Here is a 72089-nt window from a genome sequence, read left to right as displayed (position 1 = left end):
CTCTTCCTATTCTATGCTGTTTAATTAGTCTCAATAAACAAGCCCCTGTTTTTGGCAACTCTGAATCCTACTCTCTTGTGTCGTTGCGTTTGGGGTCGGTGTCAAACCATAACAAAAACATCGTTATTAACAAAACATTCGGGAGGGGAAGGAAGGAAGAGTGGGGTAATGTCCAATGGACATCTTACCTGCACCAAGGAACGCAGGGCGAAAGGCCGCAACACAGGTCTCCACGTTGACGAAAGGCCTCTCGCTGGCGGGACAAAAAGAAGCTATGGCCGGAGCCTTGTCATGGTGCAGGCCCGACTACATCTTCTGTCAAAGATGATGTCGTAGTCAGAGTGCCAGGGCCTGCTATTCTCACGGCTAATGTCAATGGTCGTAGCACAAGCTAACAGCTAACTCTAGGCTAACTGATAGCATCAAGCTAACGTTCCCAGCCGAGCGAAAACGAGCAGCTAACGTCGTAGCTAAACAGCTAACTGGCTAACAGTTAGCTCAACCCGGCTATCGCTAACCACTAGCTAACGCAGAAGCAAGCTATGCGGCTACCACTGAAAAACTGTACAACGTGAGAAAAGCAATACAGGCCAACACTTCAGACAGCCGCTGTGTTTTCCTCTTCTCATCCGAAGAGAGAAGGGAAAAAGAAGGCAATACACGTCCCACTACAGAGTGGTGTTTACCATAGCGGTGCCGGCAACAAGTCCCTTGCGGACTATAGCCGACTTGAGCATGGAGATATTCTCATAATGAAACACCAAGCTCACCTCCCTCGCACCAGGTGCTGACACCAGGCCACACACCGTTAGCTACTACAACAGCTAGCCGGCCCGTTTGGCTCCCGAGAGAGAGAGAGATATATCCACGGCGGGAATAGAATAGAGTGCATTAAAAACTCACCAAACGTCCAAGAGGATGGAGACAACCGCGTGGAGTTGACGAAGTTCATCTGCCGAATGACCGTCCTCTTCATCTTGGCATAACAATGCTGCACGCGCTCTCTCTAGGTTAGCTAACGCTAGTTAGCCTTTAGCTAAGCTAGCTACTAGCCGACATCATCATGGCTATCCCGACTGAACCACACGTTAGCACTCAATATTATAACGTAGCTAAAGCTAACTAACTGTCCCTGCTTTTAGCCGGGATGGCTAGCCTGACTGAACTGTCTAACATGCAACAACTTTCATCTTCAGTCCATCTGCCGAATGACTGTCCTCTTCGTTTTGGCTGGCATAACTAAGCATAACCTCCAAAGCTGCACGCGCGAAATAGTCAAACGCAGCTGACGCACGCCGGCGTACACATGATGTAACCCCTCCCTTCATTGAAACCAATAGTATGTCTGCTGCAGAGCCCCAGAGCTCCAATAGTGAGTGTCTGCTGCAGAGCCGCAGAGTCAGGAACATTCTACAAACGTGTCTAATGTGAAATATATAAGCATATAAGCAAAACTAGATTTTAGGTCTGTGATGAAAAAGGGCCTCGCGGGAAGGGGGGCCTCGCAAAAAATAAAAAATAAATAAAAAAAATTATAAATAAAAAAGATTTTTTTTTTTTTTTTTTTTTTTTCGTGCGAGGCCCCCCTTCCCGTGAGGCCCTGTGCGACCGCACTGCTCGCACACCCCCTGAGGTGGCCCTGAGTGGGGTAACCCTGACCTTTAAAGAGGTCACATTGTCCCCCGAAGAGGGCAGACAGACAGTGAGAGGGAAATGGGTGTATTCAACCAAGTTACCAGAGGGCAGACAGACAGTGGGAGGGAAATGGGTGTATTCAATCCAGGAGGGTATTGAAGGCCACGACAAATACAAAGTATGGTTCGTAGAAAATTGCTTAAATGCTGAAGGAGGGTACCCCATGTTTAAATACTGAAGGAGGGTGGCTACACTGCCTAGATGCAGGAGGATGATACTCTAGGTTTAAATACGGGAGGAGTAGAATCCAGGTTTAAATACCTGATTAAGAGTCCATGTCTAAATACGGAAATGGATCCTATGTTTAATTCCATGTTAAAGTACAGAGGTGTCCATGTCTAAATACTGAAATGGATCCTATGTTTAATCCCATGTTTAACTACAGAGGTGGATGACTTACCATGTTCTCAATGATGTAACTATGTGGGAAAGACCCTGGAACGTTTAGACATGTAAGAATGTAGATCAAGGGAAACACCATGTGATCAAAAACTAGACTATCAGGAGGATGCTCTGAAACCGACAGATGTGAAAATGTCCACAGAAGCTGTGGGTAGCCTCATTTATTTAACAGTGTGTACCCGCCCTGACCGATGGTTTGTAGTGAGTAGACTGTCACAGCATTTTGCTGACCCCACAGAGGAGCATTTGGATTACAGCCAAACATGTCTTTTGTTATCCTAAAGGTATAGCAGATAAACAACTGTGTTTCAGAAAGAGCAGCGAGGGTCTAGGGCAGGGGTGGCCAACCAGTCAGAGACTAAGAGCCACAAAAAAATTACTGTGGTACCACAAAGAGCCACACCATATACCCAGCGTTTCTCAACCTTTTTTTTCAGTCACGGCACCCTTCATGTGTTTATAGGTCTCACCCTCTGGCCTCTGAAGTTGCTAATGTCTTTTTTATTTGGGCCTCACAGGGTTAAAAGTACCCTGTGAGACCCACGGTTGCAAAATTACAAAATCACTTTTAGCCATTTAAAAAAATAATGTTTATTTAAAAAATGTTAAAGGGGAACTATTTTACTATTTCTTTCACTATTTTTGGCACTTTTACACAATTCCTGTGAGTCTATGGAACACCTAGGTTTTTTTCAAAAAAAATGCATTGTTTTGTATTTCTAATCAAGTACTAAAAACCGCATTTTTCTACCTCAAGATCTTAAGCCGTTTTGAGGCTGGGCTCCAACCACTGTGTGGCCTGGTGCCAACTGCCACATCAACGCACAACGCCTGGGTGAGTTTTTAATGACTGTCTTTGATCAAATTCCGTTTTCGTGTGTTTTTATAACACTGAAGATTACCACCTTTTTATCAGACAGTCACTCACCCAGCGGTTGCCTTTTTTATTGTTTCACTGGGATAATATTTTGACCTAACATCTCCCACTGTGTGTTTATCACACCGAAGATATTATCACATTGGATTGTATTTTGGACTTCGCTCTCAGTGTCTATTTTTGCACCGAAGATATTTTTCACTTGGGATTGTGTTTTGGAACATTGCTCACTGTGTGTGTTTACACGAAGATTAGTTCACTTGGATAACTTTTGTTTTTGGGTACAAGTCACCTCTCCTGTTCTCCTGCTCGTTCTACCTGCACCCTGTGTTGACTCGCTCCCTCTCTCTCTCTCTCGGTCCCGCATCACCTCGGAGATTCTGCCGAGAGAGGTCTGCAGAGCGGCTCTGACGTCAGCATCTGCTACCCCCTACTACCACCTCGGGAGAAGCTGCAGAGCAGCAGAACATTTTCATCCTTGCTTGAATTCCTGTCTTGTTTAGACTCTTCCTATTCTATGCTGTTTAATTAGTCTCAATAAACAAGCCCCTGTTTTTGGCAACTCTGAATCCTACTCTCTTGTGTCGTTGCGTTTGGGGTCGGTGTCAAACCATAACAAAAACATCGTTATTAACAAAACATTCGGGAGGGGAAGGAAGGAAGAGTGGGGTAATGTCCAATGGACATCTTACCTGCACCAAGGAACGCAGGGCGAAAGGCCGCAACACAGGTCTCCACGTTGACAAAAGGCCTCTCGCTGGCGGGACAAAAAGAAGCTATGGCCGGAGCCTTGTCATGGTGCAGGCCCGACTACATCTTCTGTCAAAGATGATGTCGTAGTCAGAGTGCCAGGGCCTGCTATTCTCACGGCTAATGTCAATGGTCGTAGCACAAGCTAACAGCTAACTCTAGGCTAACTGATAGCATCAAGCTAACGTTCCCAGCCGAGCGAAAACGAGCAGCTAACGTCGTAGCTAAACAGCTAACTGGCTAACAGTTAGCTCAACCCGGCTATCGCTAACCACTAGCTAACGCAGAAGCAAGCTATGCGGCTACCACTGAAAAACTGTACAACGTGAGAAAAGCAATACAGGCCAACACTTCAGACAGCCGCTGTGTTTTCCTCTTCTCATCCGAAGAGAGAAGGGAAAAAGAAGGCAATACACGTCCCACTACAGAGTGGTGTTTACCATAGCGGTGCCGGCAACAAGTCCCTTGCGGACTATAGCCGACTTGAGCATGGAGATATTCTCATAATGAAACACCAAGCTCACCTCCCTCGCACCAGGTGCTGACACCAGGCCACACACCGTTAGCTACTACAACAGCTAGCCGGCCCGTTTGGCTCCCGAGAGAGAGAGAGAGATATATCCACGGCGGGAATAGAATAGAGTGCATTAAAAACTCACCAAACGTCCAAGAGGATGGAGACAACCGCGTGGAGTTGACGAAGTTCATCTGCCGAATGACCGTCCTCTTCATCTTGGCATAACAATGCTGCACGCGCTCTCTCTAGGTTAGCTAACGCTAGTTAGCCTTTAGCTAAGCTAGCTACTAGCCGACATCATCATGGCTATCCCGACTGAACCACACGTTAGCACTCAATATTATAACGTAGCTAAAGCTAACTAACTGTCCCTGCTTTTAGCCGGGATGGCTAGCCTGACTGAACTGTCTAACATGCAACAACTTTCATCTTCAGTCCATCTGCCGAATGACTGTCCTCTTCATTTTGGCTGGCATAACTAAGCATAACCTCCAAAGCTGCACGCGCGAAATAGTCAAACGCAGCTGACGCACGCCGGCGTACACATGATGTAACCCCTCCCTTCATTGAAACCAATAGTATGTCTGCTGCAGAGCCCCAGAGCTCCAATAGTGAGTGTCTGCTGCAGAGCCGCAGAGTCAGGAACATTCTACAAACGTGTCTAATGTGAAATATATAAGCATATAAGCAAAACTAGATTTTAGGTCTGTGATGAAAAAGGGCCTCGCGGGAAGGGGGGCCTCGCAAAAAATAAAAAATAAATAAAAAAAATTATAAATAAAAAAGATTTTTTTTTTTTTTTTTTTTTTTTCGTGCGAGGCCCCCCTTCCCGTGAGGCCCTGTGCGACCGCACTGCTCGCACACCCCCTGAGGTGGCCCTGAGTGGGGTAACCCTGACCTTTAAAGAGGTCACATTGTCCCCCGAAGAGGGCAGACAGACAGTGAGAGGGAAATGGGTGTATTCAACCAAGTTACCAGAGGGCAGACAGACAGTGGGAGGGAAATGGGTGTATTCAATCCAGGAGGGTATTGAAGGCCACGACAAATACAAAGTATGGTTCGTAGAAAATTGCTTAAATGCTGAAGGAGGGTACCCCATGTTTAAATACTGAAGGAGGGTGGCTACACTGCCTAGATGCAGGAGGATGATACTCTAGGTTTAAATACGGGAGGAGTAGAATCCAGGTTTAAATACCTGATTAAGAGTCCATGTCTAAATACGGAAATGGATCCTATGTTTAATTCCATGTTAAAGTACAGAGGTGTCCATGTCTAAATACTGAAATGGATCCTATGTTTAATCCCATGTTTAACTACAGAGGTGGATGACTTACCATGTTCTCAATGATGTAACTATGTGGGAAAGACCCTGGAACGTTTAGACATGTAAGAATGTAGATCAAGGGAAACACCATGTGATCAAAAACTAGACTATCAGGAGGATGCTCTGAAACCGACAGATGTGAAAATGTCCACAGAAGCTGTGGGTAGCCTCATTTATTTAACAGTGTGTACCCGCCCTGACCGATGGTTTGTAGTGAGTAGACTGTCACAGCATTTTGCTGACCCCACAGAGGAGCATTTGGATTACAGCCAAACATGTCTTTTGTTATCCTAAAGGTATAGCAGATAAACAACTGTGTTTCAGAAAGAGCAGCGAGGGTCTAGGGCAGGGGTGGCCAACCAGTTAGAGACTAAGAGCCACAAAAAAATTACTGTGGTACCACAAAGAGCCACACCATATACCCAGCGTTTCTCAACCTTTTTTTTCAGTCACGGCACCCTTCATGTGTTTATAGGTCTCACCCTCTGGCCTCTGAAGTTGCTAATGTCTTTTTTATTTGGGCCTCACAGGGTTAAAAGTACCCTGTGAGACCCACGGTTGCAAAATTACAAAATCACTTTTAGCCATTTAAAAAAATAATGTTTATTTAAAAAATGTTAAAGGGGAACTATTTTACTATTTCTTTCACTATTTTTGGCACTTTTACACAATTCCTGTGAGTCTATGGAACACCTAGGTTTTTTTCAAAAAAAATGCATTGTTTTGTATTTCTAATCAAGTACTAAAAACCGCATTTTTCTACCTCAAGATCTTAAGCCGTTTTGAGGCTGGGCTCCAACCACTGTGTGGCCTGGTGCCAACTGCCACATCAACTGCCACATTATTATGCAGCTGAGAAATCTCTGACATCACAGATATGCACATTTTCAGATGACTCAGTTCAGTGAGGGTGAATATTGTGAGAGGAGAATTGGAAGAATTCGCCAATATGAGAATTAGAGACATATATCCTATTAATATAAGTCCACATAGCTAAGAAACAATGGTAAACACTGAAAAAAGCCATTTATATGATAGTTCCCCTTTAAGCACATGTATAGTCAATTGGTCCTGTTGTTCAGCCTCACAATGCTATTTGATAGTAAATGTGTTTATATGTCCCACCCTCTGGCCTCTGAAGTTGCTAATTTCTTTTTAATTTGGGCCTCACAGGGTTAACCTCTTAAGCCCGAGATATACAGTAAAAGTGTATATTTTCAGCATTATGTTTGTTTACCAATTATTTTAACTGTTAGTGAAATATAAGATTATAGAAATCTCAGGGCATTGAGTCGGAAACCGGCGCATATTGACAGGAGGAAGTGGCACAGCCAAAAGTGAGTGTAGTCTTTTGAAGGAAGAGACTCAGGGCTTTCAAATTTCGAAAAACTACCCTACCCAGCTCACACCAGCCCCTGTCAATCATCTGACTTCTGGATTTATTTTTAATTTCTCTTATTTTTTGGGATTATCTCCCACAAACCTGAACGTTATTGCCATAAAACAGAACGCAGTTAGTTTCTCTACCTTGCTGTGAACGTCTTGCAAAAAACCGTGTTGCAATATGATGAAGAATGGTGTAGAAATTTACATTATAAAAAAGATGGCAGAATTCAGTACTGTATCTACAAAACCTTCTGTTTAATCATCTTCCCTTTATTCATTTGCTTAGATTTTTCAGGTCTGGTCAATTTTAGCATGGTGTTATTTACAGTCAAAGATAATTATTATTTTTTTTAAATATAATTGATATTCTCCTTTGGTTCATTACAATTTACTCAAGCCTAGTAACAGACACACTATTTCTGACACTGATCCATATATGTCCCTAGATTCAGATACCAAGAACATGCAAATGGACCACTTAAAAAAAAATTGTAAATGTTTATTCTACGTCCTTATGGAATGAGTGACATAAAAAAAAAAAAAGTAAAAAAAAAAAAAAAATAAAACATATTTTTTTTATTTTTTTTTATGGATGGAAGAGCCGCACATTGACGGTCAAAGAGCCGCATGCGGCTCGCGAGCCGCGGGTTGGCCACCCCTGGTCTAGGGCTTAAAGCCCACAGTGATGCAGACAGGGCACTGTCAACTTGTGAAGCCGAATATATGGTTCTAGCTATGACCATGCAGGAGTGTATTTATCCAGAACAACCGCTAGAAGTGGTGGAGATAAGATTACGAGTATATTGCTTAATATGTAATAGGTAATTGGAATGTATCCTCTATACCAAATAAGGTGGTTCTTGAAGATGAGGGGCGTTTTGTCAACGTCATTTAAAAATGATGGACACTGTGTATATGAAGGCTGTTGTTTATGAGGGCAACCAGGAAACCATTGTGATTGCTAGGAACCCAGTGTGTCAACATAGATGTAAACATGTCAATATAGAAAATATCATACCATCAGATCTGTCATCAGAGAAGAAAGGATGACACTGGTTTACTGTCCAACGGACGACAGGGTAGCAGACACTATGATGAAACCTGTTCCAAATTAAAATTGAAGGGATTTGCAAGGGTCATGTTTAATGTGTAAATATTGACTGTCATACCCTGTTGATGTTTTGGATTATATTATTTCCTTTGTAAAATGTTTTTCAAAGAAGTTATCCAGTATGCTAATACAAACCCTAAGTGGGAGTGTTGAAATCAGAGGTTCTGTGTAGGATTGTTAGTAACTGTCTAACTGCATATATAACTGTTTCCACTAGTAACTGTCTAACTGCATATATAACTGTTTCCACTAGTAACTGTCTAACTGCATATATAACTGTTTCCACTAGAGAGCGCTCTAGGCGGAGCCACTCAGGAACACCACCAAGTGGCGAGTATAAATAGAGATGTCTCCTCCCATTCTTTCTCTTTCCCCCAGCCTCTCAGTGAGAGGAGACCTGTAGAACTGCTGCTCTGCCATGTGAATAAATAAACCACGCCAGTTAAGGCTCAAGATAGAAACCATGCCTCTCGACCACATTATTGTCGCCCTATAGCCGAATTCTGTCAACTATTTGCTTTGGTCGTTTTCGGTGCGACATTAGCGGACAGACATTAACACATCCCACGCCATAAACGTTGTACGACGTGTTTCAAGTTCATGCTAATTCTGCCAATCCATGGCGTACGACGTTATTGAGATCATATTTCATATTTTCGCCGTGCTCTGTCAGCAAGGAGTTTCAGTAGCGGCTTGTGATCGACTGCCACAATCAAGTTCTCGCAGCCCAGTACGAAGTAGCGCGCCTTGTCTAGGGCGTCTGCAACCGCGAGGGCCTCGCCCTCCACAGGCGTGTATCTGGACTCCGCTGAGTGCGTGAACCTGCTGCCGACTAGGGTGATCTTCCACCCGTCGGTGCAGCAGAAAGGTCTAACTGGTGTGCACAGGCAGTGCTTCTGAAACAAATGCCTTCGTTGTTCGCCGCCTTCATGGTCATGGACACGGGAATGAGGTCTTCCGTACTCAGGCCCATTCGTTGTGCTACCTTTATCTCGATCAGGCAGCTCTGGCACCCCGTGTTGGCCATGGCGGGCAGGGTTACCGTGCGGGTGCGTTTCATGAGGTCGAAGCCCAGTGCTCTGTAATCCTCACGCTTGGCAGTGAGGGACAGGTTAATGTAGGGCTTCATCCACTTGTCACATATATCATCGTATAGGTGGTGAGCGAGGGGGAGCGTGTGTAGCTGGTCGCCCGCGCTGGCCACGCTGAGCGTGCATAGCTCGACAAAGGCTGCCGTCTGCTCGTCGGACACCTCGTTTGTCCTCTCGGACGGGGGCTTGTCCAACCGACCACCCAGGCAGACCTTCTCAAGGTGGTTTTGGCGGCCACATTTCCGGCACGTCTTGCCATATCCGGGGCACTCGTCGCGCCTGGCGCGCCACAGGGGCGTTTTGCCGTGGCCCATCCCGCCACAGTAAACGCACGTTCCTTCAGGCTTGGCCTTCGGTGTCTCAGGCCTGGTAGCCCCTCTGGTGCGGAGATCCTGCTGTTTCCCTCGACGGTATGAGTTACTGCCCATATCCGTGCTCTGGGGGTCGAGTAGGCGCGACGCTGAGCGCTTTCCAGACTCCTTTGCTTCGATGTATTCTATCATGTCCCTTAACGGAATATTCTGGTTCCTTTCACCAAGCAGATCGAGCTGTATTTCCTGGTCCGCGATGCCGCGGGCGATCACGTCACGTAGTATTTCCTCTGTGAAGTCGTTGACTTGATGGCACCCTGTACAGTTCATCTCGTATTTGCATGTGTCCGCCTGCCCTTTCAAGCGGGCGTGGAACGACCGGATGGGCTCCTCGTGTCCCTGTCGCATGTTAGACAGGGCCACTCGGGCTACCATGATATTCTCCGCGCGGACGGCGAGCGTCTTCATGGCCGCGAGGACATCTCTCTCATCACTGTCCACCAGGCTCCTGCCCGCCGAGCGAGTGAGGTCCTTCCTCAGATCCTCCTCGCAGCACTCAAGCAGCTGTGTGACAACATCGGGTCCGACGAGTTTGGTGCCCCTCTTATACTCACTCCAGCGGGTTATAAAGTATGACCAAGTCTCTGCTTTCCCGGCTAGCGCTATAGAGGGGCGCCTGAGTTTCTCCATTTTGGTATTAGCCCTCGGCGTCCCGGAGGCTGGAGCATGTTCCGTTGCATGTAGGTTTAGCATGTTCAGCTATATATTCACAACCCTCGACAGGGCATTCAACTTGCACAGACGTCATTGGCACTGTATTCCCAGTAGCTCCACGAAATTAGCAAAGTAGGTTTATCTACCAGTTCTGTCCTTCAGGTGGCACCGTTTGTATACAGATTCCCGGGTGGCGTTACTTGCCGACGTCTCCGTGATCTGTTCGTGTATATACAGATTCCCGGGTGGCATTATTTGCTGACGTCTCCGTGATCTGTTTGTGTACATGTGTCCTCCTTCTTGCTGGCGATCTTCACTTGGCTGAGCTAATTTGTTTGATTATAAATAAGAACAACATTTTATTTGTTCACTTGCTTTAATAGGCGAAATGACAATAATCAAACAAGTCATGAGCCGGGGGAAATGTGTGTCTGTTTACATCAGAGCAGTAGCCTAACTACTTCCCTTTCCGGTGCGTGCACCAATATGTAACCGGAGTGCAATATTCCCTAGCCATGTTATTCATATTTCCCTCACGGAGCCGGGTCTGATGCAGTGTGAGCCGGCACAACTCTGCAACGCTTCAATACTGCCCCCTGGTGGATGATCGGCGAGTTGCCAAACCGGAAATGGACGAGTCGATCTCGGTGCGTCTCCGAAATGCGTCCGGCCACTCGCATATTGTTGCGGGACTGTAGACACACGTCTGTGTGTAGCGATCGCTGCCATAACGCAATAATCTATACGATTTGGCCGTGTATTATGATTATACAAACCGGAAATGGATTTAGGCGATCACTGTCAAATAAGTGGGATCTTTTTCCTCCAGTCTCATCGTCGAACGGTAAGAGGACGCTGACGTTACTTTCAGCCTGTTTGTTTATTATTATCCATGCAAACTGCTCTGATCAATATATCACCCATACTACATAAAGCATTTAACGACGATCACGGAATTATAAACGACCCCCCCCCCCTCCGTTCATTCGCGCATGATCAGTCATAACGTTTAGGATCATGTACAGTTGAAATTTTTTATATATCGTGGATCGGCAACAAACAGCATTTGATAATCTATATATATATAGATTATCAAATGCTGTTTGTTGCCGATCCACGATATATGCGTTTATGCCTATATCTCACGTTCTAGGAATTACTGCAGAAAACGATAAAAACATATTTATATTCTAGACGGTATTTTCGTATGAATGTATGAATGAAAAAGTAAAACGTTCCTACATCCTGAACGATAGATAATCGATGTTGAATGGGCCATAGTAATGTAAATTTAAAAAGGTATAGCCCTGCAAAGAAGGTGAACATCCCCATAGACTTACAGTGCTGGCAGAGAATGGTATAAGATGCTCAAATTGCGTGGCAGGGAATGTGTTAACACTTAACAGACAGATAATACAATAAAGAGGTGGAGTAAGATAAAATGAAATATGAACTAAGTTGAGTATCCTGGTTCAACAGGTTGGAGTACATGGAAACAGTTTAGTTCTGGAGGTGTTTAGATCGAGAATATATATTCAGCTGATTACAGGCAATTCTAACTTTACTGCACCTGGCCAGGCGCCCAGACCTTATTGTTTGCTTTATTATGCTACCTGAAGAAGTTGAGCGAGAGAGCGAGAGAGCGAGAGAGCGAGAGAGAGAGAGAGAGAGAGAGAGAGAGAGAGAGAGAGAGAGAGAGAGAGAGAGAGAATACGACGATGGGGGCCGGGCTAGAACCATTATTTCCACCTGCGCGTTGAGGAGATTGGCCGTCAAGCACTGAAATTAAGAATAGCCTACCCGGTTAATAGGTCCGGTAAATGAAACATAATCCTTTACAGCTACCACCAAATACTGTAGATCAGCATAGTATAGGCGAATAAAATAATTGTATGTGTAGCTTCAAACCGGTAGGAATGTCACTGTCAGATAGACAACGCGGCTGGTAAATATTAGCGGACAGGCTGTCAGGTTACTATACCCGTGGTTTGGTTTCTCCCCGGGTTGTCTCGGTGGTCACAGGCCTGCCGGGGCTTCCTTTCTTTCAGCCTGCAGACTGGAGGCATGTCCTCGCTAAAGGACGAGAGACTGCACACCCTCTTCAAAGCGTATGATGTGGACAACTCGGGGCACATAGACAAGAACGAGTTCCTAAACATCTGCTCGGAGCTACACGTCTCGCCCGCCGAGGCGGGGAGGATATTCAGCCGCCTGGACGTCGACAGCGACGGCGCCGTCACCCTGGTGGAGTTTATCAGCGGCTTCCACGACTGTCAAGAAGACATGGAGGCCGGAGATGTGTCGGTGGCGTGGGAAGACTTCGAGAGACGGCTGGGGGACCAGGCCAAGTTCATACCCAGGTCAGATAACATCATATTTTGGATGCTACTATAGCCCATGTTTTACTTCTTTCTTGCGGCACAAACGTGTTTATTTCTGAATAATATGCTTAGGCCTACTTCTGGCAACTTTTCGATGGCATAAGAAGCAGGTACTGTAGGCTACAAAAGAGGCGAAGGGAGTTTGAAGGAGATGACCGGCGCAAATTGACAGATGCGCCACCCATGCATCTTCCCAGAAGAGATATGCGCGGGTTGTGGCGTGCGTTATGATATGCTTGGGACTTTTTGAAATGTGCTATAACTGTCCAATTGATCTATACCTTACTAATCCGTCCAGTCTGTTTCCAGTCTGTTAAGGTTATAACTAAGATGACAGGAGAAGGATTGATTGATTGAAAATGTTATTAACAGATTGCAGAATGGGTACAATACAAGGTTGAAGCCTTGAAGGTTAACAATAGTCAATAGTTCAATGTACAATTGTGTTTGTTTGTACAGTGTCTCCTCCCCCCCCCCCCTCAATGTACAGTGTTACTTGTTTATACAGTGTGCCCCCCGCCCCCCCCCCCCAACCACCTCCAATGTAAATTACCCAGTATGGTTGTCAATATCCCAGTGTACCCAACCCCCCCCACCCAACCTCCTCCAATGTACAGTTTCTACGTCAAATGTATATACTCCCTTTTCTTGACTCCTTCTGTATCACAAACAGTACTGTATTTGCAAATCTGGTATGTCATAAATGTATAGATGTAGCAGTACTGACTATCTGTATGTCATGTATGTCATATATGTCTATATGAATTGAAAATGGGGGACCCTGATGGAAACAAGACAAACGTCTTTCTCAGGTCTGCATCCCCTTAACAATTGTATGTATTGAGCCGTACTGTATTGTACCCATTCTGCAATCTGTTAAATAAAGTTTTCATTCATTCATTCATTCAACATTCAAACATAAATCTAGGCCTATAGGAGGGCTAATTAACAAACATTTACAGTTAGTCCTATTTGTTTTATCTTTTGTTTAAGCTGTTTGAGCAACAAAGGAAACTTGGATAATTTTGATAGCATGAAATAAAGGCATCCAACTAATGACATAATATGTAGAGAGAGAGAGAGAGAGAGAGAGAGAGAGAGAGAGAGAGAGAGAGATATGCATAAGCACACAGTCACCCTATGGCAGGTCTCTGAATTGAGGTCAAAAGTTACGTTGTTTGCCCCAAGAGTGTCATCTGGAATCTAATCCACAGAACAACATAAAAGATTCCATTCAATGCTCACATTCCAAATGCCCTCCTATTGTGAAGACATGTTGATGTAAAACCATACCTGATAGATGGATTACATAAGTAATCTGATTCTCCAAGGTGTGTGTGTTTCAAGGCTATACTAAAACTAACACAGAAATGAGAGCTATCTAAAATTAAATTAAAATAAAAAAGAATAGCCTACATTTTAGTCAACTGAAAGAAAACTAGACTTCAGGGGGGGGGGGGACAACTATACCAGTCAGCTGATGGACAGGTTTAGGTACAGTATTGTTATCGTTGGGGGAATGAATGTAAGTCAGTGGAATGCCCTTACTGGCCAGGTAAAGTGTCTGCGTTTCTGTGTATGTCTCTGTGTGTGATGCATCTAGCCATGTCTGGCCCTGTGATGTTGACAGTAGGGCAGCAATGTCTATATGCTTTTAGGATCATGGCCTGGTTACGTTGTCCTCCTAAGACAAACACACTCATCTCAAGGAATGACATGACCCACTTAAACTCTGCTTTTTAACCCTTTATCCTCTGTCTGTGACCCTGTTCCAGGTGTTATAGACATCACAATCTTTGACAGTGATGTAATAGAGTGGCTTCCGCATTGCTAAGCAGTAACATTAAACATCCTTGCTTGCTTCCTTCCAACATCCATCCAACATTAGGTGTGACTGACTGTTCATTAATGGATTGTAGATTAAATGTAAACAAGACGAAGTGATGCTCATTACGTCATGAGGTACAAGTTCCTATATTCATTCGAGGAATGCCTCGTGATAAATGGAAATAAACATGATGATGATGATGATGATGATAATGATGATCTGTTTGTCCCATGTGCTGATGTTGTCGCAGTTTGTTACTTAAATGACACGTTGCTGACTCTCCCAGGAGTGAACAAGCTGCTACCTTGCACCAGAACATCAGCTTGACTGAGCCCAGACTGGTGGCGCATTTTGAGAGAGTCGTCATGAACTTCACCAAGGAGATCAAACAGAGCAACTCGGAGATGGAGAACCTGGCTCTCGCCGTCAAACGGTACAAGACACACAAAACAGCAACATATACAGATTGCTTTGTTTCACTGTGATTGACAGCAGCCTTTGGCATAGAATAGAATAGAATAGAATATAAATACTTTTATTATCCCGAGGGAAATTTGACACTGCAAATCGCTCAACATTTAAACATTTAGACAGAACAGGTCACGAATAAGAATAACAAAACCAATCAAATCAAATTGCCTAAGATAAGAGTAGAATAAAATAGAATAAAAATGGAATAAAATATACAGTAAATAAATACAGTAAAAATATACTGAGGTCTACAGTAGGTGTAATATTGCACAGTGCTGTTTCAAAAGTAAGAGTCCAGGAAGATGGTAACTGTCACTCTGTGCTCAGTGATGCAGTGAGGCACAGTGATGCATTGTATAGTCTGATGGCTGTTGGAATGAAGGACTTCCTGTGCCGTTCAGTGCTGCATTTAGGTAGTGTGAGCCTGGCACTGAACATGCTCCTCCTGTCAGCCAAGTCTGTGTATAGTGGGTAGGAGGGGTTTTCCCTGATGGCCTGGAGCTTAGCAAGGCTCCTCTTCTCCGCCACCCTCGCTAGGGAGTCCAGCTCCACCCCAACCACGCTACTGGCCTTCCTGACCAGCTTATCCAGCGAGTCACATATAGAAAATATTTCTTAAACCTGCAACAAAGACAAATAATTCATAATTCATAAATTGTACTATGTCAACACGTGGGAGTCATGGAAAGTTGACTAATTAAGCATTACATCATGCGCAGGAGTGGGTTGTGACAATTAGACCATGCCTAGGGGTGGTCGTTAGACCCCCCTAGGCATGGTCTAATTGTCACAACCCACGACTGCGCGTGGTGTAATGGCTTTTATACAACTGGCACATTCATCCAACCTTATTGCTATACAATAAACACACATTAATTGAAGATTTATTGAAAAAACCATCCGCCAGTAAAAGTAGTTCCCAAAACAAAAAGAAGAGAAGTTGCCTCCATGTGGAAGCAGCTCGGAAGTGCATCCAACTGTTCTCAGTAGGACATCCAACAAACTAACACATCCAACTGTCTCTCAACTAAGACATCCAACAAACTAAGACATCCAACTGTCTTTCAACTAGGCATCCAACAAACTAAGACATCCAACTGTCTTTCAACTAGACATCCAACAAACTAAGACATCCAACTGTCTTTCAACTAGACATCCAGCAAACTAACACATCCAACTTTTCTTTAGTTTTTAACCTACGAAAGTAGGTAAAACAAATAAAAAAAAGTTTTCTTTGCCCTATAGGGAAAACAAAAAAAGTTTTCTTTGCCCTATATAGGGGGGGGGGGGGGGGGGTTCTTTGCCCTATAAGAGTATTTATTTAATTTTTTTTATTTTAACCCTACTTTCTATAGAAGCAGCTGGGAGGTGCACTGTTTTAAGTGAGCGTGGGTTATTGAATTGATTGATTGCTAATTTTATTACTGTCCGCCTTGTTTCCAACTGGTTAAGTTTAGGCCCTCTTTCGAAGTTGGTTAACACTTTGATTGCCTAAGGCTAAATTCATGATATACCATCCCTTGCCAGCTCTATTTGTCTAGGGAAAAGTTCCCCTTCTTTGCAGGGCTATAACTTTTTAAATTCTATTGCTAATTTGCCATTATTAGGCCCCATCCAAGCTCCTACATGTATTGTTCATTGTGTAGCAACGTTAAACTTTTTCATTCACATATTCATAGTAAAATATGGTCTAAAGTATAAGTATGTTTTCATCTCTTTCTGCAGCTTTCTCCAGAACGTGATTTATAGCCCCAAATGCATTATATTGATGATGAAATACAGTTTGGTAGGAATCTGTGCGAGATCAAAAATTTCAATTGGACGTACTTCTAGAAGTTTCTACGTATCATCTGATGATGACCGGATGGGCGGGGGATCGTTTATAATTCCGTGGGCAGCGTTATATCATTCATCTAGTGTGGGTGATATGATCATCAGAGCCATTTTATATCGAACACTTTCAAAAATAACGCTGAATCTTACCGTATCTTCCTCGCGCCGTTGGACGATGAGCGTGGAACTGAAATATTCCTATTATGGGATGTAGAAATACGCGATCTATTTCCAGGTTGTATAATAGTATATACATCCAAATCATGTTGTTTATCGAGTTATTGGCAACGGATCGCTATGTATTGTGTCGAGATCGAGTCCCGGGACCTATAGAGAGTGCCCGGAAGTAATATGGACGATCAGCACTTCAACCACATAACTTCCTGTTTGGCGCTTCTGCCGATCGGCCACCAGATGGCGCTCTTGAACCGCAAGAGGTTTGAGAGGAGCTCAGAACTGTGTGTGAAGGCTGCAGATGGAAAATATGATTCCGATCACAGATTTTTGAAATATTGATATTAAAGACGAGTTACGGCGTCCTCGGCAACTTGAGCATGGCGGGGAAGGACGCCTAAACACGTTTTCGGCACTTAAAGTGTTAAGGTTAGAGTTTGGAATCAGGGCTGGTGGTCTATCGCCCTGCTCTAAGACAAACTCTAACCTTAACCAACTTCGAAAGAGGGCCTAAACTTAACCAGTTGGAAACAAGGCGGACTCATGACCCATCAATTACATCATCCAACATTGTTTAAGCAACTAAGACATTCGCCGTGACAGAATCGTTTTTCATTTAGTCTTTATGACCCTATCACCATTATCCTTTCGTAATGTTTCCTGTCCGGAAAAATACCCACGTGTAAGTTGACTGTTTCAGCCAATCAGAATCGAGAAATTTGCATGCCGTTGTATAATTTAGTTTAATTTATGGGGTGAAAATACTTTTGAGACGCTGATGATCTAGTAGATGTAGTGGAAGTTATCACAAACAAACGGTCTCGCATCGGAACTCAAAACATCACACAGCCAAGGAACCTGTTGGGCTTTTGATAGACCTATTTTCTTAATCCTAAAATCCTCCTCCACAACTGTTGCAAAGTTTGTCCGAGGGGAAGCAACAGTTGTGATTGGAGGATCAAGAGAAGAGGGCGGGGCTTGAGATAGGTCAAGCACGGCTGGATTTAGTGGATTTTAACCTGGGTATCCCACATGGGAAGCCAAATACAGTACCTACAGTACTGGTCAATGAAAGGGATACCCCCCCCTCCCCCCTCTGACTGTATTATTGTGTGTTGTCTTGTGTTCAGAGCACAGGACCAAGCAGCCATGCAGCTGAGTGAAATGGAGGAGGAGATGGACCAACGCATCCATGCCGCTGAGAAAAAGACACTGCAACAGGTGGGCTACACACACACACACACACACACACACACACACACACACACACACACACACGCACACGCACACGCACGCACACAAAGCTGATAATCAGAGTACAACGTCAGACACACCTACTAATGAGGTGTAACAAGTATGTATTATTGATGACACTCTCATTTGTACTTTTGGTTGTGAAGCTGTGAGAGAAGTATTTACATCTCATAGCCTGTCCTGGAACAGCCCCAGCCCAACTGGAACATGCAGGAACAGGCTATCACTGGAACATGCTGTAGTGAGATAAATATAGCACTATGTAAAATAAAGGGTGAACTGATGCCTTTGATGTGTGTGTGTGTCTGTGTCTGTGTGTCTGTCTGTCTTGTAAGTGCCTGCGCAGTTCTGTTAATTATGGAGCTACTGTTTGCTCTATTAATGTAAGGATATATTAAACTACAAAGCCTTGTACATCATTTACTGCTCACTTATACTTCCTTACATATCTTACTGTGTGGAAGTACTGTAAATCCAATAGTCTTACTGCAAAAGCGGGCCATTCGGAACCTTTTTAAGGCTGGTTACTATGACCACACAAATCCATTGTTTATAAAGTATCATGGGCGGTCAGGTGGCGTAACGGAGATTGCGTTCGTCACCACACCCGGAGCGGCTAGATTCGCCTGTTTGAATCCAGCTCTCAGCTCCGGGGTTGTCACCAGCTTGGCTGGCCGTTCACACTAATACAATTGGCAGTATTAGAGGGTGGGAGAAGCTGGCGGGGTGGGTCCGGGTCGTTGTAAACAGTGACTCCTACAGTTCGGTCGGGGCGCCTGCTAAGCGCGGATAGGACCTGAGTGGGATAGTGTGATCCTTCCACACGCTACGCCCTCTCAATGAGAATCCGCGCTGCCAGGTGAAAAGAAGCGGTTGATTGGCTGGACGTGTGTCGGAGGAAGCACGTGGTAGCCTCCACTCTCCCAGACCGACTGTGGGGGGGTAAGTGCGCAGCGACCAGGAAGGGGATTGGGAATTGGCATAACGACTAACATTGGGATGGGAGAAAATCAGAGGAAAATGGAGGGGGAAAAAGATAAAAAAAAATAAATAAAAAAAATTAAGTCTCATGTTAGGAAATGTAATGATTTGGTTTATTATAAAATTATGCAAAAAATTTACAGAGCTAAAGCAAAGTTACTCCCGGACGGGGTGCAACGTTTTTTTTCAATACATGAAAGAAAATATGATTTTTCTATTATTGGGGTTAACTTGAAAGAAAATATGATTTTTCTATTATTGGGGTTAACTTGTGGAACAATGCTGATATACAGTTAATAAGGAGTAATTCCCTTTTGGTTTTTAAGAAAATGGTTTGTAAAGCTATTTTTGAAAACTACAATGGTGAATAATACTGTTTTTTGCTATTTTCTTTTAGAATACTGTTTTGGAGTCTTAATTTTGTTAAGAATATAGAACAGGCATGTATAAGCATTATGCTTCAGTCTGTACCTTTTCAGTCACTGTAAAATAAAATATTGTTGAAGGATTGTGCATATTGTATTGTGTGAGATGATGACTGAATAAACTACTACTACTACTACTACTACTACTACTACTACTACTACTACTACTACTACTACTACTACTACTACTACTACTACTACTACTACTACCACTACTACTACTACTACTACTACTACTACTACTACTACTACTACTACTACTACTACTACTACTACTACTACTACTACTACTACTACTACTACTACTACTACTATAAGAAAAACACCTACTGCACACTTTCTTTCTCTCACACACGCATACATACTACACCCACATACATACTGCACATACATACTACACATACATATTACACATACATACTACACACATACATGCATACTACACACACATACACATATACTACACATACACGTATACTAGACACATACATACATACATACTACACACACATACATATTACACACACACATACTACCCATACACATATACTACACAATACTACACATGCTGTACATACTACACATACAAATTCATACTACACATAAATACTACACATACACATACACATACATACTACACATAGATATACATACTACACACACACACACACACACACACACATACATACTACACACACGCACACACACACATACATACATACATACATACATTACATACATACATACATACATACATACATACATACATACATACATACATACATACATACATACATACATACATACATACATACATACATACTACACATACCCTACACACATGAACAAAATCATGACACTCTCATTTGTACTTTTGGTTGTTAAGCAAGTAAGACTCTCCTCGGCCTTGTATTTACACCTCAGAGCCTGGAACAGCTCCCTTATCACTGGAACATGCTGTAGTGAGATACTGTAAATAGAACACATGCGCACGCATGCAGGCACTTTTGTAAAATAACAGCTACGGGTGGACTGATGCCTTTGCATGTAACTTGCTTCTGATTGCTTTCGATACCACAGAACCACATATCAGTTGACAAGTGAAAGGCTGATCACTAGCTTGGCCCTAACTAGACTATTTCACTAGAAAACAAGATTAGAAAGTCTGCTGGTGTGTTTTTATGAACAATATTATATTTTGATTGGAGCACCATTATCTTTTCTATTAGATCAATCATGTCCTCTGCTGAGTTAATTGACTATCCTCAGATTTAGAAAACACATCTTTCATGTTAAATGCTGCTGACAATTCATGCACATGATTGCCTATTGATTGTGTGTTTACTGTATACATGCTTGTTTTACCAATGTGCGTGTGTGTGTACACATGATTGCCTATTTATTGTGTGTTGACTGTATACATGCTTGTTTTACCAATGTGTGTGTGTGTGTGTGTGTGTACACACATGATTGCCTATTTATTGTGTGTTGACTGTATACATGCTTGTTGTACTTGTGTGAGTGTAGGAGGCTAGGAGGACAGAGGCAGCTCTTAATGAGTTGAGGAGGAGCTATGAAACAGACGTGTGTGAGCTGCAGTGTAAGATACAGAAGATGCAGGTGGTGAGTAGATCGAAGCACACTCCTATTGGATGAGCCCTCATTTATAACAGCCAGCCAATCGGCATGCTCTTACACATGGACCATGTTCAATTTGATAAAGGTTACCTAAAATTAATCTCCATAGAAGAAGGATGCTGGGTGCTATTAATAATGATTCATAATAATAGGTTTTCTACTAGTTTGCCAATATTGGGGTGAGCTCATTAGTGTCATAATGATGTATTCAAATGTAAAGAAACTGATACATAATATCATGTGACCAAAACATTTCAAATGAGTTTGCTTGTGTTTTCTCCAGGTAGATTTATTCAGTGAATGTCCAGAATTCCATTGCATGTTACCCATAATTGTATAATTCCACAAGGCCTTATTTAACATTTCCAAACAACTAACGATTTCTGATTTACATATATGTCACAGCTCTAAATAGTTAATAGTTGGCAAATTAAACAAGACTTCAACCAGAGTAGCCTAATCTAGCCAGGCCCAATCTACTGTAACTGAGACTTCCAAGTGATTGTGAATTATAGATATACATTCCTCTGTATTCTTGTGGTCAATTGAACCCTTACACTGAAGAACCATATTTAAAATCTTTACATTTAGTCATTTAGCTGACGCCTTTATCCAAAGTGACTTACAAATTGTGTACAACAAGTCAGCAGGATGGGGTACACCTCTGGTTAATTGTAATTGTTTGTCTAGCAGTGTCTAACTAGTATACATATTTAGCAGAGTATGTAGTGGTATAGGCATAATAGCACAGTACATAGTAGATAGTAGTAGACATTGTAGCATAGTACATAATAGTACAAGATAGTAAGACGGTTTGTTTTCTTTTTAAATTCAGATATTGATTGAAAAAGTATGTTTTTAGTCGATGGCGGAAAATTGGCCAGGTTTCAGCTGTCCACATTACATTTTATGGACATCCCATGTATTTGTAGTTTTAAATTAAATCCAAATCACTTGGTGTGTGAATGGGATATATCACCAGAAAGTACTCAACCTCTGCTGTCTTTAATTTTGAATGAACACAACTTACCATCTTTAGATAATAATGTTTGAAAACATTGTTCCTCTCAGAAAACGTCAAACAGACTTATATGGTTCTTCGTCTGAGGTACACATTTTCTGCATTTGCTAGAGGCAGCTAATAATGAACGATTGAGCTAACCATTGAGCTAACGGTTGAGCTAAACATTGAGCTAACCATTCATATCCCTCATCAGAGTGAGCAGAAGTATAAGAACATCACCATGAAGGATGAGAGTCCAGCTTTGCGGAAGAAGATTAATGAATTCACATTGGTGAGACCTCTATTTATCTTTATCTTTTATACATTGCACTTTACAATAGTTTCACTGACTTGTTTAATTGTTTTACTTTGAAGCTGTCACTTTTTTTGGCAGACCTGGAGGGCCGGCTTACAATAGCAAATATCCCTAACTGACTTTAATAAAATTGTAGCTTGTTTCAATAACAATTCCATGGTTGCTTGAGGACAGTGAAGTAAACTGTCATGGTGGTTCTTCTGTCAAAACTACATTGAAGATAAAATCAAAAGGTGACAACTTACATAGTTGCTGCCCCTTTAATGTGGAACCAGTATCGGATAGATTGATTCAGTTATAAATCTTATGGGTTCCCGTTTACCCAAAGACATTTTCCTAATCTGTCATCAGCTCTTAGGTTTTGTGTCTTTTTCTCTGTTTTCATTTTGATCTCAGAGTTTGTGAAGGACTTACTTAATTGTATTGAAAGGTGCACTATGAATAAAGGTTATCCGTCTGTCTCTCTCTCTCACTCTCTGTCTCCAGGAGAATCAGCGGTTAAAACAGGAGCTGATGAGGTCTCAGACCAGCATAGCCTGTTTGCAGAGTGACCTGGACTCTCTGAAGACGGAACTAACGGACCACAGCATCAACTCTGAACGGTGAGTCAAGTCCAGCTACTCTTTCTTTCTTTCTTTCTTTCTTTCTTTCTTTCTTTCTTTCTTTCTTTCTTTCTTTCTTTCTTTCTTTCTTTCTTTCTTTCTTTCCTTCTTTCTTTCCTTCTTTCTTTTTTTCTCAGCTACTCGTGGTAGATTTGCTTTTTCAGCAATGCCCCAAACACGCATTCACTCCCGGGAGCTGCCCAGTACAATGACAGTCTTCTACTGTTACCCTCCGTGCCCACAGCCAACCTCACCTGTGCTGCCATGGCTGCTTTGCTGTAACAGCAATGGCTCACACGCAACGGCTGTCCCAACAGAGACGCTGTGACCATTGGCAAGGCATTTCTCAATGTCTATTCTGCAGAGTTCCTGTGCAGCTCACGCATGCCTCACGCAAGAAAAGGCTCAAACCTCTAGGTGAGGGGCCACTCTGCTGCTCACATGGGCTGTGTGGCTGTTCTAACTAGGGATGGCGGAAAAAATTGATTCAGCAATATATCGTGAGATTTTTCGTGCCGATATTATATCAATACAGTAAAAAAAAGGGAAAGAAAATGTTTTGGCTTGACAATCCCATTTTACTGCAATAAAAATGTGTTGGAATGAGGTGAATCTTATTAGATAAAACAGATGATATATGTGTTTTTTTTTTATTGCAGGTGGTATTTCTATTCCGTTAGGGACATAATCGGTCAGTGTGTAGAGGCACTATGCAATTTTTTGTACATTGTTTCAATTGGCCAGTTTGTGATGTACATTAAATAATCTGATAAGCTTTCATGTCAATTCTGTGAATAAATACGCAATTCCTGCTTTTTGCCGTTTTTATTGGTATTTTTTCTTCTTCAGTTACACAGATAGCGAGATGTAACAAATTTCTTGCAATATATTGATATTGTGTATCATGATATTATCATTATCGGGGGCCAAATATCAGTATTGTGAGTTACTCGTATCGTCCCACCCCTAGTTCGTCTAACCTGTTAACTCATTCAGCGCCAGGGGTCGCTGTTTATCTTCTGGGTAGAATGCCATCGCTGTAAGTCAATGGGGAGACTGCGAAACTTGCGAGTGCTTAAAATATGTGAAATATTATAGCTATGGATATAATAACACCGTCGATTGTCATTGAGTTGCTTCTGGTCAACATGCAAAAAATACCGTTTTGAATATGAGTATAGTTTGGGTGATTCTTAGTAATCCCAGGAAAAGACGCGATAATAGCCCTTTAGTGAAATCACGTTATCACGTTGTAATTTTTTGCCTGATTATCGAATCTTCCTGAAATCAACGCTAGATTATCGTTGTTATCCTTCCTCATGCACCCATGAAATGGGGCTTGGACTTTTTAAATTCTATTGCTAAATTGCCATTATTATGGCCCATTCAATGTCTTATATGTATTGTTCAGGGTGTAGCAACGTTAAACTTTTTCATTCACATATTCATACTAAAATATGGTCTAAAGTATAATTATGTTTTTATCGTTTTCTGCAGCTTTCTTCAGAACGTGATTTATAGCCCTAAATGCATTATATTGATGATCAAATACAGTTTGGTAGGAATCTGTGCGAGATAAAAAAAATTCAAATGGACGTGCTTCTAGAAGTTTCTACGTATCATCTGATGATGACCGGATGGGCGGGGGATCGTTTATAATTCCGTGCGCAGCGTTAGATGATTCATCCAGAGTGGGTCATATGTTCATCAGAGCAGTTAATTAAGAACATGTTAGAATATAACGCTGAATCTTACCGTGGCTTCCTCGCGCCGCTGGCAGATGAGCGTGGAACAGAATTTTTTCTATTATGGGATGTAGAAACCATTTAGGTTTTAGCGCTGATATTGTGGAACGTGATTTAGTAAGATGTCCGATGTGAATGGCATTTATGATGTGTCAGGTGGTGTAATTGAGATTATTATGTGGTGGCGCAGAGGGAATGACGAGAGCTATTGTTTACATATTGATACACTGTACACTGACGTGTATTGACACAGACCCACAACACATCCATGCCTGCGCACACAGAGATACACACACACGCCATCTTGAATAGAATCACTTTTCTTCATCCAGGTTTTTATCCCTGACTCAGTGATCCAGCTAATGGAAAGAGAGAGAGAGAGGTTTAGAGAGAGATAGAGAGTGAGAGAGAGACCACACCTCCTCTGACTGTGTGACGGACAGATCCTTGGGGTGTTTACGTTTTGTCAGAGCTGAAACAGGATATCCTGGTGTGACTTCACACAAACAATGACTCCCTCATCATGGTTACCTGGTAACGGGGTCACAGAGAGAAGAGAATTCACAACTGCTGAACTGTCTCTCAATATGAGACGCACTCTCGTAAAAAGGATACACATTCTCGTATTTTCATGGTCTGTCGATCAGTCAATCTGTCCCTTTTGTCTGTCCACCCCAAAAATACCATAGCATCTTATCATGCTTATCATATCATAGCATCTTATCATACTAGAGACATGAATTATGGCACAATAATAGATTTTCGAAGTGAAAATATCACAATAAATATTATTCCAATTGGCCTGATGGTGCCGTTATAATGAAACTTCAGTCAGTATTTGGCGGTATTGGTTTAGGGCGCTCCCAGCTACAGATTGGGCTGGGTACCTCATCTCCGGTTTCACTGGTATCATGTGCTCACATGGTGACGTAATGTGTTTTATGATTCCCATCAAAGAATTAAAGGTGTAACTAAGATTTTCAGTCATTTGAAATGAGTAGTCTACCATGTAGACAAAGCATGTATGAAATAAGTCATTTAGTGGTTAAATCTACATGTTCCTCTTTTTCTAAATTCCTGAATTTCCCCAAGGGGATCAATAAAGGAATATCTTATCTTATCTTTCCAATGAGAATCTTGTGGACTCGACCACTAAATTACTTATTCCATGTAATTGTATGCAGTTGAACAACCCATCATCTACACACACAGCACACACATCCACATGTACACACTAACTTTAAACAAACACTCACCTTACCACTCACTATTGTATATTGTATATATGTATATTGACTTTACTTACTTTTTACTTACTTTCTTTTTACTGTTTGATTGATTGATTGAAAACTTTAATTAACAGATTGCAGAATGGGTACAGTACAGTACAGCTCAATACACACAATTGTTAAGGGGATGCAGACCAGAGAAAGACTTTAGTCTTGTTTCAATTCATAATGACATTTATGACATACACAATATACAGATATAAAAATCTAATCTAATCATCTAATCTAAACTAATGACATTTATGACATACATGACATACAGATATGCAGTACTGTTACATTTGTGACATACAAGATATGCAAATATACAGTACTGTTAAACAGAGATCCTAACAGTAAATATATACATACGAGGGGGAGGGAACTGTACATTAGGAGGGGGTGGGTGGTGCTCTTTGAGAGCGGTTTTGAAGGTGGGTAGGGATTCAAATTTTTTTTACGGCTGTGGGTAGGGCGTTCCACATTGTTGTATGTGGCATAATTGCGAAACGTGTTTAGACCCTTGTTTGTGCCGAATCTGGGTTGAACATGATTTGTGGAACTCCCTCTGGTGTCGTGGTATTCACTAACCTTTGGGAAGTATTTCGACATGTACATGGGTACCTTTGTGGTGTAGTGTATCTTGTAGACCAGGCCCACTGCAAGTTGCTGTACTCTGTCGTCTACTGTATGTAGCACACTCTCAGGGGCTCATACAGAAACAAGCATTTCATCATAAAGTATTCTGTATTTTGTTGTGACAAATAATAAACAAACTTGAACTTGAATCTCCACACCCTCATGTCAAATGATCCATCGTCGACTAAAGACACACTTCTTCAATCAATATCTGAAATTAAAAGAAAAAAGACATCTACCTTGCCCATATTATTACCTTCTATGCTAATATACACTCAAGGATGTAGCACTCAAGTTCAACATTGTTTGATGAACAGTCAGCTAAATGACTACTGTAAATGTAAATGATCAGGGTTCTTGCATAGTGCAGCTTTTCACATCGCATTTCACTGTATGTGTAGCACTTGTGTCACTAACAGTAACAGCTGTTCGCCACGGGCACAGTTCTAGGTTCGAATGAGGAGAGGAGTAATATAGGGAATAGCAGACCAGAGACAAAGTTATAACAGTGACCGGTATTTTATTCTCAAGCGCGCTAGCTAGACAGTTACAATACATACAATGAGGTAGAGTGAAGTATCCTTTTTTAGGTTATTTCATTAACCACTCCTTCTTTCGGGAGGGTTAGTTCGATATCAAGTCCTAGGTTGATTGGATCAACACATTAGGTTTGGTTCAGACGTCTCTGAGGTTATCTCTAGCTAAAAGCTAGGTTCAATGTTGGATATAGGATGCATCCTTTTATCATCAGTAAACTCTATCAGTTTATCATTAGTAAACACTATCAGTTTATCATTTCAATAGGTAAATGTTTAAACATATTAATTTAAACCTTTAAGTGTGCAGGGAATGCAAATACCTTATTAGGTGAAATGCTCCTTTAAACTCTTCCTTTGAAGGTGTAACACAAACAAAGTACCAATAGAAATATTCCAGGTTATAGGAATGCAAATACCTTATTAGGTGAATTTACCCTTTAAACCATCTTTCTTTACAGGAGAACCATCAGTGATTCAACTATAATCAATATGTCATCAATGGGATTCAAGTATCTTATTGGGTACATTGACCCTTTAACTCGTCCTCTTTACAGGAGAACATCAGTAGTTCAGTTATCTTACTGGGCGCATTTACCCTTTAATTCTCCCTTCTTATAGGAGAAATATCGTACGGTTATATCTATAACTATAGTTATATGAGTGTGGTGACGCTCTGCGTCTACTGGAATACATCCCTGTATCAGTACTAGCACTGAATAAATCTCCACATGCACCTTTACACACCCATCCGCCTGGCCACACCCCCATCCGCTCCTCTACATAAGCAGGGGTGTGGCCATACTAACAGCTCCTTCCTTGTTTTCACCACGGCGAGTGTCTGTATACACCACTTTGAGATTAGTGAAATGTTGAAGAGGAGCTACGATGAAGGAGCTGCGTTGACATTATATCTTCATTTTCTCTCTCACAATTTTACGAGGAAATACAGCGATAAAGTCTTCGCCACCGGGGTGTCTAGAAGATGATGATCATTCTGACCTCCACCGGCATTTTCGTATTAGGGGCTCACGTCGCTGGCCTAATCCCCGCCGGCATTCCTCCAGCCTGCAGTTGGACAGGTATTACCTCCGCTCTGCAGTTGGACTTTGCTTGAGAGGCGCTCGGCTGTGTGAGGGCTAGCTGCCTCTCCGGGCGGGTGATGGTTTTGAGATGCAGTTGTGTTGCTATGGGGGGAATGGCTGCACGACTTACGAAAGCCGGCTCCAGGCTGGTACCCTTTTAAGATAAGATAAGATATTCCTTTATTAATCCCCTTGGGGAAATTCGTGACACACACATACAGCTTAACGTCTCATTAATGATATTAACAACAACACAATCATTACATTTTTACAGTAACAATGGCACAGCATAAATTCAACAGACATGTACATTTGTTGACACATGTCATCATTACAGGAGGCCTGAGACACTGTATGCACGATAGTCGGCTGCATTCCACCATGTAGATCGCGCCTGGTGAACTGGAGGGGGGGCGGAGTGGAGGGGGGGGGGGGGCATTGGAGACTCGGGTAAGGAATTTGGTTGTGAAGCAGTCAAGGGGGGCCCCCACCGACGCGCATCAGAGGCAGCCTGCCACGGCATATGGCGCCAGTTGAATTACAACAACAGGGGCGGATGGGGGGGGGGGTGGGGGTAGGGGGGGCCTCATCAATCTTATCGCTTCCAGACGGTACAGTTCGTCTCCTCTTTCCCAGAAAATCACATCGCCGGAGAGTCAACTCCTCCGCGTTGACCTTGGCCTCGGACTGTTCCACAGCAGAAAAGGATAAGGGGGGTGTGGGAAGGGGGGGGGGGGGGTGATAACATGCAGCTCGAGGCAGATATGCCGCATATGGTCAGAATCAGGTCAATTTTGTCTAATCATCGTCACCATTGTCGTATCCCCTATTACGGTACGGTGGCATCTTTATTTTCACGTCCCTAATTTCCGACGTGATATCCAGTATGGCCTGTGACCGCGAAAGTTCCTCTGCATGGTTAGAAGCAAGTCTCTCAAGAATTGTCTTCAAGCATGACTGTTCGTCTACATGGTAGAGTTCGCCTCTTTCCAACATGGTCTTGGAGCTCAATTGTTCATCACCGCGCAGGGTACTTAGGTCAGCGATCTTCTTAAACAGTTCCATTAGGTTTTCCTTGATCCCGGCCAGATCCCTGGCCAGGGAAATCAACTTCTTCCGAATTAGCTTCAGGCAGTACCAGATCCAGCAGCTGACGGAGCCCAGGCCGAGCAGCATGACAATTAGAAGATATACGTCCTCAACGTCGTTTATCTCCAGCGGGAAAAAGCATATCGCGAGCCAGGTCCCGTATGAATTTATGGTGTATCCCGCCTGATAGCTCCCAAGAGGGCATAATGGGTCATCCGCATTCTGCTTCCTTGTAGAGAATATGCGATCAATCGCTGTAAAAGCCCAGCTTATTAGATCCATATTACGGTCAAAAGTCGAGTCGAGTTGAGGATTCTGTTGTAAAAAAGAAAGAAGAAAAAGGTCAAAAACGTCTGAGCGTTTCCAGCGAGTGCAGATCTAGGCTCTGGTGAAACGAGCTGTAAGGGCTGGTACGGACGTCTCCAAACCGATAAGAGAGAGGCCTTGAGGTGTTACTCTGGAGGAGGGAGAGGAGATAAAAATGCGACTGCTTCTGGGAAGAGAGTGAGAGGTTCTTCGGTTTTTTGCTGCCTCTTAGCGGCGTGGAGAGGGTTCTGGTTTGACGCCCACGTTACATGAGCTCCTCATCGGGAGCTTTGTTGCCTGGGACCGTATCCGAATCTGCGGTTCAATCCCCCGGATCTCTGGACAAACGGATACTCTGTCACTGTGCGGGCCCCACCTTTCAAGATGAATGTTACCCGGCGCGAGGGAGGTGGGTTTGGTGTTTCGTTATAAGAATACCTCCACGCTCAAGTCGGCTGCAGCCCATGAGGGACTTGTGCCGGCACCGCTGTGTCTGATAATCACCGTTCTGAAGACTGTGTTGACTTCTTTTCCTCTTCTCTCTTCGGATGAGGAGAGGGACAGACAGCGGCTGTTTGAAGTGTTGGCCTATATTGTGTTCTCACGTTGTACAGTTTCGGTGGTAGCTGCTTAGCTTGCGTCCTAGCTGGGTTGAGCTACCTGTTAGCCAGTTAGCTGTTAGCTACGACGCTAGCCTTGAGCTATATCAGAGGTTCAGTGGGTTGGCTCGCCATCTTGTATCGGTCCGGCACACCGCCTCATCCCGCGTGGGCACACGTGATGGTCTGGAACTGCTCCCAGGGTGGAACGGGGTGCTGGAAAAACCTGGCCAAAACCGCAGGCTACTTTAACTGCAACGCTTCTTCGGTTTTGCAACTGGGGGAATCTTTTATAACTGTTTGATAACTGGTTTTATCATGCTATTTCGTCTCGTTATCCAGCAACATTTAGCTGCGTCATCTCCGTGGATGTGTGTGTCTCGTCTGCGTAGTGCTAGACTCACCTGCTGTAAAGCAAGGCATGGCTGTCGTGACATCATGTCATGAAGTAAATTAAAGGGCAGTGCTGTAATTCAAAGGATTTGGTACACAATAATATTAACTACTTATGTTCTTACATAATAGCATTAACTATTTATGTTCTTATTCAATGGCATTAACTATTTATGTCCCTATGATAAAATAGTTATGAATCTGAAACCTTTGTTACATATGCCCTGGTATGTATGTATGTGATGAATAAAATCTTGAATCTTTAACTCCTGGTTTCTCATACACACTGCACTGCAAAAGGCTTCCCTTGTGAATGTTAATTATGTTTATTTTATGTTGTCTTTACAGGGACGGGCAATTTATGAGAGAGTTCTCTGATGAGAGAGACATACTGGAAAGACAAATAGAGGTTCTACAGTAAGTCAACCAACCAACAATCACAACAATCACACACACACGCACGCACACGCACACACAATCACAGCACTCAAATATATAGTATATATTTATTTGCATTATTGTGTATGTGTATGTGCGATTGTGTTTCTGTCAGAGGTGCCGCATGCTGAACACCAATGTTGTTTTTGTAAAAAAACTTTAACAACCGCACCCGTCGTAACTGCTGTTGTTAATGTAGTAATGTGCAAGATGATTTTGTGTGTGTGTTTGTGTAGGTCAGCCAACAGAAGTCTCCATGACACTAATGATGGCTTGAGAGGTTCCCTGGAGAAGAGCTCTAAGGTTGACACACACACACACACACACACACACACACACACACACACACACACACACACCTTTTTCTCTTGAAAACAAGTATAACTTTTTTAGTAACTTGAATGCTTTCCCAGTATAGTGCCAATAGTGGTACAGTATATTCCCTCTGGCAGCTTGTTACACACCCATGTTGTCTCCTAACAGGAAGTAAACACTGTCATTATTATTATTACTGTAGTACCGATGGGTAGCGGGGTGTCTCCTAACAGGAAGTAAACACTGTCATTTTATTACTGTTGTATAATACCGATGGGTAGCGGGGTGTCTCCTATTAGGAAGTAAACACAATCCTCTTATTATTACTGTTGCATAATACAGATGGGTAGCGGGGTGTCTCCTAACAGGAAGTAAACACTATGTCATTATTATTATTACTGTAGTACCGATTGGTAGCGGGGTGTCTCCTAACAGGAAGTAAACACTGTCATTTTATTACTGTTGCATAATACAGATGGGTAGTGGGGTGTCTCCTGTGGAGAGCAGGAACAGAAGTAAAACTATTGGCTACTCTTCACCTTATGCCATCATGGACAGGTAAGACCAGTGGTGATTTATTCATAAAATGTCACTTCTTTGTCAGTATCATTGCTATCTATCGCCATTGCCGTTCTTTCTTTCTTTTATTTGGTGATTCATGTGATCTCTATTTTCATGTAACCTTTTTTACAGTCATGTGTTAAATGTGGACACGTCTACATTGTTTGTGTTAAATGTGGACCCGTCTACATTGCCTGTGTTAAATGTGGACACGTCTACATTGCCTGTGTTAAATGTGGACCCGTCTACATTGCTTGTGTTAAATGTGGACACGTCTACATTGTTTGTGTTAAATGTGGACACGTCTACATTGCCTGTGTTAAATGTGGACCCGTCTACATTGCTTGTGTTAAATGTGGACACGTCTACATTGTTTGTGTTAAATGTGGACACGTCTACATTGCCTGTGTTAAATGTGGACCCGTCTACATTGCTTGTTCTTCAGCATTATTATATCCTAAACATTTAATTATTACTGTAGCTGTTTGACTATTTCTTGTATCTGACAATAGCAGAAACTAGAACATAATGGAATCTTCCATGCAATTCATCAATATTTAATAGAATTTGAGCAATAGACCTATGGATTATGTTGAAATGGTTTTAAAGTATTCTAGAAGGCCAAATATTCAAAGTGCAGCAACATGTAAGGTTACCATCTCTAGGGCCGTTTCCAAATCAAGAGTATCTGGTTTTAGCACCAAATTTGCATGAGTACATAACATACAGTATAGAATTCTTAGACTCATAAATATAGGATACGTTATTCTTCTCCTTGGAGGTGATCAGTCATTGTTGCGATTTTATCAGCTTTTGAATAGAATAGATATCGGTAATAATAATAATAATAATAATAATAATAATAATAATAATAATAATAATAATAATAATAATAAATAACTTTTTTTTATATTTATATAGCACCTTTCATACATGGATTGCAGCTCAAAGTGCTTCACAGCAAATTGCATAAAACATAGGCATACAATTAGCATACAGTTGACAGAATAAAAGCAATGCATAAAGTGCAGACATAAGAATAGGTATAAAAAGACAATAAAAGTAATGCAATGTAGAAAGTCGTGTAGTATCGTGGCAGACTTTGTGATATCTGCAAATACCGTATCGTTGTCCAAATAATCGATATTGTATCGTATCGTGATGAAACTGTTGATTCCCACCCTTAGTGGCTGCTGTTAATTCTCTAGTTGTAATAGAGAATTATTACTAGATATGCATTGCATCAGATATAAAGTAAAGCAGTAAATCCAACGTGGTGTACAAAGTAATGACAACACATGACACAAATATTAACTAACGACAATACAAAAAACATCATGTAGTTAGTACATACAGGGTCAAATTCACAAAGAATGGATTGTGGCCGCTAATAGCACCCTTAACTGCGTGTGATTTGCGCCCGCTATGTGGTCCATCTTAACACATCCTGTGCCATAAACGTCGTACGACGTGTTTCAAGTTCATGCTAATTCTGCCAATCCACGGCGTACAACGTTATTGAGATCATATTAAATTTTTTCGCCATGTTATTCATATTTCCCTCACGGAGCCTGGTCTGATGCAGTGTGAGCCGGCACAACTCTGCAACGTTTCAATACTGCCCCCTGGTGGATGATCGGCGAGTTGCCAAACCGGAAATGGACGAGTCGATCTCGGTGCGTCTCCGAAATGCGTCCGGCCACTCGCATATTGTTGCGGGACTGTAGACACACGTCCGTGTGCAGCGATCGCTGCCATAACGCAATAATCGATACGATTTGGCCGTGTATTATGATTATACAAACCGGAAATGGATTTAGGCGATCGCCGTCAAATAAGTGGGATCTTTTTCCTCCAGTCTCATCGTCAAACGGTAAGAGGACGCTGACGTTACTTTCAGCCTGTTTGTTTATTATTATCCATGCAAACTGCTCTGATCAATATATCACCCATACTACATAAAGCATTTAACGACAATCACGGAATTATAAACACCCCCCCCCCCCCCCCCCCCCCCTCCGTTCATCCGCGCATGATCAGTCATAACGTTTAGGATCATGTACAGTTGAAATTTTTAATATAGCGTGGATCGGCAACAAACGGCATTTGATAATCTATATATGCGTTTATGCCTATATCTCACGTTCTAGGAATTACTGCAGAAAACGATAAAAACATATTTATATTCTAGATGGTATTTTCGTATGAATGTATTCATGAAAAAGTAAAACGTTCCTACATCCTGAACGATGGATAATCGATGTTGAATGGGCCATAGTAATGTCAATTTAGCAATACAATTAAAAAAGTTATAGCCCTGCAAAGAAGGTGAACATCTCCATAGACTTACAGTGCTGGCAGAGAATGGTATAAGATGCTCAAATTGCGTGGCAGGGAATGTGTTAAGGACCTATTCACTAAAGATATTGCACAAATGATATACTAGCGCAAACACGCCCACACTGAGTGCAATTTGCTCCTGATATCTGGCAGCGCAGTTGGCTCGCGGAGTGCAATTTGCTCCTGATATGGTAAAATAGTATAAATACTGCCCATGCAACAGTATGCATGTCCTAGGACAATGTCAGACAGAAAACGAAAGCTGAGATTATCTGATCACGAATTGGAAATCCTGACAGCTCTTCGTTTCTATAACAGATAGACATAACAGTATGTTTCACCATTTGTATTTAGTTTATTTCTAAATGTATAGAGCTTTCTTCATTTGTATTTTCATGACACAATTGAATCCTTTTGTCACTATCTTTTGTCATTGCTTGTCATCCTAAAATATTTTCAGATTTAGGAATCTTTTTTGAGTGAGAAATTGTATTTAATGTTTAGTTAAGAGAATAGAACCCCGCATTCTCATATACTCCAGAATAAACTTTTCATTGACCATGTTTCCAGCGTCTACTCCTCATGGACCTGACTAAACGTTATAAATTAAAAGTTTATTCTGGAGCATTATGAGTGTGCAGGTTCTATTCTCTTTATTGTGATTATTACCTAACCCACCGGATCACCAGAGACGCTGGCCATGACACCCTTATAAATGTGTTTAGTTACCACCAACTCTCTGAAGACTTAATAACTTCACTTTAACTGTGTGTGGCAATTAGTGCCGATCTTTGTGAATTGGAGTGTTTTTGCAATGAGGCTCATTTGCATAGAAAGGGGCACATTTTTTGCCCCTATTACCTCATTTAAATACCCGCAAATAGCACGGACACACAGAGATGCAATAATGATGGCAACGCAGTTGGCACGGCATTTCACCCTTTGCGTGTGCTTTGTGAATAGCAAGGTTTGTTTTGGGGCAATTTGCACAGGCATAGCGTCAGAAAAAGCTGCGCAATCCCTTTGTGAATTCGCCCCACGGTGTAGCTGTGGCCATACTTAAAAAGCTGATTTTGCGATTGTTCCCCTCAGTTCGTTTGAGTAAAATATGTTTGCCAATATACTGTACTTTTCCCTCATGGGTTCTCTTAACAGTTTGGAATGGTAAATCTTGAGTCTGTATCATAATCAAACCTCTAAAAGCTGGCACTGTGATTACCTGGATCATCTTCCCATTCCACAGCATGGGTTGAATCCTAGTGCTATACTGTACCTCTGGATGATCTAGATGGGAGCCATCTGTGATGCTTTATCCCCCCTCCCCCAGGTTTTACCAGAACATGGACGAGTCCCCGCTGTACGGCAGCACACGTAGCTGTGACACGCTGGCCTTGGCCCTCTGTGACCCGGGCCTCCGCTGCAGACGCGGCTCCCAGTGTGAGGAGGACAGCCTGCCAGAGAGCTGCATGGACAGTGGGATGTCCACCCTCAGAAGCACCAACGGAGGCTACTTCTCTGAGCACGACGGCAAGGGCCAGGAAGAGGAGGAGGAGGAGGAAGAGGGGAAGAGGGTAGAGGAGAACGAGGACAGCATGAGAGATGATAATTCTGACACTGATGTAAGATGCAGAGCAGGCCAGTATACAATATGATAATAACACATTTATTTATCTGTAACTTTACTAAAGCATAGGTTACTTCTGTTTGCTTTGCAATAAATAGATTAAAGTAGCTATATACAATATGTCAACCACACACCTGCCCCCTCCCTTCCCATTATCAGCAAGAACGTTGTGCTCACGAAACCTGGACCAAACTGTCTAACTAGGCGATGCACTTTTTTTTTTGGATATACTTTTTCTCGTCCATTTTTCTGTATTTTTTCTCCCATCCCAATTTAGTCGTTATGCCAATTCCCCCCGTCCCCTTCCTGGTCGTTGCACGCATTTGCCCCCCACTTGCCGGTCTAGGGAGCCCTGAAGTCTATCACATGCGTCCTCCGATACATGTGGAGACAGCCAGCAGCCTCTTTTTTCCCCTGACAGCGAGGACTCTCTGTCTGGGGAAGTGTAACGCGTGGGAGGCTCACACTACCTTCCCCAATTCCCTCCCTCGCTGTGCAGGCGCCCTGACCGACCTGTAGGAGTCGCTGTTTACAACGACCAGGATACAACCCACCGGCTTCCCACCTGCTGACACTGCCAATTGTGTCAGTATGACGACCGACCAAGCCGGAGGTACCGCTGACAGCCGGATTCGATACCAGTGTCTCTGCGGTGGTAGACAGGCGCTTAGTCCGCTGCGCGACCCGGCCGCCTGGCAATGTACTTTTTAAACAAGATCCAGCAATTGCATATCTTATTTCTCACCTGAAATGTTGTCGGAAACATGTTTTAGTGAACCGCTTAGGTAGGAAAAAAGGAACGTTTATGAGCAAGCCGGAATGTTGTGCATGCGCACTCTAGAACTGCAGCGTGTGTCTGGCTCAGGAAATTCAGATCAAACTGTCAAACTAGGCATTGCAGATCAAATATCAATTAAGATCCAGCAATTGCATGTCCTATTTATTTATTTTTTTGTCAAAAATGTTGTCTGAAACATATTTAGTGAACCGTTTAGGTGGAAAAATAGAAGGTTTACGAGCAAACCGCCATCTTGAGAAACAGAGACGCACAAGTCAACGCCCATCGTCTAATCTTAATAAAACATGGGGAGGGGCACCAGCTTCACAGTTGTGGCTTAAGGCCGTCTACCAAAACAAAGAACAGAGAAGCTCGGATAACAACACACACAGAGGGAGTGTGATGTCATTCTCTGCTAAGAACACCATTAGTCCACTAAATCTTTACATAAAGATTCAAAACAGATAATCAACAAGGACATACAGTCAGGGCCGTAGCCAGGGTTTAGAAATTAGGGAGGTCCATTTTATTTTTTTTGGCCCAGACCGGCCCACTATAATCAGTCGGACACCACCCAGCCAGGGTTTAGAAATTAGGGAGGTCCATTTCTGGCTTGACTAGACATAAGGAGAGAGAGAGATGATTATAATGAACTGGTACATTCAGGTCCAGAATTGTTGGAATTCCCTGACAAAGATGTGCAAAAAGCTGTACAATTTAAACCATACCATACTGGTAATGAGCAAATAGTTGTTTATTCAATTAATGCATGGAGCTGTTCCATTTTATACTAACTTCATTCATTCATTCATTTGGTACTAACTACTCAGTTCATACAGATTTCAAGTATCCAAATATCAATGATGAATATTGTTTGTTTTATATTCATGCTCAGAGAGGAGTAATAGTTAGATCTTTGTATGTGTGATTTCAATGGTGTGCTTGTTTGTTACAGCCGGCCACTAGGGGGCAGCGTCTCATTAGTAGTGCTGATCAGCTTAGATGTGACGGTCACTCTGGGCTTATTTTAGCCAACGCGATGCTGACCAAATAACGTTATCATTCATATTATTATCGACATCACCATGGCAGAGATGGCACACACAAACTACCTCAGGTTCCTCCTCCAGCTCACTGTCCCTCCCTCCTCTGCCCTTCTGCCTGGCTGGCTACCTGAGGCTGTGTTGAACTTGTTGCTGCACTAGTATTATTGTGGATGACGACGTTGAAGCAGCAAACATGTCTGTGATTTTATTATATTCTTCAGCATCCACCTCTAGTTTTCTGATTTTTTCCGCCGGCAATTTCTCCGCACCCCCTTTACGTTTGTTCTGTTTCTCCATTTTTTCCTGTTTCCGCATCGGTTCTTCTCACACGAGAACACGAGAAACAGGTGAGAGAGGGGGGGGGGGCTTATTAAGAGATGTGATTGGGCCGCAGCATAATGGGCCGCTGTTCCCAGCCTAGTGGGGGAGGGGCTTAGTAAGAGATGTGATTATTGGGCCGGCCCAGTGTCAGTCAGTACCAAATGGGCCGGTCGTTGACCAAACGGCCCACGCCAAATAGTTACCGAGGTCCGGACCTCGGTGACCTCATAGCTGGCTACGGCCATGCATACAGTGTCATAGATGTGAAGCACATTTCCCATGAGCCACCACTATGGGCAGAGCAGCTAACCATGAGTGAGTTACTGAATGAGTGAGTCATAAAATCAAAACCAGATCAATATGTAGAAGCAGTATGTAATATGTAGGAACATTTTAGACTCACAATATCTTATATGCTTTAGACATGATGTCCTGTTGGGCTGAAGATAACAGCGGACAGTTAGTCCATAGTTGTAACAGTGTTCTGTTCGTCTGTACTACAGGCCCTGGACGGGGAGTCGGCATTTGGGTCAGACAATGGTTCTGTTCTGGACTGGAAACCTGTTGAACCGGTCTGTAGAGACGACTATGTTGCCTCCACCGTTGCTTCCATACCACGCAAAGCCCTCTCTGCTCTCAACACTCAGGTAACACACATTAACAAGGATATTAGATATTAGTATTTTCTTTGCTTGGATGGCTGTATGGGGAAGGGTGGGGGGAAGGAGGGAGGATGTGGAGGAATTGAGAGAAAGGGAAAGGGGAGAGGAATGTTGAAGAAAGAGGTCATATTAGTTCTTAGTTCTAGTTTGTTATGTCAAGTACCGCCACGTTGAAAACCCTCTCTGCTATCACTACTCAAGTAACTGAGAGGGGGGGGGGGGTGGAAGGGGCAAGGGAGAGGAGGAGGGAGGAGGAGGAGGAGGGAGGAGGAGGGAGGAGGAGGGAGGAGGAGGGAGGAGGAGGAGGGAGGAGGAGGAGGAGGAGGAGGAAGCAAGGGATATATCAGTTTCAACTTTTAGTTTGTAGTGTGATTTTGGCACCTTCACCGCACATACAGATCTCACGGCCGAGCACTCACCATTCCCACATCTCGGGTTACAAAGAAAGAGAGTGATGAAAGGAGGGAGGGGGAAGGGAATGAACAAGGGATGGAGGAAGAGAAAGACTTAACTAAATACTAACTGCATCACAGTCTGGTATGGCAACTGCACTGCGTCGAACTGAAAAGCACTGCAGACACGTATGTTTTCCATCACTTGTTTACATTTAATCACACTGTACATTGTTAACCCATTCTCCGCCAATCACGTGTTAAGGCGGGTTTCTCCGCCATGCGTTGTCTGCCAATCACGCCGTAAGGCGTGTTTGAGATCAATATTTAATATTTTCGTCATGGTATTCATATTTCACCCACGGAGTCTTGGCTGATGCTGTCTGAGCCATCACAACTCTGGTGGCCGATCGGCGAGTTGCCAAACCGGCAGTGCCCATTGTAGCTCGGTCCGTCCCCTATTTTCGTCCGGCCACTCGTTTATCGTCCTGGGGCTCAATACAGACACCGTCGATATGGATCTTTGCCATAACTCAATAATCAACATGATTTGGATGTGTATTAGTAATATACAAACCGGAAATGGATCGCATCGATCAACATCCCATAATTGGGATCTGTTTGCTCCACTCTCATCGCCCAACGCTACGAGGAGACTGGGGTGAGTTTCAGCGTTTTTCTTTATCATTTTCGATACAAACTGCTCTGATCAATATATCACCCATACTACATAAATCATTTAACGTCGGTCATTCAATTATAAACGACCCCCCCCCCCCCCCCCCTCCGTTCACCCGCAGATGATCAGTCATGACGTTTAGGACCATGTACAGTTGAAACTTTTAATATAACGTTGATCGGTATCAAACTGCATTTGATAATCTAATATATGCATTTATGCCTATATCTCACGTTCTATGAAATACTGCAGAAAACGATAAAAACATATTTATACTCTAGACGGTATTTTAGTATGAATGTGTGAATGAAAAAGTAAAACGTTCCTACATCCTGATGTTGAATGGGCCATAGTAATGTCAATTTAGCAATACAATTTAAAAAGTTATAGCCCTGCAAAGAAGGTGAACATCTCCATAGACAAATAGCGCTGGCAGAGGATTATTTAGGATGATCAAAGTGGTGGCAGAGAATGGGTTAATGCACTTTACTGTTACCTTGCTTTCTCGTTAGATTTATTTGTTTTGTTTTTTCATTATAACCAAAATCTGAATCTAAAATGAGAAGAACTTTATACGGCAGTATAAATACACTCTATAATCATAATAAACCTAGGCACAGTCTACACACTCTATAATCATAATAAACCTAGGCACTGTCTACACTCTATAATCATAATAAACCTAGGCACTGTCTACTATAATCATAGTCGGACAGTAAAGTTGTTACCCAGTTATCTAGTCTTGTTTTTTTCCAGCTGAGAAGTTCCATTACCAACCTGTAAAAAGTCATTAGTGCTTTTATCTCTCATGCTCATAAGTTGTAAAACTCTCCCATCTGAAATTGAAAGTTTGTCCGAGGGAAGCAACAGTTGTGATTGGAGGATCAAGAAAAGAGGGAGGGTTTGAGATGGGTCAATTTGTAAAAAATGCAGCAGGTAGGCCTTTGACTGACACAAGGCCATGTCACTGCTATTCCAGCCTCATTACATTGGTTTCCAATTATACTGTATTTATAATTGAATGAATGACTGAATGGCTGCATTTCTGTAGTGCTTTTTTAGTACTAGTACTATACTAATCACTTTAGAATGCAATGACTTCATACATTTGTCAGTACAGGTGCTCCTAGTGGGAATCGAACCCCTAACTCTGTGTTAGTGCCATGCTCAGAGCACCAAACACTCTACTAGCTGCAACACAGGGCCACGATTGATTTCAAGATGTTATTAAGTCACCTTCCTCTAACCCAGGGGTTCCCAAACTTTTCAGGCCGCGACCCCCAAATAACGGTGTCAGAGAGCCGCGACCCCCACTATTATAGGAGGTAAAAAAATATATATATATTTTTTTTTATAAATGGAAATGTATGATTGAAACATGCAAACGTTCAAACTCACACACACTAATAAGCATTGGAGGCTTTTAACCAGGGCCGGACTGGGGAAATCAGTCAGGCCAGGAAATATAGTGCGAAATATAGCCCCAGTCAGGCCACTTTTTAAGCGGGGGTCCCCCACCAGGAAATGTTTTGTTACAAAGACTTCATTTCCTGCATTCTGGTGCAGGAATTTTTTTATTTGTACCCTTTAAATGCCAGTGTTTGTGATGGCATCACAAATTATTGTTAAAAAACAGGCTAGCATATTAGTGTTAAAGTTGTGTGATGTATACGATTGCATGTAACTGTCTAACTGTTTCCACAAGAGGGCGCTATAGGCGGAGCTACTGACGCTGGCGCCAGGTAAGAGGGTATTTAAGGGATTGTTCCCTCCCTCTCGGTCTCTTCCCACCTACCTCTCACAGAGAGAAGGTCTCATGGACTGTGTACCAATGTGATAATAAACTACGCTGATTAAAGGCTGAAGTGAGAGGACCTTGTCGTCATGATAAGTTATTGTCGCCCCATAGCTAACTCTGTCAACAATTAGCAACAACACTGATTTTGATGGATTTTCAGTTTTTTTGTAATGTCAGATTGAAAAAAATACAATCTTTTATTCAACTTCAGCCCTGATCATAACACCACATATTCATTTTATAATTCTAACCCTTTAAATGCCAGTGTGTGATGGCATATATTTGAAATATATCAAATGCAAAGTAGATTTTTCTGGGGGGGATTATTACAGGCTAGCATGTGTCAATGATTAGCAGCAACAGTTTTTTGTAAGGGTCCCGCCTCCACCAATCACATGCGGCTCCCTTTGTGTGTGTGTGTGAGAGCAAGAGAGAGAGAGAGATAGTTCTCCAATTTGTGTGAGTTGCAGTGATCTCCTGGTTGTTCCCCACCTAGGTTATCTAACTATTGCGCTGATGCAACTAGAAACACTGGCCTGGCCTGCTTCTAAGTTCAGTGGCCTGACTGCATAAAAGAAAATTGGATATATATATTTTTTTAATCATCTGGTGACCCCCACTTTGGGAACCCCTGCTCTAACCCCCCCAGGACAAGAAGGACAGTGTTGACCTGGGCTATATGACATCAGAGAAGGCCTTCAGGATTGTATTGGCTGGAGATGCTGCCGTGGGGAAGTCCAGCTTCCTGCTACGCCTCTGCAAGAACGAGTTCAAAACCAGCACCAGCGCTACTCTGGGTGAGTGTTAGAGGATTATACCAGCGCTACTCTGGGTGAGTGTTAGATGATTATACCAGCGCTACTCTGGGTGAGTGTTAGAGGATTATACCAGCGCTACTCTGGGTGAGTGTTAGAGGATTATACCAGTGCTACTCTGGGTGAGTGTTAGAGGATTATACCAGCGCTACTCTGGTTGAGCGTTACAGGATTATACCAGTGTTACTTTGGGTGAGCATTAGAGGATTATACCAGCGCTACTCTGGGTGAGTGTTAGAGGATTATACCAGCGCTACTCTGGGTGAGTGTTAGACTAGAGGATTATACTAGTGCTACTCTGGTGAGCACTAAAGGATTATACCAGTGTTTCTGACCAGTGGGTCCCAGGCCAGTCTTAATTTTTCTTCTTAATAGGCCACACCTGATGAAGTTTCCCAAAAATGTATTATGTTTAGTTTTTTTCTGTTTGAATAATTATTAAGATTAAAGATTAGATTAAGATTAAACTGGACTTTGAAGAAGTCTTTATTCATTGGACACATTGACAATGTCGTCATGCAGTGACACACACATGCGATGGGCAGCACACACAGATACACACACATGCAATTTTAGATTTTTTGGTCGCCGATTAAATGTTCCTCTCTGAGTTTGACCCATCCCGTTGTCCTTCCCCCCAAGGCCAGCCAGGAGCAGACATGGGCTGCGGCGTGGGGGCGTGCCTGGGGACCAATCCAAGTGCTCCTGTCCGTCTTCGTCAGGGACGTGACAGCGTTAGCGATCTGTTCTACACGTTTTTCCATTGGGTTTATCTTATCGGAAGGGGAAACCCTTGTGAGCACGGGGAGAACATGCAAACTCCACACAGAAAGGCCAGGAGATACCCCACCTGGGTAACTGGCAACGCGGCAACCTGGTCCCCAAGCGGGAATCGAACCCTGGACCTTCTAGCTCTGAGGCGACAGTGTTAACCACTACACCACCATGCCGCATTCGTGCAGCAGTAATGCTGAATGCAGGCCAACTTTGAATTAACACATTTAAATTTAATTACATTTTTTAAGACATATATTGTTGCTTGGTTGTTGTTTGTGCTGTGATGGGCATCCAGGGCATCTGAATGTATCCTAAGCACCTACTGTACAAAACCCACAAGAATCGCCACGTTATGAAAACCCCATAGTAACACCTGTTTCTGACAGATATAGATATATAGACAGAGATATAAATGGTAAATGGGCTGCATTTATATAGCACTTTTATCTGGAATCAAACCGGGAACCTTCAGACCTCCACTCTACCTCCTGAGCCACTGCCCACTGGTGTGGTCCACGTTGTCTAACCATGTCTCTCCTGTGTTGGTTGTAGGAGTGGACTTCCAGATGAAAACCCTGATTGTAGACGGAGAGGCCACTTTACTACAGCTGTGGGACACTGCAGGACAGGAGAGGTGTGTGTGTGTGTGTGTGTGTGTGTGTGTGTGTGTGTGTGTGTGTGTGTGTGTGTGTGTGTGTGTGTGTGTGTGTGTGTGTGTGTGTGTGTGTGTGTGTGTGTGTGTGTGTGTGTGTGTGTGTGTGTGTGTGTGTGTGTGTGTGTGTGTGTGTGTGTGTGTGTGTGTCGAGAGAGAGAGAGAGAGACTACAGCTGTGGGACAGGAGGTCATGTAAGCAATGAATATGTCTGTCGGTGCATCAAGTTTTGTTTTATTTATAGGTACATGTACAGTACATTACAGTGAAATGCTTGGTTCTGTATGAGCTTTCTGAGATTGGATGGACGATGGACACCAAAGTGAATGTTAAGGTGAGTGTTTAAAGTGAGTGTGTGCATGTAGATGTGTGTGCAATGAATGTAGAATGGATGCGTTAGTGTTCCATAGAGTCCACATTGAGCATCCTGATTGCCTGGGGGATAGAAGCTCATTTTGAGTCTCTCTATACTGGCATGTTAGAGTCTTTGTGTCCGACTTAGCTAAACCAAATTCTGTAACGCTTTCCCTCATCTGTGTGTGTTTTACCCGTTTATCTCGCCTGCCGCAGGTTCCGCAGTATCGCCAAGTCGTACTTCCGCAGGGCAGACGGTGTCTTGCTGCTGTACGACGTCACCTGTGAGAGGAGCTTCCTCAGCGTCCGGGAGTGGGTGGACATGATCGAGGTGAGACGACACAACTACTCCACCTCCTTTAGTGAGCGACAGTCATTGTGTCGTTGTCAAAAGTAGCCAACAATATAGAGTCTGTCTGAGGTTAATTAGTATTAGTAGTAACTACGGTTGACTAGATAACTTAAAGGAACATGCCAAGATTTTGGGATATTAGCTTATCGTCTTCTCCAGAGAGAGACAAGAAGATAGATACCAGTTTCCTCTCTGTGCGTTCAGTAGAAAGTAGGGATGTCCGATATTATCGGCCTACCGATATTGGCATTAAAATGTGATATCGGAAATTATCAGTATCGGTTAAAATTTTTTAAATTTTTTTATATATATTTTTTACATTTATTTAACCTTTATTTACCCAGGCAAGCAAGTAAGAACAAATTCAGATTTTATTTATTGTCAAAAGTATGCATAATGTTGTGTTAATTCCACAACAAGAGATATGTAATGTTAATTACCTGAAATTATTCAGTTTTTTGGGGCGGGGGGGGGGGGGGGGGGACCCTGCATATATCGATATCGGTTGATATCGGTATCGGAAATTAAGAGTTGGACAATATCGGTATATCGGTATCGGTAAAAAAGCCAATATCGAACATCCCTAGTAGAAAGCTATCTGGCTGCACGTTAGCCTAGCTTTCAGAAATTATACTTAAGTGAAAGTATGGGTACCGTCTCAAAATCTTACTCAAGTAAAAGTCAGAGTATCTGGCTAAAAACACACTTGAGTAAAAGTAAAAAAGTGTCTACTTTTAAATGTACTTAAGTACTAAAAAGTCAAAGTAAAAAGAAAATGTCTGACTGTCTATTCTTCTGATAGCAGGTGTTTAATCAAAGATTCCCGCTTTCTAGTCTTGCACAAGGACCAATCAGCATAGGTATGGGCGGGTTAATTTTCCATTAACTCAATCAGCGCCAGACCAGAGGAAAGTCGGGGTAACTCGCCAACCGTTCAGCGCCAGACTCGAGTATAGTCGGGTTTTCATCATTTTTTCTTTTATTCAATATTTTTATTCATTTATCTCACACGGACCTCGGGGTTACCATAGGGAACCACTGCCTGAGATCGCTACAGTGCAATACTGGCCGCATCCTGATAGGTGGCAGTATCGCCCACCCTTCAAAACCTTTTTTTCACACCTGGTGTTACGTTTAATTCACTCCGGGCGCAGTTTTTTTGGTCAGGCGAGTCTAGCGGTTCACTCGATGGCATTGAAACGCGTCCAATGCCGCCGATGCATGTGTTGTGGTGTATTATGTTGGCGACACAATGGACACCAATACTGGAAATCGCGATCAGACAATTGGAATATTCTTTTTGGGGTACCTCCTAGTGAAGGTAAGGACTATATGACATCAATCCTGCTTTGATCCAACCATGCTTTCACATCAATCGCAACGACCATGTGTAACGTACTCCAGAACGTATGCCGCTGGTGACGATCAAAGCATCAAAAAATTACCCCCCCCCCCCTTTCATGCATTCATGATGAAACATAATACCTATTATATACATTTGATTTGGAAATAGTAGCATGTCCAGGCGAGCAACGCCAACGCTTTTAGTAAAATTCACGTATTCCTCCATAGCGCCGTTTTATGGAATTAGCCAGGATCACTCTGAAACTATACTTATATTCACCACGGTATAACACACGAACGTATACATGAAAACATTTATTATTTTTCACATATTGAACGGTGGATAGTTGATGTCAAATGAGCCATAGTATTGTATCCATAGCTATAATATAGAATATAGATATAGCCCTGCAAACACCGCCACGCATTCCTATCTCTTAGAGCGGTGGCGCAGTAGGAACAAAGATGCTCTAGGCTCGCAGCGCTGAATGAGTTAATGGGGATTTGATTGGCTGTTTTTAAATAAAGTGCAGCCGCAGGATTAATAACGTTAACGTTAGTTCAGCCAGAGAAACAAATATACAAATTAAAATGGTTGAACCTGCGAGATTTGTACTTTGTACTTTGTAGGTCTGCATTTTAAATGTAAGGAGTAAAAAGTATATATTTTTTTCTCTGAAATGTAATTGAGTAAAAGTACAAGTATACAAACCTAATAATACTTGAGTAAAGTACAAATCCCCAAAAACAGTACTTAAGTATTGTAACAAAGTACAATTACTCAAGTACTTTACACCCCTGCTTAGCACAATGAATGGAAGCGGACATGACCAGTTAGCCGGCAATGCCCAACTAACACCTCTCCCGAAGGCTAACCGGCCATGTCCGCTTCCATTCATTGTGCTAAGCTAGGCTAACATGCAGCCAGATAGCTTTCTACTGAACGCACAGAGAGGAAACTGGTATCTATCTTCTTGTTGGCGGTAAGCTAATTTCCCTAAATGTTGGCGTGTTCTTTTAAGTGCACTAGTGTCCATGGGTTGATTTAGAGTACTGGTGACCAAGCATGTCACCAAAATATGTAATTGTCGTTTAAATTGGAAAAATAAATATATATATATATATATATTATTGTGTGTTTAAAATGATTATATTTATTATTTAGTACAGTTTCATTCATTTTTACAATTTATTTTGTAGAACATGTATGATGATTATGTGAATGTACATGCTTGACGACACTGAAAATGAGGGCTGCCCCTCAGTGTAAACATTGAGAGGAAATAACATATTGAATGAACATTAATCTTAATGTATAATGTAAAATTGTGTGCGCGTTGACTGTGATCTCACCTATTTTTCTCTCTTTTACATGCAGCAAATATGTAAGTGTGGGATAAATGCATGTGCAACGTGTTGTTTGATGTTGTAATATGGGATTTGTTTTGTGTGAAATTACATTTTTGATTACTATATGTGAATATTGTGTAGTGAACAGTGATGCTTGATGTCTAACTAATTTGTATTGTAAGTTGTTTAATTTACCCAAGGATTATACTGATATGCTATGTGCTGTATAATATTCACAGATGTTGCCAAGGTCTACCATTGTATGTCTACCATATACAATATTTGATCTGAATCAAATCATAAATCATATTACTACCACAGTAGCGCTATACCCAATTTGGTCTCAGATTTTGTAACATAGACCTAAATAATGTAACCTAATGTAAAACATAACTCGTAATTATTACTTGAACATACTAGCAATCAACTATGAAACAAAATAAAAATAGAAAAATTATGCCTCAGCAAATCACTTGCGTGCGATAAAAAGTGGGATTCAACAATGGCCACAACTGTTCCCCAATGAAACATGTAATAAATATTATAAACCTTACAAATTTATTCCTCTGTTTGTTTTGTTCTTTGCTGGGTTTAGCACCTCAAACCCAAGGGTGAGCAGATCGTGGGACTTACCTTCACACAGAAGGACCCGCGACCACTCAGGCACGCATCCCACATGCCACTAGGGAACGAACGGGAAGAAAAACACCCCCGTCACAGCCCCCAACATCACGGGGTCAAAGGTCAAGAACCCAACCCTGTGGCAAGGCCGTAGCAGCGGAGCGCGGAGGAGGACCCAGCCCCAGGAACAGCCTGAGGGCCAGGATCCCCCCCCAAAAAAAAGGGGGCGCGGTAAGGCCAACGATGCCGTAGCATCGAGACCCCACCAGACGGTCACTGGTGACACCACCCCCCACATCGTCAGCGTATCGGACAGGGCCCAATCCAAGAGCAGGCCCTTCCCCCCTACGGCACGCCGCCCTGAAGCACTCCACAGAGGCTACACCCCCACAATACTGTGGGGCCAGTCTGCGCACCGGTGAGACAACCCCCAAGAGGTTGATCCCTCAATCCAGGCAACAGGCCCAAAGAGCATAACTCGACCTGTGCCCGGAGCACTGCGGACTAGACAGGTGCCTAAGGGGTCTACTGTGAAACAGCACCCCGGCGGAAGGGGCGTTCGGTATGCTGTGCACCATGTCGCAACCTCCACAAACCCGACCCCTTAGAGAGGTCGAGGTCCAAGAGAAGGCCGACATGATTGGCAGACGTCATGAAAGGTGCAGGGGCACACTCGCGGGCAGACGGGGTCAAGCCCGGCCTCAACCCGAGAGTCGACTCTGCTACCAACACACCGGGGAATCAACCACCCCCCTATGTTTAGTTTAACAGGAGGCGGTTGTCCCCTTAACCCCCTGAGAAAAAACTCAGAAACACAACTGCGCGTATACACCGGCTATACAGGCAGTACAAGTGTTTCAGTTTTCAAAAGGGGTTAACCCAGGCCAACAGGTCAACGAGAACGAGTTCGGACCTGGGCCCGGTGGACCGGGACGTACACAGGGATGCCAGAGGGGTTCAACAGAAAACCTCCTCGACAGCCCCCTCCCAGCCCTGCCCAGCAGGGGAAGGGAGGGGCGAAAACGAATGGTGAAGGACCAGTCCCCTTAGCACAGCACAAGGTACAACACAATATGGACTCGTAGTGACATACCTATGACACACACATCCATAACATCAATCCCCGTGACGCCCGGGCCGACCCGGCATTTTCCCCCCGGAAAAGCACAAATTCCTTCAGGGGACCAGAACAGCAGATCTGCGCCCCGGCGGACAACGGGTTTAACTGACCTGGTCCGGCGCGACCAGAACCAGTCCTGTGTCCTTGTCACGCCGCCATCCCCAGTCATAAGAGGGGGGTAGGTACGCGTGTCGATCCAAAACATCACAGAGAGCGCCACCAAGACGGTCAGAACATGAATGCACCATACCCGGTGGCCCACCCCATGGGCGTGAGACCCCTCCGCCAATGCTTTGATCTACTCCGTCATCTCCCCCTAGAGATGAGCGTGAGTCGTCGAGACTAACCTAGTAATCTCCATCCCAGTCGCTTGTATAAAAAAACATAGTTTCTATAAATGAGCAACCAAGGCGCGCCAGCCCATGGCGTGGTTCCACACCGAAAGCACCCAGGGCCAGCGCTATGTACACGTCGAGACCCAAAAAACACATCAATGGTAATTCTAACAAGAAACCAGACAACGTTCCCTCCATGCCGCCTGGGACAAGCGGAAGGAAGCCGGCCAAAAAGACACAGATATGGGTCCCATATGACGCGTCCGAGGGAAAAACCCCTGTCAACACCGCACTGTATAAAAGAGGGAAGACAGGGAACCCCCAGAGAGATCTCCCACGTGAGTAATAATTGAAAAGATATATGTAAACATTGAGCCACGTGACCAAAATCTCAACACATATGCAAATAGAGAGCAGAGCAGAAAACAAACAAGTTTCCAACGCACCGCATCACCCAATCTTGACAATGACAGTGGTCCACAATATGGAGCCTGAAAGAACTCACGGAAGTCTCATGACCAATAGAAACGCGCCCAGTGACGTATTCTATGGCCGGGGAAATTCCGTGACCCACCTGTCCAAATATGGCGTGGGACCAGGGAACTCCCTGCCCCCCCCCCCCCCTTTCCCCTCCCTGTGACTTGCTGACTCCACAGCGTGACAGGAAGACCAAAGAACAGGAGGTCCAACCCCCTGGCCTATCAGTAAAAAGGGGGGAGGGGTTTATCAGTTCACCCCCCATGACCCCATACCCCGGATACGATGAAAACAACAAGCAGCGCATGATACCAGTTATCTAGCATGCTACATGAAAAAGCGTATATCCTCTAGGATAAGCTTAACAGTTGCACGCCAGCCACAGACGATAAACTCGTTTGTGTAAAAAAACGGATTTTTATACAAGGCTTTAGGCTCATGTGCGAACACTCCACCCGTGTTTTCATACTTTACCAAGTAAAGACAAAAACAACAGACGTTAAAGAGAGGGTCCAAAGACCTCGGTACAAGCTACATATGTGATTACTTCTGCAGGCTAACACTCTAACCTAGTTGTGGACTCAATGCCATGTTTCCTAAACACACAACATACACACAACCCCCTCAGATAAAAAAATTAAATAAAGGTAAAGTTCACTCTTACTACTGCAAGAAGAACACCGTCTCTTCATGATGAGAGAAGACAAGTCTTCCGACCGAGTGCTAGCCACAGGCCTTGCTAAGCACACATATATAGCGACCAGAAAACGCACAACCCCACAGCTAGGTGAGGCTTATACATCGTATCCCCAATATATAGTGAATACACACGTTTTGTAACAAAAAACAGTCCTTTTTTATTTAATAACAAAAATCATATGTTGGGGGGGGGGGCAGGGGTAAACAGGGGAGTCACTAGCGGCGCCTGCCACATGCAGAGCGCTGTTTTCCCCCACGGGGAGCCGGCCCGGAGGAACAGTTCTGGGGAGCCTGGTCACGTCGATCCCTACCGTTCCCTCCGGGCCTGAGTGAGGCGACTGGCTGCAGCGGTCGAGGCACTCCCTCCACTCCTGGCCTTCTTCGCCAAAGGACCAGCAGCGGCGGCGGTGGTGGCGGAGGCAACAGTCGCGGTCCTCTGCCGGCGTTGCTTCTTCCGGACATCACCGGTGGCATCGGGTCGGGGGAAATGAGGTTGAAGCACGGAGCGCTCCTCCTCCATCTCCCTGCAGGCTGCCGTCATCTGCTGCATGGCCGACCCGAATAATCCAGCATCGGAGAGGGGGGCCGTTAGCAGCGGAATCCTCCTCTGTTCCGGCACCCGCGCCTGCTCCAGCCAAAGGTGGCGCTGGACGAGAGTGGCCAGGGCACGCTCCTTCCCGGCGGCTATCGCCTGCAGCTGCGAAAGGTGCAGGATGGCTCCAGCCGCCTGGGCGTGAAGGTACCGTTGATGGTCATCCAATACCGACCCGCCTGCCATCAGCCCTGACATGTAGCGCGCCAGCTGCGAGATGTTGGAAGTCGCAGCCAGGCTCTGAGTCGCGGCGATGTACACCTGGTCACTCCAATTAGCCAACTGCCTAGCCGATTTCCCCTGGGGAACCGGCTTTCTTAACGGCTCCCACACCATTTCGGGACAAAGTATGGATGCCATCGGGCTATCAAGCCGAGGCACCCCGTCCTTAAGTCCCTGGACCAAACCCACTATCGGCGTGATTGGCACGTAGGCGGGGGTAAGGCCAACGATGCGGGGGATTACCTGTCCCTGTGCCACGTAGGCCTCCATTGCTGGGAAGAATGGGCAGACAACGCCCGTCTCTCTCACACGACGACGTTGCCAGAGATGACCTATCATGTCATCAGGAACAGGTGCCGGCAGTGGCTGCGGCAACGCCACGCCATTAGCGGCTGCGGCGCCCGCCATGAGTTCGGGGAACAAGGCAAGCAACTCCCCTTGCATACCTCCCTCCACATCACTCGCGTCCCTTACGTATGGGAGGCTGCCTCGGGTGCCAACGTCTGACGCGGCAGATAGCTGGGCATCTTGTCTCGGGGTTGGAGGTTCTATCCCAACCCTGGAGTACAAGGGACCCCAAGGAGACGCAGCACTCCCTGTCACTCCCCGAGGGGGAGAGTGATACGTCTCTACTGGGGCTTCGAACAAGAGAGCTCCCGCCCCCTCCATGTAATCCTCAGTTTCCATCGGAAATGGAGAAGAGGCAAGAGAACTCTCGTCCGGCTCCAGCGCAACACTAAAACCAGGCCGTTCACCCCTGCTGCTCACCGCCTTACAACGAGAGCGAGCCGAGGCGAAGAGTCTGTGATGCAAATCCTCGGCCACCAGAGGAGCTGTCGGCCGACTGTCCACTGGCAGGGGAACCAGGGCCGGAACCTGGCCATCTCACAGGAGAAGGAGGCTCAACAGCCCCTCAGCGAGGCAAACTCACCACCGGGTGCCGCCCAGGTGTATCTGGCTGCCACGACCGCGGAGCCAGAGACACCCCACGACGCACGGAGGAGCGCCGATAGTGAAGCGCTGGTGGAGGGTAACGTTGTGAGCGTCTAGACCCTCCGACGGTGAAGACATTATCTCTTAGTTTTTTTCGTAAAATTGCAAGAGAGAAAAAAACAAAGATACAATGTCAATGTAGCTCCTTTCCAACAACTATTTCGGCACTAAACTTAAAGTGGTGTATACAGGCACTTTACAGTGGTGAAAATAGGGAAGGAGCTGTTAGTGTGGCCATGACCCTGCTTATGTAGAGGAGTGGATGTGGGTGTGGCCAGGCGGATGGGTGTGTACATGTGGAGAAAAATTATTCATTATTAGATTGGATAAAGGGATAGTTCCAAGAGAGCAGAGTGTAAGCTATACGATAATATAACAGGAGCCCTCAGTATCTCAGCAAGTTGCCTGAACCAAGGATAACTCAAGTTCAAGTTTCTCAAGTTTCTTTATTAGTTGTCATACAGAAATACAGGATACTTTTTTCTGTTTTGCTCCTGAGAGTGTGCTAGGTAGAAATAGATCATTATAAAAAGTATAAGTATAAAATAGAAAGTCAAGTACTTAAACAAGTGTGAACAAGACAAAAAATTTCAATATACATATGTACAATATACAATGCAGAGTAGTTACAATACAATATAAATGGGATGAGGTAGCTTGTGGTGCAATATACAATGCAGAGTGTTTACAATACAATATAAATGGGATGAGGTAAATGGGATGAGGTAGCTTGTGGTGCCACCTTGTGGTAAGTTAAGGTAAGGTGCAAGGCTTGGCTATGTGCAATGAGTTGCCAATAATATAATATATAAATATAAAGTGTGTTAGTGTCTAAAGTGTGTAAAGTGGGTGCTACAGTGAGTTGTCCATTTAAAGTGGGTGTGTACGTGTGGGTGTGTGTGCTGTGAGTGTGTTTGATGGTTTGTTACATAATGTTAATTGTCATTGAGCATCCTGATGGCCTGGGGATAGAAGCTCTTTCTGAGTCTCTCTGTGCCATGAGACTCCGGTATCGCTTGCCTGACCGCAGCAGTTCAAAGAGGCAGTTGTTTGAGTGGCTAGAGTATTTTATTATTCTCTTGGTCTTATTCTTACAACGCAGTAACACTGGTTAGAAACTGCTGGTCTGGGGTCTGTTTTGTAGTCATTATTGTCTGTCTGTCTATTAGGACGTGTCCCAGGAGGGCATCCCCATCATGCTGGTGGGAAATAAGAATGACATGAGAAATTTGGCCATACAGGAAGGTATCACCTGTGTTCCTACCAGCTATGGAGAGAGGCTGGCCATGGTGAGACTACACACACACACACACACACACACACACACACACACACACACACACACACACACACACACACACACACACACACATGCAAGCACGTATACCTATAACATACTGAATATCTCCCATGAAGGATATACATACATATATTGGTCTGTGCCTCACAAAGCTACAAATTAGCATCAGCCATCATCAGGGTGAAACACATACGTGGACACATACAGGACAAGGGACAGGACTATCTTCTGTCTATAGACCTGGGGAGTCACGTAATAATTCTAAGACCTGCCTGTTTCTGGAAACATTTTGGAAAAAAATCTGTGTTTTTTACATTTGAGGAAAAACAAGAAAAATGTCATGGGTACAAGACTGTGTACTAAATGCACTGGATATGATCAATATACCACAGAATACACTATAGGAATTATATACTCTATTACAGGATTCAGATTGTTTTTCAACTCTGTAGTTTTCATCTTTTCATGTAAATGTTCATAGCGATCAATGAAAACAAAGATGGCGGGTAACTGGTGTGACAGTGAGATAGCAAAGTCAAGTCAAGAGTTTTATTTGTCACGGCATACAAGTATACAATGAAATGCGGGGGGTCTTGCCCGCAACGATTGTGCATAATACAATAATAATAATAATATAATAAGAATCCAATAGAACGGCATTGTGCAATAATACAAGTAATAAAAGTAGGGCATATCGGTATATGTACATGAGTTTTTACAGAGCATGGTAGGACATGCTAGGTCCTGTGATAGTGCAATACACTGTTAGCTACGGATGAGGCACTGGGTCTTTATGTACACTGCTATACAATGCTATATTATACAATCTCAAGTTATACTATTCTTAAAGTGACCTTTCCTTTTGTAAAGTGACCATAAGTGTGAGCGTGTGCAGCATGAGTGTGTGTGTGCTCATGTTAAAGTGGTTGCTAGTGTGTGAGCGTGTACAGTGTGTTGTGTGTGTGCTCATGTGTGCTTGTGTGTGGAGAGTTCAGTGTTCAAGGCTCTGATGGCCTGGGGGAAGAAGCTGAGCCGAAGTCTCTCTGTCCTAGTTTCTGGTGTTCGCAGGCGTTTGCCTGACCGCAGCAGCTTGAACAGGCTGTTGTTGGGGTGGTGAGGGTCTTTCATTATTCTGCAGGCTCTGGATTTGCACCTCTTGTTATATAGGACCTGCAGGGGTGGTAGTGCAATACCCGTGGTACGCTCGCTGTAGGGCCTTCTTGTCCTGTGCCGTGCTGTTTCCATACCAGGCAGTGATGTTTCCAGTCAAGATGCTCTCTACAGCTCCGGAGTAGAAGGACTGGAGTATCTTCCCAGATACTCTGAACTCCCTTAACTGTCTCAGGTGGTAGAGGCGCTGCTTCGCCTTTTTTACGACTGAGTCTATGTGTGTTTTCCATGTCAGATCCTCTGAGATGGACCCCCAGGTACTTGAAGCTGCTGCTCACCCTGTCCACGGTAGCCCCGTTTATCCTCAGTGGTGTGTGTGTCCCCTGCTGTCTTCTCCTAAAATCCACGATCAGCTCCTTGGTTTTACCAATGTTCAGGAGCAGGCTGTTGTCCTGGCACCAGCGTTCCAGTACCTCAACCTCCTCCCGGTAGGCCTACTCGTCGTTGTCCGAGATCAGCCCCACCACCACTGTGTCGTCCACACTATGGAGTTGGAGCTGAACTTGGCCACACAGTCATGTGTGTATAGTGAGTGAGTACAGCAAGGGGCTCAGAACACAGCCCTGGGGGGACCCGATGCTCAGGGTGATGGTGTTGGAGGTCTGACCCCCCACCCTGACCGCCTGGGGCCTTTCACTCAGAAAGTCCAGTATCCAGGCGCTCAGAGCAGAGCTCAGACCCAGCTCGATCAGCTTGTCCACCAGTCTGGTGGAGACTATGATGTTGAACGCTGAGCTGTAGTCAATGAACAACAGTCTCACATAGCCCCCCTTCTGGCGGTCTAGGTGAGAGAGGGTGCTGTGCAGTACTTGGGAGACCGCATCATCAGTGGACCTGTTTGGCCTGTATGCAAATTGCATAGGGCCCATATCATTGGGGAGGGAGGCACAAATGTGATCCTTAACCAGCCTCTCAAAACATTTCATGGCCACAGAGGTGAGTGCCACCGGTCTGTAGTCATTGAGACCTGTTGGGGAGGATTTCTTTGGTACCGGGATAATGGTAGACACCTTGAAGCAGGCAGGTACCACGGATTCCGCCAGGAATAGATTAAATATGGTGGTGAACACAGGGGCTAGCTGGTTAGCACAGGACTTAAGTATGCGCCCTGTTATCCCATCTGGGCCAGCAGCCTTCCTGGTGTTCACCCGCATAAATGCTCTTCTCACACTGTGTTCCGTCAATGAGAGAGCGTCCCAGCCCCCCCGCGGATGCCCCCCCCCCCTCCACGACAGCCGGCGCGCCAGTGACGTCACTAGCCGGTGAGCTAGCTAGCTGTTTGCACCAAACCGTGCGTAGAAGGAGTTGGGTTTGTCCGCGAGAGGCGTCGCCGCTCCCCTTTGAGGGGGCGCTGACTTTGTAGTCAGTTATCGTCCGCAGTCCCCACCATAAGCCTCTTGTGTCATTCTGTGCCATTTGTGCCTCCATCTTGTCAGCATACGTCCTCTTAGCAAGTTTAACAGCCTTGCGCAGAGTATAGACTGTTGCCTTGTACTCCTTCGGGATATCAACGTCAGAGTAGTTGTGCTCTTGTGATTGGGCTTATGGGTATTGTAGTAGTTACCATGGAAACTAGTAAAGATTAGGATATAAAACACTTTTTCTTAAAGATGAATTAAATAATCTATACCTTCGTCAAAGATTATGAACGTGCATAATACAATAAGTCAGTACTGATAGTTTGAGCTTCACTGAGCAGCTGCAATGGGGGGATATCGCAGTGGAACCTCACTCCCCAGGTCTATAAAAACTGCAAGACATGTTAGATCAGTGCTGGTCTAAGTAGGGCTCACAGACCAGGCTCTCCACAAAGCTTTTTTTTTTTGCCAGAGGCTACAGCCATAGAGAAAACTCTCAGGGAACCAGAAGGGCATTACGGAGCTCTGTTATGCTGGCTTTGTGAAAGAAAGAAAAAAGAAAAAACCTTTGTTTTTTTCCACAGACCTACAACGCTCTGTTCTGTGAGACAAGTGCCAAAGATGGATCCAATGTCATTGAAGCTGTGCTGCACCTGGCCAGGTTTGAGTCTACGTAATGATGTATAGTTCAACACAAATAGATCCACGACAGACAGACAGACAGACGGATTCATTGATTGTTTGACTGACTGCAAGAACACATGCAATACACACATATAGTCATATAAGCATGTCATTTGCACTTAAAAAAGGGCAATTTAGAAACAGTGAAAAACTTAAAAGCTCCTACCAGTACAAGTGCATAGCCAATATCTGTACTGCCCTCTAGTGTTTGAGATTGAATACTCCTTCCTACTTCTCCTTTCCCGCACAGAGAGGTAACCAAGCAGGTCCGTGTAGATGGGAGCCAAGAGGTTGTGACCCCTCTGACCGTTTCCAAGAAGAAACAACACGTAGCCTGCTGCACCTGATCTGACTTCACATGAACTCAATACAACAGCAAACAAAGAACCTCAACTGCTTTACTGGACACCAAACACACGCACGTGTGACACAGTGACGTTTAACAGACCTCTGTGGAAGTGCATGACCTCTGTGGAAGTGCAGCAACTGATCAATTATCGTGATTATCACCGTTTTCGCAATCATCATCATTATCATCATCAGTATCATTCAGTGGATTCTTTGAGACGGCTTTGGAACAGGGCATCTGTGCAGAGTTGGAACATCACAACAAGTCTACTATGCATCCATACAAAAGAGAAAATTATTACTTACTCTTTGGACCCAAGCAGCTGTTCTGCCAATGGAGCAGAGCTGTATAGACCTGTTCGCTGTATACAAACATACCGTGTTCGAGCCAATCAACAATAGCATTTGCAGGCGCTAAAAAAGTATGACGGGGCTGCGCTAAAAAAGTACGATGGGGCTCTATGGAGAAACCATGACAACGGCTGGATGTCATTTAGCCAAATCAGCATGGCTGTGAGTGTGAGTCTTTCACCTTTTACATATTTAGCTTTGGCATGGATTGATTGTTTAGATCGCTAGCATGGCTAACAAATGCAAATATATTGTAGTCTGCCCCGTTGTTCTGACCAGGATTACATTAATTTTGCCCCCTTGATGCACGCGCACACTGAGTCTGAATTGGACAGCGAACAGGTCTATAGAGCAGAGCTGTATAGATAATAATAATAATAATAATAATAATAATAATAATAATAATAATAATAATCATAATAAACTGGACTATTGAAGAAGTCTTTATTCATCATGCAGTGACACACACATGCAATATATTCTTTTGGGTCGCTGATGAAATTGAGTCTCTGCGCTTGACCCATCCCGTCGTCCTTCAGCTGTCCGTCTTCTTCAGGGATGCGACAGCATTAGCGATCTGTTGTGCATGTTTTTCCATTGGTTTTATCTTATCGGGCGGGGAAACCCTTGCGAGCACGGGGAGAACATGCAAACTCTACACAGAAAGGCCCGGGAGATACCCCACCTGGGTACCTGGCAATGGAACGTAGAAACCTGGTCCCCAAGCAGGAATCGAACCCTGGACCTTCTAGCTGTGAGGCGACAGTGTTAACCACTACACCACCGTGCCGCCTTAGAGCTGTATAGAGGTTATGCTATGAGATGCTGTGCATCCCTTAGCCTTACCTTGGTGTCCGTGTCGTCTGGTTTATGAATCCTTAAGTTATAATAGCATATAATAGCACAATAGATGTTAGAATGATCATGTGTTCTAGTCCGTCCGGTCTGAACCTCGTTCTTATGGGAACATGTCTTCACACTGGGTCTAGTCATTTTACACATGATGCTCTTACACTACACTACATGTATATTCTGTACAGATAGTGAGCACAGAGTAATTGCAAACAAAGATATAGTCAAACGTGTACTTAAGTAAACTTAGAGATATGTGATCGAATAGTAGCTCTTAATACCGGTAGTATGAAAGTCTGGTTTCTACTTAAAAGTATAAAAGTACTTGATGTTGAATGTACTTATGTCGAAGAAGTAAAATTACACATACTCATTATTAATGTATTTCAGTGCTTAGGAGTGTTCTGCCCTCAGACCATTGGCCTCTAAAGGTTATGCTGAAGTGGTTGATGGTCACCTTACACTCTTATTACGAACTCATAAAGTTGGCTGGCTTGAACTTTGAAAGAGTATAATTGAATCAACTTAAACAAAAAAAAAATGTCTACAAAACCTTTTTTTCCAAGGAACAAACGTTCGATAATATAGTGGAGCAACAAGTACGACATCTGTAGCACCTCAAAACTATTCCCAAGTATGGTATTTGAGTAAAAGTACTTGGTAATTTTGTGTAATTGGAAAGTGAAGTACGGTATTGTATTTTTTATTTTCTTCATTTCAACCTTTATTTAAAATCGTAAGCTTCTGAGGTTTCCCTCATTTACAGAAACGACGATTGTACAAATGTAAACAGTACATAATAAAAGCAATATTCACAGAAAATGAAACACAACACAAAACACGACAATAAAAATAAAAAACGTTTTAAAAGTTTTTTTTAAATCAGCTAAAACAGTTACAGGTAGTCACACAATGGTCTGAAATAATACGTTTAAACATACCAAGGGAAGGGAGAACCTCCAACTTCAGAGAGAGTTGGAGGACATTCCAAGAGTTAGAGCCATCAAAGGGAAACGCTGACTTTGCTAGATCAGAACAAACTTGAGGGACCCTAAGAACCATCCAGTAATTTGATCGAGTTGAATAGGTTCCAATATTCCAATATAACAGTGAAGAGATATAAACAGGTTATTTACCAATAACGGCTTTAAAAATAAATGAATACCAGTGTTTGTTGCGCCTTTCTGCAAGAGAAGGCCTGGCCAACCCACCCTATCATACAGGACACAATGTATGTGATGATGAGAGAGGATAGTAGTATGTGATGGAGTGTAAATATTTGTAATAAAATAATATAGTGCTCCAGTAGCACACCATGTTACCGCGCTGCGTCGCGGGACTCCGTGCTGCGTCACGGATCTGGTTGACTCCGAGTTCGATTCCCGGACTCGCCGTCATTTGCCGAATGTCTCCCCCTGCTCTCTCTCCCGTTTCACCCTACAACTGTCGGTCATGCTTGACCAGAAAAGCGATAAACGCTAAAAAATAAAGTTAAAAAAATAAAATAAAATAATAATAATATATGTATGGTATTGTGGAAGATCAGAATGATAGTGTTTCGCGGGACAGTCCCGATATTGGGACGTTTGTCCCGCGTCCCGCTACAACAAAACAATGTCCCGCAATTCAAAGATAAAAAAAAAAATATATTATTTTTTATTTTTTATCTTTCAAAGATTATTATTTAAATTTTTTTTTAAATGTTGTTAATTGAATGCCTCGTTCCAATACCCTCTTATATTTAAAATAAAAAAATCGGGCGACGTCACAAACCAATGCATTGTGCAGCCGAGCAATAGTATCCAGCTGCAGGACCACAGCACGGACACACTCAGGACCGCGACACTTTGCGGACCCACACTCTCCAGACCCTCGCTCCCATTGGCTGATTTGGGTCACGTGACTGTCCCACCCAATGGCTGAATTGGAGTGGGGCGGTCACGTGACCCAATTCAGCCAATGGGAGCGAGGGTCTGGAGAGTGTGGGTCCGCAAAGTGTCGCGTTTGTGAGTGTGTCGGTGCTGTGGTCCTGCAGCTGGATGCATCTCCAGCCGAGGCTGCCGGCCAGCTCACTCGAGTCTCGCGAGTTGCGCTGCCTGTCACCTGTCCGAGCGAGGGCGGGGCGCCTGTTACTGTTCCGCAACTGTAAGTTACTTCCGGGGTAGGCCTGATTGGCCCCGACAGGCACGTGACAGGCGCGGCCACGCCCCGCGGCAGCCTCAGGACGCGCAACGAGGCTGCTGAGAGCTGTCGCGCGGAAATAGGCTGTCTATTGCCTCGCGCTGCAACGCGGAAATAGGCTGTCTATTGCCATTCTCTAAGACAAACTCTAACCTTAACCAGCTCCTTAACAGCGCCTAAACTTAACCCTTTAACCTTAAGCAACGCCGAAACTATGCCTAACCATGCCTAACCTTAACCATAAGGCATAACCAACTCCGAAAGAATATTGCCATTCTCTAAGACAAACTCTAACCTTAACCAGCTCCTTAACAGCGCCTAAACTTAACCCTTTAACCTTAAGCAACTCCGAAACTATGCCTAACCTTAACCTTAACCATGCCTAACCTTAACCATAAGGCATAACCAACTCCGAAAGAATATTGCCATTCTCTAAGACAAACTCTAACCTTAACCAGCTCCTTAACAGCGCCTAAACTTAACCTTTCTAACCATAACCAACTCCGAAACAATGCCTAACCTTAACCAACTCCGAAACAATGCTTAAAGTTAACATGCCTAAACTTAACGGCGAACGAATGCACGTTAAAAAAAAAAGAAAAAAAATTGAAGGGAATCGAACTTGCCAGCAACGGACGGTAGGATCCACACCAATGCAGCGCTGCCAATTGAGCTATTTCTGGATAGTGAAAAAGGGCGTATTACTGCTACATAATGCTGCCGCGGAGCGTGCCGCGCGGCAGAGAAAGTTGCGCGTCCTGAGGCTGCCGCGGGGCGTGGCCGCGCCTGTCACGTGCCTGTCGGGGCCAATCAGGCCTACCCCGGAAGTAACTTACAGTTGCGGAACAGTAACAGGCGGCCGGGGCAGCTGTATGTGTGACGTCAGTCACTCGAGTAGTCAGAAGAAAGACCGCCAATATTACTGATACAAGTTGTTTAGCTAGCTAAGAAAAACAAGGAAATGGAGGCAAAAAAAGAGAGACTTTGCTCATATAACAGAGAATGGGACAAGAAGTATACGTGGCTGAGATCCGTTTCAGATGATCCCCAAAAGGTAGAATGCAGGATCTGCCACAGGAGCTTCACCATCACCCATGGAGGAGAGGGGGACGTCACGTATAGTTGTTCAGAGGAGCGCCTCTTCAGCAAGTCTGGCCCGACTATTGAGAACTGAATCAGAGGGTCGGTTTGTTATAATAACAGAATACACAGGGAGTATCGCCGGGACACTGTCCAGAGGGAAGGGGGCAATAGAATCTGGAGGCTAATATCCCCAAAACCGGAGGTGAGTTTAAGATTAATAACAAAATGAGCTATATATAGCCTACCGTATGCGTCGAATATGATATAAAGGCATTTAAATAATAAATAAATGTCTTTAATTTTAATTAGCAAAAAAAATATATATATATATACTTCCTGCCCCTACGTGTCCCGCAAAAGCAGTGCTGCTGTCCTGCGACTGAACCATTTTGACCTGGTCACCCTACTCATGGTGTCAGTCTGCATCTCATGGGTAATTTGAAGAGTGAGGTCTGAGTGGTTTTAAGTGTCACGCCAACATTATGGGAAATGCGCTTACCATCTTTTCCAGAGTCAGACAAGAAGATAACATACAAATTTCCTCTCTGTGTGTTCAGTAGAAACCTATCCGGCTGCAAGCTAGCCTAGCTTAGCACAAATTAATGGAAGTGGATACGCACCACTGGCTTAGCTTAAAACCCCAGGAGGGGTGTCATTAATTTGTGCTAAGCAAGGATAGCTTGCAGCCGCAAAGCATGCTGGGGTGGAGGGAGTGGCCAACTGTCTAGGGGTTCCCAAAGTTTTCAGGCCGCGACCCCCGAAATAACGGTGTCAGAGAGCCGCGACCCCCACTATTATAGGAGGTTAAAAAAAATATGTACAAAAATATAAATGTATACTTTATTTTTATTTTTTTATAAATGAAAATGTATGGTTCAAACATGCAAACGTTCAAACGCACACACACTAATAAGCATTGGAGGCTTTTAACCAGGGCCGGACTGGGGAAATCATTCAGGCCAGGAAATATAGTGCGAAATATAACCCCAGTCAGGCCACTTTTTAAGCAGGGGGTCTGGGGGTCCCCCAGCAGGAAATGTTTTGTTACAAAGACTTAATTTCCTGCATTCTGGTGCAGGATTTTTTTTATTTGTACCCTTTAAATGCCAGTGTTTGTGATGGCATCACAAATTATTGTTAAAAAACAGGCTAGCATATGTATGATTAGCAACAACACTGATTTTGATGGATTTTCAGTTTTTTTGTAATGTCAGATTGAAAATAATACAATCTTTTATTCAACTTCAGCTCTGATCATAAGATATTCCTTTATTGATCCCCTTGGGGAAATTCCAGTGACACACACATACAGCTCATCGTCTCATTAACAACATCATATCACAATCATAAAATGTTTACAGTAACAACGGCACAACATAAATTCAAACAGACATGTACATTTGTTGACACATAGAAAGCCTGAGACACCATATGCGATAACACCACATATTCATTTTATAATTCTAACCCTTTAAATGCCACTGTGTGTGATGGCATATATTTGCAATATCAAATGCAAAGTAGATTTTTCTGGGGGGGATTCTTACAGGCTTATGTGTCAATGATTAGCAACAACACTGATTTTGATGGATTTTTTGTTTTTTGTAAGGGTCCCGCCTCCACCAATCACATGCGTATGGGGGTAGATTTCTATCAAAAATAAAGAAACGCAAAAGTAGAATCCACAATCGTAAAAACGATCCACACACACACCTCAGAATCCACAATCGTAAAAACGATCCACACACACACACCTCTCAATTTGTGTTTCACAAATCATAAAAACACGCTTGATTTGCTTAGATTTACGTACGGAATTCTAAAAACAGCTTGATCTGATTAGATTTACGTACGGAATTCTAAGGACACGCTTGATCAACTTGGAGTTACGTACAGAATTTTGAGACAAATATTTCGCTGTTTTCCCCGCGGGGATTCGTGTGTGAAGCTTCTTCTTCTTCGGCGCTACCGAACACGGCCCGAGGTGTCTTCGGCTCATGAGCGCTACCAGTGGCCAAAATCGCACATTATCTTTAGCTCTAGGCATCAACATTTCATTATGAAAATGAATGCTCAAAGTAAATATATATAGTACCATTTTGAAGATAACAACTAGGGCTTTCAAATGATATAAAATATCTGTATGATTATTGTTACAAAGGGTCAGATTAAACCGAATATATATATTTATTTATGGATATATATTGCATAATATTTGTATATCGTTTGATATCCCTTGTATATTCTTTGTACATATACACGGAATGTCCCTTTAACCTAGTAGTTACACAGCCCATAATATTTCATTCTCCTATTGGATGGCGTGCCACCAGGCGCCAGTGACTTACCCCCTAGAGTCGACTTGAAAGCTGCCGACGAACATGCCCTTACTAGCCCCAGCTCCGCGCAGGAATACGGCTACCGAAAGCAGAGCGGCACTACTTATCCCCCGTATATATAAATATGGCGCGGCGAATACAGAACTTCCTTTTCAGTTCGCCTTGTCCCGTTCAGTCTCGTTCAGTTCCAATTATCCAAGTGACGTCTCTCCCCATTACGCAACGTGGGCAGAGTAGGGCTCGTATTGCCCCAAATAGAGTCGTGTTTATCCTACTACGTTTGTTTAACGTATCGTTCGCTATTTATTAGTAAAGGCCTTCATTACGAGTCAAAGACCACGTGAAGTGGGTAATTGTGTGTCTACATAGAGCACTTATTGCCGCGTGCTAATAAGGATAGTAACGTCAAGTTCAACTGTGAACTACCGTGCACCACGGAGGATACCTACACCGGTGATTGCAGAGCCACCTTCCGGCAGGATTATTGCTTTTGACTGTGGCTGCTGGAGCAGAGAACCGCCTACCCCGCTGCTACTGTGGGATCTACACATGCCCGTGAGGACATCATTCGAGCCCGTCTCTGTTGGAGCAGAGACCCCACGGCTTCCACCTGCGCTGCTGCACACTGGAATTACAGCGGCTGCTTTTCCCCGCGGAGCAGGGAGTAATATACCGTATCCAGGTGCCTTGTTGAAGCCCCTGTTGAACCCATTGACTTTGTATAGAGCATTGCCTCCCCCTGCTGGCTTACAACCGGTAGTACCCCTTTCCAGTATCTCCCCTGAGTACCAGAGATAATTACTAATATTCACTATTGATTTGCCTATGCACATTCGATTTGCCTTATAAGCGCATTCAAGTAATGTAATATCCCACCTTTGATGTAATAAATATTCTAAACAAGTATTTGTGTGGAAACCGTGTTATTGTGGAGAAGTTCTCATCTGATATACCTGTGTACGGTATTGGCCAGTAATGTACATAATACGGTAGTGGTTTAATGATACCATACTTGATTAATACAGTCAGGGAATTGTACCCCTCAGTTACAATTATCATGATTATTATTATTAATATCTTTCATATTTGATACAGAAATTATTACAAAAATCTTGTCCGGCCACCACATTTCAACAAACAACTGCATTTTCAACCACTTTACTGACAAGCTAGCAGGGAAATTAGAGGGTATGGGATATAGACAATTATGTGGGCAATATAGAACAGCTGACAGATTAGAAATATAATTTATTGTTCAAAAGTTATGATAATTATAGTGATAGTAATAAAACAATTCCGTCTGAAAATTTACTTGAATGGGTTTATGATGAATATCTGTTTGTGGGTATGCTCAAAGTAATATATTATTCATATCTTTCATATTTGCTACAGAAATGATTACAAAAATCTTGTCCGGCCACCACATTTCAACAAACAACTGCATTCTGAATTAATTTAGCCTTGTAGTTTTCTAATCCCATCGTTTATTAGTTATATTTGTATTGATTAAACATAAGTCAGTTACTGTACATGACACTGTACATGTCAAATATGCTAAGGTAATTAGCTTTAACTTATTGCTTATGGAGCAGTGTCCCCATTTATCCCAGAGGAGTTGATGAACACTGCAGCTGTATTATGTAAGAAATACATACAGTATATAATAATTGTATATAATAATTGTAAAGTGTTTTGATGTTTTTTTTGTTGTTTTGGTGTAAATCTAATCTAATATATAATCTATAAATGCTATATGATCTGATAAAGTATACAGTATTCACATAAGGTGCTATAGGTTCCTAGTTGGAGCTCTGGCAGCAGTCCCTGCCCACTGTTGTGGAGCTGGTATTTCAGTTCAGAGTTTTTATTTGCCACATGGAATCATACAATCATAGTTTCTTCATTACACAATCATAAATAGTCATTCCATGGACAAAAGGAGCAGGAAGAAGAATAAATCGTATAGTTACCTGCCCCTTATTCCTAAACTAACAAGTATTTACTTAATGGTCGGTGTACAACCTAATTTACACAAATAATCATTTATACCATTATAAAAGAAACACACAATCCACAGTTAAACAAGAAAAAATTAAATAATAATGATAAAGAATAAAAAAAATCTCACTATTCAGATCACATTTGATTTTCATACTGACTAAATATTTTTTTTTTATAATTTTTTTTGAATTGATAAACACTATTACATCCCTTAAGCTCGCTATGGAGAGAATTCCACAACTTTACACCAATAACTGAAGGACACATCTGTTTAAGTGTGGTACGTGCAAACTGATGTTTAAAATTGTATTTTCTCCTACTAAACTCACTTTCTAAATGAAAAAGATTTAGTAGTTTTTCTGGCAGTGTATTATTTCTTGCCCTAAACATAATTAACATTGTTTGAAACTTAACCATGTCTTCAAGTTTAATTATTCTAGATTTAATAAATAATATATTTGTGTGTTCTCGATAACTCACTTTATGTGTGATTCGTACAGCCCTCTTCTGTAGTATATATAATGGTTTTATATTAGTCCCATAAGTATTCCCCCATACTTCAACACAATAACTGATATAAGGTGAGATGAGTGAGCAGTAGAGTGTTCTCATTGCCTCATACTCTAACACATCCTTTACTTTATTCATAACAAAAATACTCTTGGACATCTTTTTTTTTAATGTGTGCTATGTGCGATTTCCATGTTAATTTATCATCCATAATCACACCAAGAAAACAAAATTCATTAACTCTCTATATCAACTCCATCTATGGTCAGTACTATATTTTCATCTAGTTTTCGATTGCCAAAAATCATAAATTTAGTCAAACCATTGCTTTAGCTTTGTCATTTCATACACAATATATTCAGCTAGTTCCTTTTAAATTATTTCCAGAGCAAAAAAAATTTGTATCATCAGCAAACAAGACAAACTGTAATAGTTTTGAAACATCACAAATATCATTAATATATAAAAGAAAGAGTCTGTGCCCCAAAACCGAACCTTGCGGTACCCCACATTCAATTTTCATGTGCTCAGATTTGACATCTGCCAAATGAAGGACTGGCCGAGGCGGTTAGTTGAGTGTGGGGGCGGGGGCTTCTCATCTTGACTAGCTCGTCATAGAGGGGGTGGGAGGGATTCTCCAGGATAGCAGCCAGCTTCCTTCCCCTCCTCCTCTCTGCCTTTAGATTGGCAAGAGTATAGGGTTTTAGGATGAGGTGGAGGTGGTGGAGTCTATAAGTTCCTTGGGGTACACCTGAACAATAAACTGGACTGGTCGGACAACACAGAGGCCCTCTACAGGAAGGGACAGAGCAGGCTGTTCTTCCTGAGGAGACTCGGGTCCTTTAATGATTTATGAAACACAGATTGAGAGGTGTGTGTGTGGATCGTTTTTACGATTGTGGATTCTACTTCTGCGTTTGTTTATTTTTGATAGACCTCTAAGAAGAAGAAGCGTCACACACGAATCCCCGTGGGGAAAACAGCGAAATATTTGTCTCAAAATTCTGTACGTAACTCCAAGTTGATCAAGCGTGTCCTTAGAATTCCGTACGTAAATCTAAGCAAATCAAGCGTGTTTTTATGATTTGTGAAACACAAATTGAGAGGTGTGTGTGTGTGGATCGTTTTTATGATTGTGAATTCTGAGGCGTGTGTGTGTGGATCGTTTTTACGATTGTGGATTCTACTTTTGCGTTTGTTTATTTTTGATAGAAATCTACCCCCATACATGCGGCTCCCTTTGTGTGTGTGTGTGTGTGAGCAAGAGAGAGAGAGAGAGCGAGAGAGATAGTTCTCCAACTTGTGTGAGTTGCAGTGATCTCCTGGTTGTTCCCCACCTAGGTTATCTAACTTTTGCCCGCTGCAACTAGAAACACTGGCCTGGCCTGCTTCAGTTCAGTGGCCTGACTGCATAAACAAAAATATTTTGGAATTTTTTATTTTTTTGGGAGATCATCTGGCGACCCCCCCCCCCCCCCTGCGGGGAACCACTATTGCACTGTATGTGCTGACCCTCTGCAGCAGTCTCAGTGGCAGCATTTGAAGCCGTTGCTGTTGCCATCTGGTGGTAGAAAGGTGTACTACACCAATGACTACATGAAAGTCAATGGAGAATGCTGGACATTTATTCCCCCAAAATACTTGATTTGATTTGATTTGATTTGAAATCTTTATTTCGAACATGCAATGAATACAAACAAACAATAACAAAAGCAAAACACAACTCAATCTACATGTTCGAAAAGGAGTAGGAAGTAGTATACACTTATTTAATCCTACCCCTTTTCCACTACTCAAATGAGTGTACTATTTTAAAACATAAATATAAAACATAAATATATATATATATATACTTTGTTGTACACAGCGATTTACTGTGATCTATCTTTTTTATATAATTGACAACTGACATTGTATGTTACACCAGAGCACTGTAAAATGTTGAAACACACTGTAAAAAGACGTAAGTTGTAATTTAGCATATTTTCTTTTTTGTGTGAGAGAATGTCAGATTCAACCATTCTATCTAATCATTCTGGTCATGCTGGACCTACAAAAAGCCTTCGACACTGTCAATCACTCCATTCTGATTGACAAGCTAAAAGCAATGGGTTTTGAATGATAGTCTATCAGTGAGATGGATGCAATCCTACCTGGAGGGGAGAGAACAGATGGTGGAGGTAAACGGTACCCTATCCCCCCCCCCTCACAGTGAGCTGTGGTGTTCCACAAGGAAGCATACTAGGACCGCTACTGTTCCTAATTTATGCAAATGACATGTCGTCAGCTTGTGACTGCAACTTGTTCTTGTTCGCAGACGACTCAGCCCTGCTGGTCTCTGACAAGAACAAGTTACAGGTTGAAAAAACCCTCAGCTCGGAACTAGGCAAAATCTGCATATGGCTCGCTGATAACAAACTATCATTACACATGGGCAAAACAGAGTCCATTCTCTTCGGTTCAAATAACAAACTCAGCAAGACCGACGGCTTCCCAGTTACAGTGGGTGACAATATTGTCACAAGGAAAGATGAAATTACCTACCTGGGCTCCATCCTAGAGGCTAATCTTTCCTGTGACAAAATGGCATCCAATGTAATAAAAAAAGTCAACCAACAAACTCGATTCTTGTACCGGATCTCCTCTCTGGTAAACAAGAACACCCTGAAGACTCTGGCAGGAGCACTCATACAAGGGTACTACGACTATGCTTGCACCTCATGGTACCAAAGCACCTCAAAGGCGCTAAAAACTAAATTACAAACATCTCAAAACAAACTGGTCAGACTACTGCTTGACCTTACTCCTAGAACCCACCTCACCCCTGCCCACTTTGACAACCTAGGATGGCTTAGAGTAGACGACAGAGTACAGCAACTTGCAATGGGCCTGGTCTACAAGATACACTACACGATCAAGGTACCCATGTACATGTCAAAATACTTCCCAAAGGTCAGTGAATACCACGATCACAACACCAGAGGGAGCTCCACAAATCATGTTAAACCCAGATTCGGCTCAAACAAGGGACTAAACACGTTTCGCAATTATGCCACATCAATGTGCAACGCCCTACCCAAAGCTGTAAAGGAATGTGAATCAGAATCACTACCCACTTTCAAAGACAATCTCAAAGAACACCTACGGGAGACTGCAATTCGAAACTGGCCCATGTAAATGTCCTAACCCAACCCCCTCCAATGTACAGTAAATGACCAAGTATGGTTTGCAATATTCCAATGTACAGTTTTGCTTGTACAGTTGTACAGTGTTCCCCCCCCACCCCTCCTGCCCAACTCCCCCCCCCCCCCCCCCCCCATCCACCCAACCACCTCCAATGTACAGCCCCCACCCCACCTACCCAACCTCCCCCAATGTACAGTTTTTACGTCAAATGTATATACTCTTTTCTGGACTCTTTTTGTATCACAAACAGTACTGTATTTGCAAATCTGGTATGTCATAAATGTATAGATGTAGCAGTACTGTAAATCTGTATGTCATATATGTCCTGATGAATTGAAAATGGGGGACCCTGATGTAAACAAGACGAAAGTCTTTCTCTGGTCTGCATCCCCTTAACAATTGTCTGTATTGAGCTGTACTGTATTGTACCCATTCTGCAATCTGTTAATAAAGTTTTCAATCAATCAATCAATCAATCAATCAATCAATCACTTATCCTATTCTATCTAACCATTATCCTATTCTATCTAATCATTCTCCTATTCTATCTAATAATTCCCCTATTCTATCTAACCTATTCTGTCTAACCATTCTCCTATTCTATCTAACTTATTTTATCTAACCATTCTCCTATTCTATCTAACCATTCTCCTATTCTATCTAATCTATTATATCTAACCATTATCCTATTCTATCTAACCATTATCATATTATCTAATCATTCTCCTATTCTATCTAATCATTCTCCTATTCTATCTAACCATTCTCCTATTATATCTGGACCCCAGTAATAGTAGCCTATGCCTGTGGCAATGGCTAATGGGGATCTGAATAAACTAAACTAATATCTAATCATTCTCCTATTCTATCTAACTTATTCTATCTAACCATTCTCCTATTCTATCTAACCTATTCTATCTAACCATTCTCCTATTCTATCTAACCTATTCTATCTGATCTATTCTATCCATCTATTCTATCTAACCATTATCCTATTCTATCTAACCATTATCATATTATCTAATCATTCTCCTATTCTATCTAATCATTCTCCTATTCTATCTAACCTATTCTATCTAACCATTCTCCTATTTTATTTAACCCATTCTATCTAACCATTCTCCTATTCTATCTAACCTATTCTATCTGATCTATTCTATCCATCTATTCTATCTAACCATTATCCTATTCTATCTAACCATTATCATATTATCTAATCATTCTCCTATTCTATCTAATCATTCTCCTATTCTATCTAACCTATTCTATCTAACCATTCTCCTATTATATCTGGACCCCAGTAATAGTAGCCTATGCCTGTGGCAATAGCTAATGGGGATCCGAATAAACTAAACTAAACTAATATCTAATCATTCTCCTATTCTATCTAACTTATTCTATCTAACCATTATCCTATTCTATCTAACCTATTCTATCTAACCATTCTCCTATTCTATCTAACCTATTCTATCTAACCATTCTCCTATTATATCTAACCTGTTCTATCTAACCATTCTCCTATTTTATTTAACCTATTATATCTAACCATTCTCCTATTTTATTTAACACATTCTATCTAACCATTCTCCTATTCTATCTAACCTATTCTATCTGATCTATTCTATCCAACATATTCTATCTAACCTATTCTATACAACATAATATATTATCCAACATAATATCCAACCTATTCTATCCAACCTATTCTATGCAACATATTCTATCTAACATATTCTATCCAACCTATTATATGCAACATATTCTATCTAAAATATTCGATCAAATCAAATCAAATTTATTTGTAAGGCCCGACAACACACGTTAATGTCCCCATGGGCCGTACACATCTTCTTTAAACAAGTCAAGAAGAAACATAACAATACGTCAAGAACAGAACAAGAACACCATAAGGTCCAACAAATTTAAAATAAATGCAAATAAATGAAAGAATGCAAGCACTCCCAGACATACCCCACGCGAAGGTAAGGAAAAACTCACTAAAACCTAACAATAGGGAAAAATGCTCCACAGGCAGTGTGGAGGAGAGAAACCTTAGAAGGGCCATTCAAGGGGGGATCTCCCTTCTTAGATGTCGGTGATAGTAGTGTTGCAGACTAACAGTTGGTAAGCATGCACTCAAGTGTGTAGTGAAACACAGATGAGTGCATGCAATAGCAACTGAACATTTTGAAAGATTAAAGTGGAGATGAAGCAGTGAACAATGTGATCCTAGTTTGTTTGTTGTGTAACTTGTGTAAGACAGGGTCCTATAATAAAATGTGAACTCCTGCTTATTTGTCTGAAAAATCAAATATAATTACCCGG

The 72089-nt window shown here is 43.0% G+C and overlaps 1 protein-coding gene across 1 annotated transcript; it reads left to right on the top strand.

The window, feature by feature from the left end:
- Positions 1-12430: 12430 nt before the first annotated feature.
- rasef (RAS and EF-hand domain containing) lies at positions 12431-57891 on the top strand. The gene is made up of 17 exons (XM_084316767.1): positions 12431-12538; positions 14674-14820; positions 17996-18086; positions 21053-21148; positions 22381-22458; positions 22969-23084; positions 31093-31161; positions 31419-31485; positions 31973-32055; positions 35726-36017; positions 38671-38814; positions 42348-42495; positions 43843-43924; positions 44513-44627; positions 53571-53690; positions 56814-56890; positions 57164-57891. The coding sequence occupies exons 1-17, from the start codon at positions 12462-12464 to the stop codon at positions 57258-57260; spliced, it is 1899 nt and encodes a 632-aa protein (XP_084172893.1). The 5' UTR covers positions 12431-12461; the 3' UTR covers positions 57261-57891.
- The last annotated feature ends 14198 nt before the right edge of the window (positions 57892-72089 follow it).

The sequence above is a fragment of the Notolepis coatsorum genome (assembly GCF_963971535.1).
Source record: "Notolepis coatsorum genome assembly, chromosome: 1".
Lineage (NCBI taxonomy): Eukaryota > Metazoa > Chordata > Actinopteri > Aulopiformes > Paralepididae > Notolepis > Notolepis coatsorum.
This window is presented reverse-complemented; position numbering and strand designations above follow the sequence as displayed.

What these genes read in the sequence shown, in the direction of transcription:
- rasef (XM_084316767.1), top strand. Translation starts at nt 12,462, where the DNA reads ATGGAGGCCGGAGATGTGTCGGTGGCGTGGGAAGACTTCGAGAGACGG. An exon ending in AGACAAATAGAGGTTCTACA is followed by an intron (nt 31,162 to 31,418) that starts GTAAGTCAACCA and finishes GTGTTTGTGTAG; the next exon opens with GTCAGCCAACAGAAGTCTCC. An exon ending in ATGATAATTCTGACACTGAT is followed by an intron (nt 36,018 to 38,670) that starts GTAAGATGCAGA and finishes TCTGTACTACAG; the next exon opens with GCCCTGGACGGGGAGTCGGC.